General features: G+C 44.5%; 2 protein-coding genes, 1 long non-coding RNA gene and 1 pseudogene across 13 annotated transcripts; 1 reads left to right on the top strand and 3 right to left on the bottom strand.

Moving 5' to 3' along the window:
- Positions 1 to 11,083: 11,083 nt before the first annotated feature.
- Positions 11,084 to 30,982, bottom strand: DAD1 (defender against cell death 1). The gene is made up of 3 exons (XM_082452572.1): positions 30,684 to 30,982; positions 21,591 to 21,765; positions 11,084 to 11,325 (listed from the first exon to the last, which is right to left on the bottom strand). Exons 1-2 carry the CDS (start codon positions 30,892 to 30,894, stop codon positions 21,635 to 21,637), a joined length of 342 nt encoding a protein of 113 aa, XP_082308698.1. The 5' UTR covers positions 30,895 to 30,982; the 3' UTR covers positions 11,084 to 11,325; positions 21,591 to 21,634.
- On the bottom strand, positions 23,371 to 30,677 carry LOC309656310. The gene is made up of 2 exons (XR_014261287.1): positions 23,896 to 30,677; positions 23,371 to 23,865 (listed from the first exon to the last, which is right to left on the bottom strand). It is a non-coding gene; the product is annotated as an uncharacterized lncRNA (long non-coding RNA).
- Positions 30,983 to 41,676: 10,694 nt separating the features above from the next.
- Positions 41,677 to 60,919, top strand: ABHD4 (abhydrolase domain containing 4, N-acyl phospholipase B). Of its 10 annotated transcripts, none has more exons than XM_082452433.1 (8): positions 41,677 to 41,802; positions 45,521 to 45,609; positions 46,757 to 47,082; positions 47,235 to 47,389; positions 47,732 to 47,890; positions 49,145 to 49,256; positions 58,523 to 58,709; positions 59,436 to 60,919. In XM_082452433.1, exons 2-8 carry the CDS (start codon positions 45,586 to 45,588, stop codon positions 59,523 to 59,525), a joined length of 1,053 nt encoding a protein of 350 aa, XP_082308559.1. In that variant the 5' UTR covers positions 41,677 to 41,802; positions 45,521 to 45,585; the 3' UTR covers positions 59,526 to 60,919. The 10 variants fall into 10 exon arrangements, with proteins under 10 accessions (XP_082308559.1, XP_082308558.1, XP_082308555.1 ...); XM_082452429.1 differs by having other exon boundaries at positions 41,735 to 41,802; positions 46,710 to 47,082; XM_082452434.1 differs by having other exon boundaries at positions 41,783 to 41,909.
- LOC309656257 (eukaryotic translation initiation factor 4E pseudogene) lies at positions 52,964 to 53,856 on the bottom strand (annotated as a pseudogene). Its single transcript has one exon. The product of its transcript is annotated as a eukaryotic translation initiation factor 4E pseudogene (transcript).
- Positions 60,920 to 70,694: the final 9,775 nt, after the last annotated feature.

Raw genomic sequence — 70,694 nt, 5'->3', positions numbered from 1 at the left:
TCTGATTCTCTGGCTTCTATAGAAGTAAAAACCATGTCCATCTCCGGAGCCCTCCCGAGGGTAGTCACAGGAACCCCAGTTCTCTCTGAGCGGCCTTGTGTGCAGCCTAAATACAAGTGCCTTTAAAGATCACTGAAGCGAAAGGTCTCAGAGGAAGTCCCATCATAGCAGGTCACTCTCACACACAGGAGAACAGGCACCACCTGTGGGGAACCCAAAACTGCCTCCTCATCAGTCTAACACAGTGCTGGAGATTCCACCATTGGGAATTTCTTTTAATTAAAGCATTCGCTTCCCCATATTAAATGAAAATGCCCCTGGGGGTGGGGGGGGGGCGGTTAACAGAGCAAGCCTTTATCAACTGTGAAAAACTCCCAGGCAAATTAGCCTGTCTTTTTGTTCCTCCTCCTAAAATAGTAATTCACTTTGGTCTGTACACAAAAGATCCAAGCAAGGGATGTGTGGGTGACTGGGGAGACAGGTCTGCCCCTGAGAGTTGGCTGCAAAGATGCTGAGGATGAAGGGGACATGGGGCTCAGGGCAGGGGACAGGAGCAGGGACCCTGGAAGGCAGTGAAGGGGCCGAAGACAGGCCCCTCCGAGAACCTCAGAGGAGGTCCGGGCTGGAGGAGGCCAAGGGAGCGTGTGCAGTCGCAGCGGCCCAGGGCCCTCAGGTGGCAGGGCCCCTTGGTCACTGGACCCCTAAAGCTACCCGAGAACCTATGAGGGGATGCGGCAGCCGTGGCTAGAGATCCTCCCAGACCCACGGAGGCAGCAAGGCCTGCTCCTTCCAGGCCCAGCCCAAGCTGGAGACATGGTCATCAAGTCCCTGAGACTTGCCCAGCCCTGAAGAACCCTAGTCCCCATGAGCAGGGGCCAGCCTCAAGGAGGGAAGGCCGTGCCATCCCGGGGGAAGTGGGTCACCAAGGCCAGCTGTAGAACACGTTTCTCTGGACAGACACCCTACTGCTCCAAAAGGCTTTAAGCACAGGCCAACCCTGGAGGCAGAAGAATGGACCAAATGACTTCTCATGACCCCAGGCCTAAGATTCTAGAACACTCTCTGACACTTCACCCAGAGACCTTCCCTCTGAGTACAACTGAAATCACAGGCCAGGCAAGAGAAGAGCAGGCTAAGCCAGTATGTGCTTCAGGAACACTTGGGTGGGGTCTTCAGCGCCCCCAGAGCGACCCCTCTGCCCTGACCCACCATTAGAGAGGCAGCCATCTGAGTCTCAAAGGATTGTTTACCCTCTTGGTTTGCCCATAGAATCCAACTCCCCTGGGGTCACATGTAAAGCCTTTAACAGATATCACCTTAGTCATCAGGTAACATCTCAGCAAAAAAATCCATTCAACTATGTGCTCCTTGGGATGGAAAGTGTATCTTGTTCATCCGTGTGTCTGCGACACCTCGCACAGTGCCTGGCACACAACCAATGCTTAATATACACTTAAGCAGCAAGTGAACAAATAAATGATTAGTACCATCAGGCACTGGGGAAGGAGCCAAGTTGTATAGGTGTGTAGGGGTGTGGGGGGAGCATAAGAAAGCAGGGATTAATAGACGAGGTGGCCGGGTGAGCCACTATTTCACAATTTAGCCAAGAGCTAAGAGTAACCAACCTGTCAAGAACTATCAGGAAGGGGCTTCCCTGGTGGCGCAGTGGTTAAGAATCCGCCTGCCAATGCAGGGACACGGGTTCGAGCCCTGGTCCGGGAAGATCCCACATTGCCACGGAGCAACTAAGCCCGTGCGCCACAACTACTGAGCCTGCACTCTAGAGCCCGCGAGCCACAACTACTGAGCCCGCGCGTCTAGACCCCGTGCTCCACAAACAAGAGAAGTCACTGCAGTGAGAAGCCCACGCGCCGCAACGAAGAGTAGGTGTGCAGCAAGGAAGACCCAACGCAGCCAAAAATAAATAAATAAAATAAATTTAGAAAATAAAATAAAATAACTACCAGGAAAAGCAAAACCTGAGTGATGGTCCCTTGGCCAGTGCAGCGCCAGGCGGGCACTCATCCAATAGAGCCTAGAGGATGGTTACTCTGGGAAAGCTCAGCCCTCCAGTCACTGAGGCACCATACCAAGGTCCAGGGCTGAAGGCCACATTACCATCCACCTCACTTCCTCCAGTGTCCTATCTTAAAACTCCTTCTCCAATCTACCTCCGGGAGCAATGTGTGGGGAAAAAGAACTTCTGACTGATGAGTGGGTCTGGGGAAGGGGAGCAAGCCGTGTGCAGACCCAGTGCCGTCACTCTGTTTAAGTACACTGATGAGCCAGGAGACTGCGGCGGCCAGTGCCCTGCCTCTGTGTAAGGCCACCTGCGATTCAGGCATAGTTTCACCCAGACACACACATGCGTAAGGTTTCCTCTGACTATCACACGGAGAGCTATATTTTGAAATTAATAAGCAGGTCAGACATTGAGTCAGTAGCCAGAAGTAGGACAGGAAGTGGAAAAAAGTCTACCACTTCCGTGCAGATGTTCTGGAGGCTTGGGGCGGCCCCGCCCATTTCCATGACGTCATGGCTGCCGCGAGGGGCAAATGGGGCACCGTTTGAAGCTCTCCCGCAGAAGCCACATCCTCTGGAAAAAAGAGTTTAAAATTCTGAGTTACAGATAGCATCACCCTAGGCCACGTGCCGCCGGGGCCGGGAGGGCTGGGCCGTTACACCACCACGACCGCAGGTGCGACAGGAAGGCAGTGGGCGAGCTGGGAGGGGCTGGCGGGGCCCTGGCAACGGCACCCACGCCCACAGCAGGCCGGGGAGGTGCTGCACACCCCACTGCGAGAAGCAGCCCCGCCCCGCCTCTCCCACCCCCCACCAACCCAGCCCGAAGATCAAAGCTTGATCTCACCCGATCACACCCTTTCTTAATACGGGACAGGCCCTCTAGGCTATGTCCGGCCCGCCATCCCCGGGAGGTGTGGGGTCGCATCCGCCCCCCCTACACACAGCTGGGGCTGGTTCTCCGAGGAAGGCCCCCGCTCCAGGTCAGCGCTGAAGTGCAGGGTGATGGCCGTGAAGGACATCTGCCTCTCAGAGGCCAAGGAGACCAGGATTCAGGAGGCCAGGAGATGGGGAGCCGCAGAAGGAGAACCAGAACCTGAGACCCGAAGAACGGCGGTGCTTGGACGTCCTGCTCTGTGGTAGTGTCCCCGGCCACCCACCTGGGGGCAGCAGCACTCCACCAAAGAGGCCTCTTCTCCCTTTTCTGCTTATTCTAAGGAAGGAAAGCCCCCAATGCTTAGGAAAACCTCCTTTCAGAGGAAAATAAAAGGACAGGAGACTTCACTCCAGGAGCCGAGCCCCTGCCCTTTGCCCACCACTGCATAGGGCTCCGGCCCAAATGATCCTGTCACATCCCTTGGAGGAGAGAGGGTTTAGGGTCTGGCCGGGCAGACAGCAGGGGGCACTACCTGCCCAGGATCACCAGGCTCCCTCATCCAGAGCACTAGAAAGGAGTCCCCCGGGAGGGGCTGGGGGAGCCCCCGGGATACTGGAGAGCCCTCTGGATTCCTAAGCAGGGAGCCTGGGCTGGCGGCCAGGATCCACCATTACCTCCTGCCCTGGGCAGCTCACTAACCGCCCACAGCCTCAGTTTCCCAGTGGGGTCAGTGCTCTCTCACAGGGCAGTTTAAGAACCAAGGCTCCTCTCACAGTGCATACCTGCCAAGTGCCAGACACAGGCCAGGCCCTGGGGATTCAGCCTCTGTACAAAATACATGACTCCGCACAGATGAAGCTCAAGAACAGGCAAAACTAATCACCAGTGATGGAAATGGGAACAGTGGATGACTCTGGGGTAGAAGGACTGACTGGAAAGGGGCACGAGGGAAGTTTCCAGGTGGTGGAAGTGTTCTGCATCTTGATCTGGGTACACAGGTGTATACACGTGTCAAAATGACTCCAACTGCACACGTAAGATTTGTGCATTTTAGCATATGTAAATTATATCTCAATAAAGTACTGTTCCCGTTAACACTCACACACACAGTTTCAGCTTAGTAAGCTGAAATGCAAATATAAGGGAATGCCCAAAAAGGTGAGGAGATCCTGCGAGTTGAGCTGGATCAAACTGGACCACCACGCTGAGATGAAAGTGGGGCTGCTGCTTCGCTAGGCCAGTGCCCAGGTGAGCCTAGGCCTCCCAGCCCCACCAGCGGATGGCCACTTCTCCCCTCACTATGGGCCCAGGAGCTTCTGGTTGCACCCTCATGTGCATTTTCTTGCTCCCTCCACGGCTTCCAGCTTCCGGGAGAGCTTGATGGAAGGGAAATGGCAGAACTGGGAGGCACTGGCAAGGCTGTAGCCAATTTTCTGACAAAAGCCAACACTCCTGGCCCCAGAGCACTCCAGGCAGCCCAGACTCCTCTCATTGCAACATCACCGAACACTCCCGCTTCTTATCGCCCCTCTCACCCTCTGGGGGCCTCTCTGCCTTCAAAAGGGCCCCCTTGAGCCCTGGCTGAACATAAGGTCTGAAGGAATGAAGGCAGACCACCCTCCGGCAGGCAGTTCCTCTGGGCAGCCATCGTCCCAGGCCAGAACACCCTCCATCATTCCAGGGAGGTTTCACCACCTCTGGGAAAAGGTCAGCCCATTCTCCCTGTTTGCTTTGGAAATGCGGGCACACTCCCATTGCGGAGGCAATAGGATCCAGAGGAGAGAGCCCTGCCATTTTCAAATTCTTTAAAAAATCCCACTGAGACGCAGAAAGGGTGCTTGTCTACCCTCTCCCTGAACCACCCACACAAAATTCAGCCAAGGAGAAAAAAAGAAACCATTAGGGGAAGAGCATATAAATGCGAGACAAGGCTGGCAGGACTTCAGAGAGTTTAAGGAGATGAAGGACTGTGGTTCAGAGAGTGGTCAGCAACTGGTCTCCATTTCATGCTTCCAGCCTTGATGGGAAGAAACTGGGTTAACATGAAACAGGTCTTCTTTCCAGTGGAGACAGCAAGACACTATTTTTAGCAAACTCTAGGGCATCCTTGCTTCTTGCTGGCCCAAATTATTCCAGTGATTTACCAAGGGACGGGGGTGGGGCGACATCCTTATCTGGAATCTTTATGAAGAATGTCATGCATCTGTGCAACACCAAAGCAAACATGATCTGGCTTTGACCTTCACAGGAAAGCTAAGCAGTAGGCAGAGTATGATCTCCCCCTTTCACAAATGGGGAAAGAGGTGAAGTGGCTCACTTGCCATCATGGTGAATGAGGCCCACATCAGCACTAGACTCGGTCCCCAGGCTTTCCACCAAGCCCTGTGGACACCAGGCTTTCCACCAAGCCCTGTGGACACCCAAGTCCCAGGTGGTTCCAGATGCAACCATCACAGAGGAAAGAGCAGGAAAAGACGAGGTCTCAGGACCCCCTCCCAAGACCGGTGTCTTATATTCTGCCTGCATGTCCCTTCCCTCTTCCATGACTCTGCCCCTCCTTGATCACTCTTTAGGATTAGAGAAGAATGGCAAAACAGAGGCCAGTACACTTAGGAGACACTCCCTCAGTAAATGTTGATGTTAGTCATCTCCTGAGGCAATACTTTCTGCACAAGCAAACTCCACTACTCAATCATATGGCAACAAGAGTTAGTAAAGTAATACCTAGATACACTCCGGCCAGCCAGTCCGATGGCTGATTCTTAGCTGTCAGATTTCAGCCTAAATGTCTCCTACTTAAGAGAGGCCTTTCCTGACCACTGTGTCTGAGCAGCTCCCTCCCCATCTCCACTCATGATCACTTCATACAGTTTATGCCCTTCACTCCACTTCACAACAACACGATTCTATTTATGTGCTAATTTGGCTCTCTTCCCAACTCGAATGTAAGGCTCAGAAAGGGAAGTGCCTTGTCTGTTCTGATCACCTCTGCATGGCCAGTGCCTGGCAGAGCAGGCGCACAAATATTTTTTAACTAAATGATGGAGTAATAGAAAGGAGGCGCTTCCCCACCAGATGTCTCTTATTAACACCCTGAAAGTAGATGGGGTAAAATGTCGATGAGGGCTTCCCTGGTGGCACAGTGGTTAAGAATCTGCCTGCCAATGCAGGGGACACGGGTTCGAGCCCTGGTCCGGGAAGATCCCACATGCCGCGGAGCAACTAAGCCCGTGCGCCACAACTACTGAGGCTGTGCTCTAGAGCCCAAGAGCCACAACTACTGAGCCCGAGTGCCACAACTACTGAAGCCTGCGTGCCTAGAGCCCGTGCTCTGCAACAAGAGAAGCCACCGCAACGAGAAGCCCGCGCACTCCAACAAAGAGTAGCTCCCGCTCACCGCAACTAGAGAAAAGCCCGCGGGCAGCAACGAAGACACAACGCAGCCAAAAATAAATAAATAAAATAAATAAATTTTTAATAAATAAAACGTCGATGACTGTTGAAGCTGAATGTTGGGTATCTGCAAGTTTATCTCTTGTGTGTGTGTGTGTGTGTGTGTGTGTGTGTGTGTGTGTGTGTGTGTGTGTGAAATAAAAAATTTAAAAACAATGTTGTTCATCCCTGGGATGAAAAAGGCAGAGCAGATCTGAATAGCAGACCCTAGGGATGTCTCTAGGGACATCTAGGGAGTCCCTCAGGATGTCTCTCTCCAGAGAAAGAGGAAGACCTGACGTTGGCCACCACAGTCCTTTAGCAGAAAGCCAGTAAAACTGGACGTGCAGCTGAGGGAGAAAAGCAGTATGTGTGGACAGTTCTCCGTGTTTCTGACAACTGCTCTGAGGGTACATTTGTAGAGCAGTTGCATTAACAAGGTACTTTCACTTACGTTTTGTTGGAACAACAGTGTGAAGTATTATTATCCCCATGCTTGTTATATTATTTATCTCACTCAGAGCCTAATCCAAATGCTTTGGAATCAGACAGAAATAAGATTCAAACCCTAACACTACAGTCTGAGCTTCCATTTCCTCATCTGGAAGAGGAGAATACCACCTCCCTCCTCATGGGATTACAGGGAAACATAAATAACAGAAGGACACTTAATACCATGCCACACATATGGTAGGCCCTCAGTGGTAGCTACTCATTCCTGGACCAAAGTTGTGCCTTATCTTTGGTAATCCCACACCTGCCCTATGTAGCACGGTGCCTGGGTGCCTAATTATTGGCTAAATTTTAGAGTCAAAACAAAAGGTCCACAGAAGGTCAACAGGCTGTAAGTGGCAGAACAGGTCCTGGAATCAACACCTTCAGGGCAAGCAAAGTGCTTTCGGCAGCACCGGGCTACCTATCTAAGGTCTTGAAAATACACCTCTTTTTCATCCCATTGACAGAAGTTTTGCATAAGCTTGAACCCACCTATTAATTGAACCTAAGCAAAATATTTTCTTTAGTTCCTCAGAAGTCCTCCTCTTTTTTTCTCACTCCCTCATCTAAGATCCTTGTTCTGTGAAGTGTTGTTTCCTCGCGCAGGAAAAAGCCATTTTTAATATTTGCTAAATGTTTTGAAATTAACTGTAGTTAGAAAGTTATACAGCACTCAAACTTCAGAAGCCCAGAGCCGCAAGCCAAGATGGGAGGACACAGTCACACTGAGTTAGTACACGAGCTCCCCAGCCCCTGGTAACCACCAGTGCTAGTTCACTGAGCCTCCAAAACTAGAGAGCAGGCCTCTCTGACCGCCCCAAGTATGTTCAACCATCATAACAAAAGTGTTTTGAAGCCTAAGATGAAAGGATGTGATCAAAGAGGCCAAAGGTATTGGCTGCTAAAAGAAGAAAACACACGAGATGGTTTCCATGTGATAGGGGGCAGGAAATGTGTGGGCAGGAGGTGCTGAGGGCCAGGCTTCCAGCCACTGCAAAGAATGGCAGGGAACAGACCATGTACAGTGGTGTGGCAAATGGCCCCCGGCCCCACAAAAGAGCACAGAAAATAAACCCACCCCGTAAAGATGCTGAGCTAGAGGCAGCAGCAAATGCTAGGATATAGCTCACCCTGTGCCGTAGTACTCAAAATCCACTCTTGCAGCATGCTACACTGGGCACCCAGGACAGGCACCATTACAACACAGCCGGTGGGTATTAAGAAAGATCCAGGGACTTCCCTGGTGGCACAGTGGTTAAGAGTCCGCCTGCCAATGCAGGGGACACGGGTTCGAGCCCTGGTCCAGGAAGATCCCACATGCCACGGAGCAACTAGGCCCGTGCGCCACTACTGAGCCTGGGCTCTAGAGCCCACGAGCCACAACTCCTGAGCCCACGTGCCACAACTACTGAAGCCCATGCACCTAGAGCCTGTGCTCCGCAACAAGAGAAGCCACCACAATGAGAAGCCCGCACACCACCACGAAGAGTAGCCCCGGCCCGCAGCAACTGGAGAAAGCCCGCATGCAGCAATGAAGACCCAACACAGCCAAAAATAAACAAATAAATAAAATTAAAAAAAAAAAAAAAGAACCAGACTGGAAGATGCATCAAATGAAAAGATTACCCATCCTGATTTAGTGCCTCTTATCTACCATGTCTTTAGTTACTTCAGCTAAAAAAAAAACAAACAAAAAACAAAAAACACACATAAGAATCAGAAACTCTGAGACTTCCCTGGCCGTCCAGTGGTTAAGACTCCACCCTTCCAATGCAGGGGGTGTGGGTTCGATCCCTGGTTGGGAACTAAGATCCCGCATGCCACACAGCACAGCCAAAAAAAAAAATCAGAAACTCAATTGGTGGTTCGGGGGCAGTAGTAACGCAGTTTTTAAACTTGAATCATTTCACAGGTAATTCTCCTGCATGTAGAGTTGAGAACCACTGAACAAGTGAACAGAAGACTAAAAATGAGTTGTAATGAGCTTTTAACTAAATTTAAACTCAAGACTCCAAAAGCTGTCTATAGGCTTCTGCCTTATCGCAAATGGTGAAAAGACACACCAAAGATGAAGGTTTCCCACTGGCTTGGGTAAATCACCTCTGAGATAACAGCTAACCCAATTAAGTGGGAGCTTAGTATCTACCCCATATATCTCAAGATCACTGACATACATTAAAGTTTGTATATTAAAGGCTCTGAAAACTGTAATGTCTTCCTTGACAAAATTATCACTATTATTCCCAGTTTTCCACCCATTTATCTTGAAGTTCAGATGCTTTTCTTATTCAAAATACCTGTTTATCAATCTACACTAAAAATAATTCAGAAGCCTCCTGATAAAGGTACAAATATGCACATAAGTTTTTTTTTATTTACATCTTTATTAGAGTATAACCTCTTTACAATGGTGTGTTAGTTTCTGCTTTATGAATCAGTTATACATATACCTATGTCCCCATATCTCTTCCCTCTTGCGTCTCCCTCCCTCCCACCCTCCCTATCCCACCCCTCTAGGTGGTCACAAAGCACCGAGCTGATCTCCCTGTGCTACGCGGCTGCTTCCCACTAGCTATCTATTTTACGTTTGGTAGTGTATATATGTCCATGCCACTCTCTCACTTTGTCCCAGCTTACCCTTCCCCCTCCCCGTATCCTCAAGTCCATTCTCTAGTAGGTCTGCGTCTTTATTCCCGTCTTGCCCCTAGGTTCTTCATGACTTTTTTTTTTTTTTTTAGATTCCATATATATGTGTTAACAGACGGTATTTGTTTTTCTCTTTCTGACTTACTTCACTCTGTATGACAGACTCTAGGTCCATCCACCTCACTACAAATAACTCAATTTTGTTTCTTTTTATGGCTGAGAAAATGTGTACATAAAAGTTTTAAAGCATATTCAGTTACTCAGTCATCGTTTAGTGAACTAGCATCCCTCGGAATGGCAAACCATGGCCCAAGCACCAACAGCTTGCTTTTGTGAATAAAGTTTTACTGGAACACTGCCAGGCCATTCATTTAAGAAAAAGCTTGCCGACTCCTAATCTAGAGCTATTTGCAAACTTTAGTGTGTATCAGAGTTACATGGAGAGCTAAGAAACACAGAGGTCCAAGTTCATTACCAAGTTCCCAGGTAATTGTGAGATACACCAAAATTTGAGAACCCCTGCTCTGGATGGGTGCTTCTCAAACTTTAATATGAACATGAATCACCTGCTGACCACGTTAAAACAAAGATTCTGCTTCAGGAGGGTCTGGGGTGGGCTTGAGAGTCTCTTTTTCAAATAAGCTCCTAGGTTATGTCAATACTGCTGGTCAACAGGCTACGTTTTGCATAGCAAGAATCCCGAGCAGCACTTCTCCAATTTGGCTGCACGTTAGAATCTCCCGGCTAGTGGTACAAAGTGCAGATGCCACCCCCGAAGATTTGTAGTTAATTGGTCTGGGGTGTGCCCTGGGCATTGAGATTTCGTTTTTAAGTTCCCCAAGCGATTCTAATGTGCAGCCAAGTTGGGAAACCTCTAGAGCACAACTCACCATCTCAGCAGTCAGCTAAATTTAAATAGTGGAATCCTCAACATAGCTTATTTCCTGTATATAGCACCCAAGATGGAAATAGGGCTGCTACCACAATACATATAAATATGTCTAGACTTCAGCCAGCAGACCTATTGTTCCACCCAAGTGTGTCATGAACTCTGATCTTAAGCAAGTTATAAATCGGAGCTTCAATTTCTTCGTCTATCTAATGAGGATTGGAACCCCTGAGATAATGGTAAGAACAAAATGAAAGAACATTTGTGAAGGTGGTTGGAAAGTAGTGTCTCCTATAAATAAGCATATATACAAACCCCACTTTTGGCACTCTTCTTACACGGTCTAAGAGATACATATTTCACTTTTCACCACTACATCACGTTGAAACAGATATAAATGGGGAAGCACACACTTTTCTCACAAAGTGCTTAATGATGCAGTTCGAGGAAGCATTGTGTCATAAGAGCGGAACCACCCGCAACAATTGAAGGATTAGTAAGGGATTACCAGCTCCAGGGAAAAGACAAAGGACTGTGGTTTCCCAGGGTTGTCAGCCCCGCCTTTTGTCATTAACTTCAAATACACTTAATGAAAACGTGGAGGCAGTTTCACAGTTGCAACTTATCAACTCCTAAAGCGCTCTGCACAGCGGATTGAAGGAAAAAAAAGGACATTCATACCAATAAAGAATAAAAACAAAAAACAGAGCCAGAGGCAGAGGAAGGAGTGGCATGGAGCTTTTTAATTTGGAAGGCAAAAAGATTACACTTCATGGAAGGCAGAGGCTGTGCTAATAAATGCTCATTACAAAGTTGTTCTGACACGGAAGCCTGGGAACTCTCTGGGCTCTCCAACCGCAACCCAAATCAGTCGGTAGTAAGCATAAATCTGAAGAAAATCCGTGTGTCCAACAAACTGCCATCTCAAGAGCTCTTCTTATCCAGGGGAAATCAAAAAGTGAACCTTTAAGAAAGAAGCAGAAAGGTAAGAAGAGATACTCAAGGTTTCTAAAAATGTTTTGTGATATGCTACAGACAGGGTCTCGAATTCTTCGATCTAAATTCTAAACCCGTAAAGACAAAGGCAGTTACGGGGTTCCCAAATTCTGGACAGCATTTAAGCCAGGTTAGAACAACCAGAATAAAGCAAATTTTTGCACTGAACATTTTATAGAGGTATCCATAAAAATTAATGCTCAAATCTGAATTCCAAGCACACGAAGGCATAACTCACTCGGAACTGTAGCCGTGGGTTCTGACGCCACCTCTGCAATTAATTAGCTGCACGACTTTACGTAAGTCACTCTGACCTCTCTGATCCACAAACCCTCTTTGTGGTGAGAGGATTGCAACTTAGCCTAAAGAGCTTTTCTGGATTTAGAAAGCTTACAAAGCACTAACTTCCAGTTTGGGGGGTGGGGTAGGGGGAGTGGAAGAAGGAAGAATTCGAAAGAAAGTAGAGAAAGATTCCCAATCTCAGATTTAACGAAGGACCAAAACAGAAGAAATCATTTTGTTTTCACTTAACAGTAAGATTATTTTTGGCAAGAAGGAGGTGGAGAGTAACCCCAAGAGAAGAGGCCACACAGCTGCCAGTCAGATGGGACTGACTGTAAGCTGTGAGGTGGAGCCCAGCCGTGCCCCGTAAACACCGACTTCCCTTCTCACACCTCTAGGAGGGCTGCCCACCTGCTGTGCTCCAACACGGTGTGGCCAGAAGGTGACCCCTTGGCCCTACGGGCCCCAATGGGCCCCAACCACAAGCAGCCCATTTTCCTGCAGTGTGCCATAAAAAGATTGTCATCTTCTATGTGCGAAGATGAGAAAGGTTGGGAAACACTATGTTTCAGAAGAGCTGGGCTACACCAGTAGGTGAAAGGGCACCACTTTATTTTGTGCATTGGTTCAGGTGACCTGGAGGTTCTAGCATCAGGGTTTAGAGGAAAGATCTTCGACTTCTAGCCAGATTGTTTTTATTCCACTAACAATGAAAGAGAAATGCTACATAATTGCAGAACATTCCTGCATCAGTGGAATTATGAGAAATATGTAAAACAAAGAGCAAAAACAGGGAGCAAAAGTGATCACAGTGCCAAATAAGAACAAACAGACCTATTAAAACTAACCCATTCACTCCATCAAATGTCTTAAAGCAAACTCTCTGACAACAGACTATGAACTAATACGACACATCAGTTCTAACTGCCAAAGTGAGAGAGGAATAGAGCACAGGGCCACTTCAGTGAAGAGCCTGACACAATGAGAATTATAAAAGAAATCCTCGTTCAGTACAAAAGTCAAGTTTTGAGATCCTACGACAATAAAACATCTTAATTTAAGACACTGGGATTGGTCCAACTAAAAGGCAAAAAATGACTCATGAGAGTAAATCTCTTTGACAATGGTTTTCAGAAAATCCCTATTTACATAGATCTGCTCCTTTCTTTTAAGGCAAAAATATATCTACCAGACAGTACTCTAAAAGCAGAGGTTCTAGGAGTCTTTGAAATATCAGCTCAACAAAATTGGACTATTCACCAGCTCAGAAGAATGATTTCAACTGTTAACCAGGGGATAAAGGTTTCAGGAAACTGACAAATAAAATTTCCTCCCCTGATATCAAGACATGCAAAGTGGAAGACACCTACTGAGAAGAGTTAGCATGACTTCTTCAGTCTATTCACCAAGCAGGAAAGACAGCACCATTCGATCAGCCTGTTCTCATCATCTTAAGAGAAAGCAAGGCACAACACAAAGAACTGTTAAAAAGAATTACTCTCTGTAGAGACATAAAAGATGATGCCAGACAGGGTCATTTCTGTTTGGAATCTGCTTTCCCAGCACCATCTCTATTCAGACACCAGCACTGAGCAGATATGCTCAAATACTGATTTTCTTTCAAATCCATCTCATCCTAGATCCTGGTCACTCAATTAAAACTGAAATTAGAGAAAATGTGAATCAAAGACCATTCTGCAGAAACTCTAGGTTCAGAGCTCAATGTGAATCACTACAATTTCAGAAGGCATGGATCTGAAAATGAAAGGAGCTGTAGAGATCAGCTCGTCCAATCCTCTCAATCTTACAGATGAGGAAACCATCACCTGAGAGTTTGACAGATTTGTCCAGAGCTGTGCTGTCCAACACCACAGCCACTAGCCACAGGTGACTATTTAAGTTGAGTTAAAATTAAATAAAATGAAAAATTCAGTGCCTCACTTAGCCACATTTCAAATGTTCAATAACTACATGTGGCTAGTAGCTACCATATTTGGCAGTGCAGACTTAGATTTGCACAATGCAAAGTTCTACTGTACAGCGCCGGCCCAGGGTCACCCTCTCTGGATAAAGTCAGGTCTCCTGATCTGCATTCTCCTCCACTTCTTCCAGATCATACTAAAGATGACCAACTTTGCAGAAACATTTTAGATAGCCTGTCTTCATCCTTTCTTATCAACCTCTCCTAAGTGTTTCCCATTTAAAAAAGAGAAGCGGGCTTCCCTGGTGGCGCAATGGTTGAGAATCTGCCTGCCAATGCAGGGGACACGGGTTCAAGCCCTGGTCTGGGAAGATCCCACATGCCGCGGAGCAACTGGGCCCGTGAGCCACAACTACTGAGCCTGCGCGTCTGGAGCCTGTGCTCCGCAACAAGAGAGGCCGCGATAGTGAGAGGCCCGCGCACCGCGATGAAGAGTGGCCCCCGCTCGCCACAACTAGAGAAAGCCCTCACACAGAAACGAAGACCCAACACAGCCATAAATGAATAAAATTAAAAAAAAAAAAAAAAAAAAGAACCGTGTGCTCTGACATATCTCAAAATGGTTCCTTTAAAAAAAAAAAAAAAAAAGAGAAGCAAGCTTAACAATGTTAATGGAAACCTTCTAACAAAATGTGTATATTCACCATCCAAAAGTCTTTGAACATAATAGAGAGGAAAGAATATAAAAGTGTGAAGTCAAAGTATCTGTTACCGAGTTCCCACTCAGTCACTTATTAGTTCCAGGCCCTGGACAAGTCAACTTAAAGTTCACCAAGGTTTAATTACCTCATGTACAGAACGGGAACACTGCTATTTGTCTACCTCCATCACAGGGTGGGCCGTGAGGATGACGTGGGTTGATGTGTGTAAAAGTGTATGTGGGGACTTCCCTGGTGGCACAGTGGTTAAGAATCCGCCTGCCAATGCAGGGGACAAGGGTTCTAGCCCTGGTCCGGGAAGATCCCACATGCCGCCGAGCAACTAAGCACATGCGCCACAACTACCGAGCCTGCGCTCTAGAGCCTGTGAGCCACAACTACTGGAGCCCACGCACCGCAACAAAGAGTAGCCCCCGCTCGCCACAACTAGAGAAAGCGCGTGCACAGCAACGAAAACCCAACGCAGCCAAAAGTAAATAAATAAATAAATAAATAAATTTTTTTTTTTTAAAGTGCATGTGGAGTGTGAGTCCTGCAAGCCTGGTTATGTGACAACTGTAAAACATTTGATAAATGTTGTCTAATTTTGTAAAAGGCCTTATACAAACACCATGCATTTTGTTACAGACAATCGCACTTCTGATGGATGATGAAAACCTGGTAATATGGATAAAGAGCAACAACTGAAGGTAAAAAGCAAGAAGAAAAATAAAAAGCAAAGCTCAACTGAGGATCCGCACAAACAGCGTGATCCTCCTCAAGCACAACGGGACTGTCGCGCATACTATGAACCAGAGGCCGCAACAGCTGCAGGGGACCCTGATGCCCATCCCGGCCAGTCCCCTCCCTGTGCACATAGGGAACTGAGGGCTCAACGACAAGCTTATTTCTCCATTCGACTAGTTACCAACACAGCAAAGTCTACAACGCAGGTCTTCCGACTTCTAGCCTCACGCTCGTGCCCCACTCCACCGTCCCTCGTGTGAACTGTTCCCTTGGCATCTTTCTTCCCCGGCACTTTCCTCGTGTCTTAGCATCCGCATCACCAATGATACAGCTATTTTATACAGCATTTTGCTGCAGCTGAAAATGATTTACTCATTCATACACTCATTCGACAAACATGCATTGTGACCGTTAGCCCTGTGCTAAGCTCTGAGGTCCACACCCTGTGGGAATTTAACAGTCCAGTGGGAGAGACAGGAAAATGAATGGTTTCATAACCATGTGGTAAGTGCAGCGTTAGGGGCATGCACAGTGGACCGTGAGGGCCCCAAGAAGAGGGTCTTATGCAACCTGGGGGCAGGATGACTTGCAGTCGGAATCATCTGTGCTGCAAGGCTAGAGAAACTAAGGCAGGGAATGAACTTCATAAATAGAAATCTATGGGAATTCCCTGGCAGTCCAGTGGTTAGCACTCAGCACTTTCACTGCCGGGCCCCGGGTTCCATCCCTGGTCAGGGAACTAGGAACCTGCAAAACGCAAAGCTTGGCCAAATTAAAAAAAAAATACACAAATCTACTTGAAATTCTCTTTTTTTCTTTTTCTCTTTTTTTTTTGGTAGTTTTAAATGAACCAAATACCAAATACAGCACAATCACCAATTCAAGAATCATCAATTATTTGGGTTTTTTGTAAATAAAATAAGCAGATTCAAGGTTTTAAGAATAAGTAAAGAATCTCACCCTCCAACCAGGAAAAAAAATGGGGTTGAGAAAAGATTATGCTAACTCAAAATACTTTCTACAAATTTAGAGTAGTTCCCTTTTTGAGAACTTATCTGGTGGCTAAACTTAATTCAATATAAGGTGAAATGTCACACAGAAAATAAAATGGAAACTAACCCCCCCACCCAAAAAAATTAAAGATGACTGCCAGCAGGAGGTCATGCTGAGAGCAAAAACAGGTCTACAAGAAACCGGAAACGGAGCTCTCGAACTGACAGATCAGAAAAGGAAATAAAAGGTCAACCTCTGGGTCACCGTGCACTTGGTCTTCCCTAGGTGACAAAGGTTGCATGCCCTTTTGTGCCTGACTGACACCGCCCACCTCTGGCCAGAATGTAAAGCAAGCCCCACCCAACACCTAGGCCCGCTTGGACCTCTACTGCCCTCCTGTGACTGGAAGAAACTAGGTTTTATCACAAAGGTATCTGTGGTTTCTTCCCCCAAACTCAGCTTCTCTTGGGCTTTGTAGTACCTTCTCTCAGCAATGAAATGTACAAGCCACTGGGTGGCAGTAGCGCCTAAGAAATAACATTTAGATTCCCTTCCAGAGGTACTTTCTAGATTACTACAGTACTTTCCTGATGAATTCAAAAAGCCTACGGCGACTGCTTGTTTGTAAATAGTACTGTTTGTCAGTTATGTTCTGCCCAGCCCTGTAGCGCCCTCGCTCCAGCCGGGATTAAACACTACGAATTTTTAAAGATCTGTGGGAGAACAGCCTCCACCATAAAAACAAAGCAACACTAACAAGGTTTCGGCACAACCTGGTGGCAAACAATCGCCCTCAGGCTGAGCATATGTCCAAGCTCAGGTCTGTCCCCTTGTCGAAGCCCTGTTCACTTCTCCCTCTGATCCCAGAGGGATCAGTCATCAGGAACTTTCCTTCCCAAGCTGTGACCCAATGTAGCTAAGTCCCTCTTTTCTTCATTTCCCTTCAGAACACCTGAGATAGGCTGACATTTTCTGAAAAGAATTTCACAAGGAGACGTGGAAAAACAAAACAGGAAATATTTACAGATAGTATGTAAATCTTTAAATATTCAAACCTACTGAACTTCTATATAATGCATTCATTCAAAATAGATTACTGCCACCTAAGTGCCAAACACTGATCATCACTTTAGGTGTGCATGGATTCTCCCAACTCAGAAGCTCACTAGGAGAGTTGTTCATTTTTGCATTTTCATTTTTTTTTTTTAATAAATTGATTTATTTATTTTCGTTTTGGCTGCGTTAGGTCTTCGCTGCGCACAGGCTTTCTTTAATTGCGGCGAGCGGGGGCTACTCTTCGTTGCAGTGCGTGGGCTTCTCGTTGCGGTGGCTTCTCTTGTTGCAGAGCACCAGCTCTAGGCGCAAGGGCTTCAGTAGTAGTGGCACGCAGGCTCAGTAGCTGTGGCTCACGGGCTCTAGAGCGCAGGCTCAGTAGCTGTGGCGCACGGGCTTAGTTGCTCCATGGGCATGTGGGATCTTCCTGAACCAGGGCTCGAACCCGTGTCCCCTGCCTTGGCAGGCAGATTCTTAACCACTGCGCCACCAGGGAAGCCCTGCATTTTCATTTTTTTTTTTGTATTTTATTTTATTGTTTTTACACAGCAGGTTCTTATTAGTTATCTATTTGCATTTTCATTTTTATGATAATCTAAAAAACATTATGAGTCTATTCTTTTCTCTTTTTTTATTATTTTATTTATTTATTATTTTTGGCTATGTTGGGTCTTCGTTGCTGCAAACGAGCTTTCTCTAGTTGCGGCGAGCAGGGGGCTACTCTTCGTTGCAGTGCACGGGCTTCTCATTGTGGTGGCTTCTCTTGTTGTGGAACACGGGCTCTAGGCGTGTGGGCTTCAGTAGTTGTGGTGCACAGGCTTCAGTAGTTGTGGCTCGCAGGCTGTAGAGTGCAGGCTCAGTAGTTGTGGTGCACGGGCTTAGTTGCTCCGCGGCATATGGGATCTTCCCGGACCAGGGCTCAAACCAGTGTCCCCTGCATTGGCAGGCAGACTCTTAACCACTGCACCACCAGGAAAGCCCCTAGGACTCTATTCTTGACCACTGGAATAGCCACTTATACCAGTGCTGCCAACTGAACAGCTAACTTTTACCACAGGTTTCTCACACTGCCATCTCTGGACATGTTTTCAGGAGGCCACAAAAGTCTGAAGTTTGGAAAAGGCTGTGTTAACAGATGTAGGTTTTACAATAGTCCTAGCTGAACAAAAGTGCCATGAAGACGGTCAAGTCTTACAGCAGAGGGAAGGAATGGGGACTGGAGGGATTCAAAGGAACTTCAGCTCAATCTACAACGCTTCATCTGTTCAAAACCTGTTCACTCCAGGTGGTGGACACACAGCGGTGTTTGTTATATTCTTCTCTGTACTTTTCTGTATTTTTTAAATTGTCATAGAAGCAAAGAAAGTAAGTATTAAAGGAAAGGACGGTGATAAAAATAACTGTGGTAACTTTTTTTTTTTTTTTTGATGTGGACCATTTTTAAAGTCTTTACCGAATTTGTTACAATATTGTTTCTGTTTTACGTTTTGGTTCTTTGGCTGCGAGGCATGTGGGATCCTAGATCCCTGACCAGGGATCGAACCAGCACCCCCTGCATTGGAAGGCAAAGTCCTAACCACTGGACTGTCAGGGAAGTCCCTGTGGTAACTTTTTAAACACATTTCTTTAACTCTGCAATTGTCAAATACTTTATAATAAGCAACTTTAAGCAAAAATAGATATTAAAAAAATTTTTTGACATCAGACTGGATTACTAGATTTAAAAGATTTCCAGCAAGGTTCTTTGAACCTCAGTTTCGCATCTGTAAGTGGAATTACCAAGCCTGTCCCCATAAGGTTGTTTTGAAAATAAAATAAGACTTAAAAGCCTGGCCCAAGCGAGCACTCACTATCTGTTAACTTCCTTACTTCTCCTGGAATAAATTTCTTTAACTCAGTGCCATTTTCTTTTGATATGCTTTTTCACAGAAGCTGCTCGTTTTAAATGTCACTCCCAAATTCACACAAGAGCAGTAAGCTATAGATGTTTATTCTTTTTATACCCAACTCTCAACATACTTGTCAAATATGGAGAATATTCAATCTGTTTTGTTCTACCTTCTGAGTTGATATAAATATTGAAAACTCACCCGAAAACCATTTTAAAAGTGTTTTAGCACACTGCACATAGAACTGAGTTAGAAGCACAGAAAAAGGGCAAATAAATGTATATTTGAAAATTGAGGGCAGGACAGTACAGTATATGTCAAACTGTGATCATTTCACAAATGATCTCTGTGAAAAACCCCCTGGGGAGTCCCCCACAGAAGGATTTCACTACGAATATACTCTCTATAGAATGATTTAACACTGCAATCTGGGATTGGAAGATTGTGCTATACCTTGGGCCCATAATTCCCAGCTGAACAGGTGGCCCTAGATCGTTGATAGGGTCTGCAGTATGCAGTTTCTGCTGAGCCTGCTTTTTTGTCTCTGTTTTTGTCATGATTTTGAAATACTAGCCTCTCTGCTGCAGAGTCCTCCTCCAATCACGACAGCCCTAGGAAATTATTTTTCATGATTTGGTATCTCCCTGATCCTACAGAACAAACATCCTTGAACTGTTTGCTCTGTCCCCTTGTTAAAGCATACAATATGACTCATCTAGAAAAAGTAACTAGAAATCTAGAGTAGGGCAATCAGAAGACTTATGACCTTTCCAGCAAGGTTACTATCAGAGCCCAGGGGTTACTCAGGATGTTCGCAGGTCAGTGCTGCTGGGTGAATTTTCTAGCTGTACTCAAGAAGCTGTCATTGGTCAGGCACCCTGTCTGCGGCCTCTGCTCTCAGGTGGCACGGCGGCCCTGTTCTCTGGACTGCCACAGCACTTTGTTCAGGTCTTTAGTGAGGCTCTAACTGCTGTGTTTACATGCCCTTCTCCCCTTCTAGACTGTTCACTGCTTGAAGGCAGCCACATTTTACTTTTCATTGTGTTCCCAGGATCAAGGCATTGACTAGCACATGGGGGAACAACTCAAGTCCTGATTGGGTCTCCAAAAAGTTCAACTGTATTAAGATAGTAGAAAGAAGTGGTTCACAACCTCTTTCACTGATATAAACCACCTCTGTCAACTTACCACTGCCAAAAATGAAACCTTACCTGAACTAACAGTACTGTTTCTGAGACAATATCTATGGAAAGGATTTATGCAATATATTAAGTAACTGATTGTTTCATGCTAGAAACTGAAGTAAAGTCCTTGTCACATTATTGCATTCACTTTGTCCATGGCTGCTCTACCTCTTGTGTTAGATTTCTGATTAGTACAAAAATGATAGCTTTCCAAGTTGTGATCGAAAGAGGTTGGTCCTGGGATATCCTTCCCCCAAAGAGGGTAAGTTTCCTAAGGTTCTCGTTTCTCTACCCCAGTAATAGCAACATTTAATTTTGTAGGAGAAAGGCAAAGAATAGAGCGCATTCATTCATCAGTGAGCAACACGGGATACTGAAAGAGCACTAGGCCAAGAGCACCACTGGACTAAGGCGCTACGCTGCTTCCACTTAGCTATGTGGCCAGGGAAGGCCAGTGGATTGTTCTGGACCTCTGTTTTCTCATATATAACATAAGTTTTAAGATAGAGTCAAGGGACTTCCCTGGCGGTCCAGTGGGTAAGACTCCGCACTTCCAAGGCAAGGGACATGGGTTCCATCCTTGGTCAGGGAACTAGGATCCCGCATGCCGTGCAGAGTGGCCAAAAAAAAAAAAAATTATATATATATATATATATATATATATATACACATACACAGAGAGAGAGAGAGAGAGAGTCAAGTACTTCTCAGAGCTTTTAGGACTCTGCTTAGGAGGGAAGGATGGAGGGGAGAGCATACCACACATGGAGAGCCCAAGCAAAGAGGGCTTTTCAACTTCTGTCAATCAGAACAACTCGGCTCCACTGCTGAGATTCTATATGAGTTTACTTAAAAAAAAAAAAAAAAAAAGAGCTCTATTGCTAAAAAAAGAAAACTGGCAAATGACCAAATGGCATCTCATCCTATATGTTAAAGTGTTCTCCCAAGCTAATCCAATTTTCCCATTAATTTTTAATTTAGCACATATATAAGCAAGCAGCCACTGTCATTCATTCAGCATATGCTGGATGTCTATCAGGTGTAAGCACTATACTAGGTACTATGGGGACAATGGCCTGGCATTTGAAGTCATCTGAGATCAAAATCAGAAAAAAAATTATAGAGCAAATCTAAAAGCAAAACTTACAATTTATGTCTCTTCCAAGATCTCAGAGTTATTTTCATGGAGTTATTGGTACAGAAATTGATGTATTAGCTACAAGCAAACTCTCATTTTCTGTTACCTTAATGATTTGCAGAACAGTGAGAAGAGAAGGCAACGACCAAGAGCAGCAGCACTGATGAATCATGATGATATTAACACATACTCTGCAGACCAATATGGAAAATTCTGCAACCGTCTTATCAACAATATGGGAACTCTGACAACCATGATCAAAACCAGCCCCTCCGATTTCTGTTTCTAAAACCAACACTATGTGACAAGCACTAAGATCATCACTTACATTCTTCTAGTCTCCTACGCCTCAATTAAGTAAATAGGAATGATTCAGCCAACGAAGTTCATGACAACAAGGTGCAGGATGGTGCTGGCAAAGAGAAAATCAGCAAAGGCTCGCTCCGGGGAGATGCCTTGGAAATCCGCTTTGTTTTGTGGGTTGATCTGTATTCTCAGACAAACTGTACAAGAAGAAAAACACAAAAGTGATTATCAACGAGTATGAAACAAGTATGACTAATGGACACACACATACCCTCTGATCCAACAATTCTGTTCCAGCAGAAATGACACATAAGTCCATCAAAAGGCACGTACAGGAATGATACCCATGATGGCCCCCAACTGGAAGCAATCTAATGTCCATCAACAGTAAAATGGGGAGAATTCCCTGGCGGTCCAGTGGTTAGGACTCGGCGCTTTCACTGACAGGGGCCCGGGTTCAATCCCTAGTTGGGGAACTGAGATCCCACAAGCCAAAAAAAAAAAAAAAAAAAACAGTAAAATGGGTAAATTATGGCATATGCATACAATAGAATACCATACAGCAATGAAAAAGAACTTCACAACATGGATGAATTCTGCAAATATGATGAGCAACATAACCCAGATGCCAAAAAATACATGCTTTATGATTCTACTTATATAAAGCTTAAAATTGGCCAAAATCAATCTACAGTAATACAAATCAGGACAGTGGTTTTTACCGTTCACAGGAGATGACTTGGAAGGCAGGAGGAGAGGCCTCTAGGGTACTGATAATGTTCTATATCCTAATCTGGTGATGGCTAAAAGGGTGAATTTAAAATTTCATCAAGTTGTACACAAATTTTATGCTGTTAATTGTTTAAGGGAACAATACGACTTCTCAGAGTTAGGCTAGAAACCAAAGGCTTACTTAGAAAAAAAAAATATTGATATAAAACCAAAATATCTTTAGAACTCTCTTATCTCCTGAATTAAGTTTATAATTATACCTAGATGAAGACGTAGTTGAGGCAGTAACAAAGGGGCTAGGCTGAATGACCAAAAGTTATAAAATTGTGAATTATTTCCAACAGAATGTGTACATTAGACAGCAGAGATGCTTATCCATGAGGACCTCACAATAGTAGATAATCTTTGATCTCAAAGTTCTAGCAGCTGCTTGTCTCAAAAAAGGCAAGAGATCTAAGTTACATGACGCTGACAGAGAACTCTCCACTGCCACACCCTGTACCCCTGAAGATTCCAACCTGATACCATAGCCACAGTCACCATTTGACATGAAAAGCAAGCTCTAGGAATACACTTTTCCAAAATATCTTTATACCTGTGACAAATGATTACACTACTTAACCCAAATTTGCTTCAGGCTAGCATCCATTCCATCACTAACCAAGAAAAGGCAACAGACTGAGATCTAACCCAAAGGTCAGAAACTACCAGACTGGGCTTCCCTGGTGGCACAGTGGTTAAGAATCCACCTCCCAATGCAGGGGACATGGGTTCGAGCCCCGGTCTGGGAAGATCCCACATGCCGCGGAGCAACTAAGCTTGTGCACCACAACTACTGAGCCTGTGCTCTAGAGCCCGCGAGCCACAACTACTGAGGCCGCATGCTACAACTACCGAAGCCCGTGCGCCTAGAGCCCGTGCTCTGCAACAAGAGAAGCCACTGCAATGAGAAGCCCGCGCACCACAATGAAGAGTAGCCCCCGCTCACCACAACTAGAGAAAGCCCGCATGCAACAACGAAAAACCAATGCTGCCAAAAATAAATAAATAAATAATAAACAAATTTAAAAAAAAAAACTACCAGACTACTTCTTCAGAGTCCATCACCATGGCAACAGAGTCTTCATTATGCTTAAACATGCAAACAGTGTGGAAAAACCCCGGATCTTTTCAGTCACCTGAACCCTTCAAAATATGAAGGACACTGACTGAAGCAAGGGCGACCAATTAAAATCCTACTGTGGTGAGTATAGCTTGGTTCACCCATTTGGGAGAGCAATTGGCAACATCTATTATATTTTAAATGTCTTTTGAGTAAAGAATTTATCTTAGAGAACAAAGGCATTCTAACAGCATGTTCGTAAAGTTGAAAAAAAAAAGTGAAAACAGTCCAAATGACATCAAGGGGATTACTTAAATAAATTACACTACAGACATGCAATAAAATCCCATGCAATTATTCAAAAGAATGAGATTAATTTGCTATACATTGACAGTAAAGATGTCTAAGATATATTAAGTGAAAAAAAGCCAAAAATATTACTCCCTTTCAGATTTCTCTTAAACTGCATATATATATATACATACACACACACACACACACACACACACACACACACACACACAAAAATAACTATTTTCTCATTTATTTTAGTTGGAATCTAGGAAAAAATCTGGAGAAAGAGATACCAAACACGATTAACAGCGGCTATTGGGGTGGAAGATGGGAGTAGAGTAGTGCTTTGAGAAATATGAGGGGACAAAAGGAAAGAGAAGCTCCGCATGAAGGTAGACAAAGAAATGAATTGATGTGTTATTATTATCATAATCATAGTAACCCAAGTTACTTCAATGACAACATAAGAATCAGAATCGCACGGAGATGCAAAGGACCCTGAAGGTCCTGAAGACCAACACCCCATCTAATGCACAAAATACCCAAGAGGTGGCGGATATGGGCATGCCAGGGGAGGCTGCATGAATCAGCTAGGAATAGTTCCAAAGTATACTCACCATATCCAGAATCTGATAAGTCATCTCCAGGTGCAGAATTACAAACCATCCAGAGACTGTGTTACTGACAGAGGCAGCAAATCCCTCAGATGCAGGGATATGCCGCCTCTATCAGTAACACAGGCTCTGGACGGTTTGTAATTCTCAAAAAGGCAAAGAACACCTGTTCAAAAAGCTCCTCCACAAAAGATCCTTCAGTCCTTCCTGAGCACTTCCAAAGACGGAAATGTACGACCTCCTAAGGCAGCTTGCTCCATTTTAGCAGTTCTAATTTATCTCCTTAAATATTCACTTAGTCAGCAAAATATTTACTGAGCATCTACTATGCGCCATGCACTGTCCCAGGTGCTAGGACTATGACACAGAACAAGACAGACAAGAGTCTGGCTCCCAGGGAACTTACACCCTAATGGAGAGAAACATAATAAATGAGAAAACAACTAAACGAGGAAATATGAGGTAGTGATATGCGCTATGAAGAAAAGCAAGGTAATAAAAGAGTGACTGGGAAGCTATTTCTTATTTGGGGGTCACAGAAGGCTTCTCTAAGAAGGTGCTAGTTAAGACCAAAATTTGAAAGACAGGAGCCAACCATGCAAAGATCTAGGGGCAGAGCATTCCAGATAGCAAGAACAATCTTGGTCAGACTGACCAGACTGTAGGGAACAAGGGCAAGAGGGAGACAAGGGCCAAATCAGTGGGGCTTTGTAAGCTTCAGTAAAGAGTCTGGATGTAGTTCTAAGTACAATGGAGCAATATTCCAAAGTTTTGAGCAGATGAGTAAAATAATCTGATCTAAAATTTTTAAGGATGGTAGAACTGCAATGCGGAGAATGGTTTGCAAAGTTCAAGAAGCCAAAGAGTCATGCAGGAGCCAAAGAGCTCAGGTAATGGTAGTCAAAAGGGACAGAAGTCAAGAAATACAGGCTGTATTTTGGAGAAGACAGGGCTTGCTGATGTAATGGATGTGGGAGATAAGAAGAGAAATCAAGGAATCAAGAAAACCTTCTAGGGAATTCCCTGGCAGTCCAGTGGTTAGGACTCTGAGCTTTCACTACCAAGGGCCCGGGTTCAATTCAATCCCTGGTCGGGGAACTAGGACCCCACGGGCCGAGCAGCCAAAAAAAAAAAAAAAAAACCTTCTAAATTTGTGGCTTCAACAACTTAACCAAAGCTGACACCATGTACTGACCAGCGAAGAGGCAGATGGCTAGGCAGGAAGGTTCAATCTGAAGTTGTGTGTTAGACATCAAGTGAAGATGTCAAGTAGGCAACTGGACTTACTAATTTGGAATTCAGGGAACAGGTCAAAACTGAAAATATAAATGTGGTAGTTGTAGTTATATAGACATTATTTAAATTCACCTATGGGAAAGAAATACAGAGGTCTAGAACCATGCCCTCAGACCAAGAAGCACCTAGCACAAACAGTAGGAAGGAAAAACCAGTGAGGTGAGAAGGAACAAGCAGGAGAGTGTAGTGCTGCAAAAGCTTTGAGCAGAAGGTACTTCACTCACTCAGAAGGAAGCAGCCAACTATGTTAAGTGCTAAATGTTGCTGAGCATTCAGGCAAGGTGAGGTACATGGCCATTAGATCTGGCAAGATGGCAAGAGCAGTTTCACTGTAGTGGTGGGGACAGACCACCACCAAGAGTAGGTTAAGGAATGAATGGACGGTGAGAAAGCAGAAACAGCAACTAGACAACTATCCTTTCAAGGAACTCTGTGATGATGGAGCAGAAAGACATGTAATAGTAGCTGAAGGGGTATCTGAAGTCAAATTAATTTTTTTCATTGGATGCTATTAGAGCATGTATGTATGATGGGAATGAATGATGCAGAATGGAGGGATGATTACAGAAGCTGAGTCCCTGAGTGAGCAAGAGAAGACTGGATCCTCTGCACAAGTGAAGAAGCTGACCTCTGACAGGAAAGGGATATATCATCCACCATTACAGGAAATAAGTCAAAGAGTAGGGGGTCCACGTGCAGGTGGGCTGCTATGATTCCTTGGTAGGAAGATGAAAGGATTTCTTTTTTAGCAAAAAAAAAATAAAGCAAGATCATCAACTGAGAATAAAGGAAAAGAGAAAATATAGATGAAAGTGAAGAGAGAAAATATGAAGCATATTTTGGAAAAGCAAACATATCAGGGAAGTATTATAGGACCACTGGGCAGGGGTGAGTGCCTACTTGTGTTCCTATTCTCACCAATACTTCTCCATCACAGCACTATATCCAGGTTTACTTGCCTGCATCTCCCACTAGATTATAAACTCTGTGGGAGTAGAGATCATGTCTGCGTGTTCCACAGTTAAATCCTCAGTACCCTGGCAGGGAACCTGGCACATAATTGCTCAATATTCCTTAACTTATTATAGGCATGCTCACAATTTAACATACAGTGCTAAGCACTGAGGATGCAGAGATGAAAAGAGCACTACAGCACTACAGTGTAGTGAAACAGGAATACAGGAGAAAGACCTAAATCTGAAGAGCCAGGGAAGGGTTCAAACGGAAGCAGCACTTGAGCTGAGATGGCTGAGAAGTAAAGGCATTTTCTGGGCAGTCAAACAAAGGTAAAATAGCTTAAGACATCTCGGCATGTTCAGGGAATAACAAGTAACTCAATAATGCTGGAATATAAAGTACAGAGGAGGCGGAGACGAGATGAAGCTGGAGATGTGGCCGGGACCAGATTATCAAAGACCCTCTATGCCATTAAAATTTTTTAAAATTTCTCTTTGGGTACAGACAAATTTTATGTGGGGAGTAGCCCAATCAGAGTTGCAAGTCAAATCAAGCCTGCAAACATAGTGGAAGATGGACTGGAGGGAGAGAGATGAGAGCATGGGAGATCAATAAGGAAGATTACAGGAGTCCAGATAAGAGGTATTTGAGAGCCTGAGTGACAGAGGATGAAGAGGTAGCAAGGGATACGAAAGAGGTTTAGCAACAGGACTGTCAGGCATGAGGCTGGCAAACTTCAAATCTCCTGGACAACAGTTATGGGCCCAGAAATCTAATAGATAATTTCCAAAGAAATGCTGGACCCCAGTCCACACAGCCCAAGATCTCCCGTGAGATAGAAAACACTCTGAATTAGGCCTCCTTGCCTTTCAGATTCAAACTGTTTTTGGATCTGTAAACTAGAGGGAACAAAACTACTTTTTTTAATCTGTAAATATTTCACATAGATTAGAAAACAGAGACCAAAGTTGTGAAATGACTTAAAAACGGATTTCAAGATCAAAGATTTATTTTAAGGACAGTCTTATTGTTTTCCACTCATCCCTCCAAAATAGCACTTTAAATGAGCAAAAAGAGGGATTTCAGTTAGGTAAAAAAGGAAACTAGAAGGGCTGCCAACACTGACACGCTACTCTGAAAAAGGGACAGATGTCCTCCTCTAGAGAGATCTAACCACAAGATAAACAGTCAGCTGCTGAGGATGTATGAAATCTGTCTGAAAGAAGAAAAATATTCTACCTCTGAAGTCCTTTTAAAGCCTACTATACTGTAAACTGTTGATCCAAAAAAAAAAAGACTTCTCAATGGCAATTTTCTACCTCTGTCTCCTTGAAACCATGGTTAAGTGTCCCAGTCACGAGGGAATAGAAGAAAACAGACCATTTTCATCAGGCCCAAATAACACCAGGCTTTTTAAAACATGCGATAGCATCCTATATCAGTTTAAAATGTACTAATCAATTTCCAAAGAACATATGCTACATAACACATGCAGAAGGAATGGAAGAGAACAGACTGCCAAAAAAGAAATTAAGGGAACCAGACTAAAGAACTTTTCCCTCCAATTCATCCTACACATTAACACCAATTTTAAGTCTCTCCTTTACTTAAATCTAAAACTTTTTTTTTTAATTTTTTAATCCTTAGATGCATTCCTATTACCTACAGGATAAAACTCCTTGGCCTGGCACTCAAAGCTCTAGCATCCAGCACTACCTAATCCTTCAACGTAATCGCCTACAATTCCCTTTCTCAGCCAAACTGGCCTCCTCCGTTCTCTCCCAATAGGAAACACAACTCGGGGAAGTTAGAAACCTCAGCACTATAAATAAGTACAAGCCTTCCCTTCCCAACAACCAGAACAAAGGATAAACTCCAAGTTTAAAATTTCCCATTAAAACCAGTATCCAGGGCTTCCCTGGTGGCGCAGTGGTTAAGAATCCGCCTGCCAATGCAGGCGACACAGGTTCAAGCCCTGGTCCGGGAAGATCCCACATGCCGCAGAGCAACTAAGCCCGCGCGCCACAACTACTGAGCCCGCGTGCCACAACTACTAAAGCCCACACACCTAGAGCCCATGCTCCGCAACAAGAGAAGCCACCGCAATGAGAAGCCCACGCACCACAACAAAGACCCAACACAGCCAAAAATTTTTTAAAATAACAGTATCCAGTTGAGGATCTGAGCTACCAAATGGCAGCAGTGGATTTAGTAAGGTCAAGTCTGTCTAAAGAAATGCAAACGATACCCTTCCACAGCAACTCTGAATTGTCTTGAATCCCTTCTTTTCCTGAAGCAACTTTCATTTCCCTGACCCAATTACCAATTATCCAACACCTATGGACATCAGAATCCTCCAAAAGGACCTCACTATTAAAGTGCCCTAAAAAAAAAAAAAAAAAAAAGTGCCCTTTCACTAGGCATTCTCTTCAATGACAGGCCATCAACTTCTCATTGAGGAGGAGAGTAGGGGGTCTGCCAATTCAACTTTAGCCACAACATTCTCAAAAAAAAAGACCTGGCACTGGAAAAATTATCTGCTCAAAAAAATCTTCTGACTTTTATCGCACCAATAATCTGCAACTCTAGTCCACATCCACTCTTCTGCAAACCACTCTTCCACGTAGCCCTGAGAAATCATTCTTAACCCTAGAAGCTTATGAAGCCAGGGTGACTTCAGCACAGAGAAGGCTTTTTTTTTAATCACCTTTTAGGCCCCGCCCTATTCCTACTCTTTCCAGACCTGGAAAACAAAATCAGACATTCTCAAGATTCCTTCTCCTGGGACTTCCCTGGCAGTCCAGGGGTTAAGATGCCGTGCTTCCAAGGCAGGGGCCGCGGGTTCAATCCCTGGTCAGGGAACTAAGATCCCACATGCCATGTGGTGGCCAAAGAAATAAAAAATAAATAAATAAAAAAGATTCCTTCTCCTGTCTGGCTAATAAAATTCTTAGTCTTGAACAGTATTTTACAGGAGGAAGGAGGAGTCTAGAGCAAAGAGGGTAGGGTAGTATATCTGATGATGGTAACATATAAACTCCTATAGACCAGGATGCTGCTACAGAGAACCAGGTCTTGGTCATCTAAGCCAAAATTCAAAGATGTACAGGCTAACTCTGCAACTCCAGGCCAGGCTTACTGAACTAGTCCTTAAGTCCTTAGACTTAACTTGAGAAACAAAGGAGAAGGCAGAGTATCTCTGGCATGAGTCTGAACTAGCAATTTGAATGTGTAATAAGCATTCTATAGGTTTCTAACTTTAAGCTGTAATTAAAACTCCACTGTAAATGAAGTCTCCAGACAATTCTAACGCTGTATTTTGTCTATGCCCCAATTACACTGTAAACTCGTTCAGGACAAGAAACATATACCAGGTGTATCCCCAAAGCTTTTACCATACCTTGCATGAGATTCAAAACACAATTTACAATGTGACTGTTGATGATCACACGTGGAAAAAAAAAAAAAAACATGAATTTTGGCATATTTTCCAAGTCATGCAGCAGGTGATACCATGACTGGAAAAGTTCATGTGGTAGCCACCTATAAACCGTACTGGCCAACACTCCCTGGGCCAAGCCTGGACTCAGTATACTTTCACTGAATCCCTGTTGAGCAAGAAAGGTCAGATTTTGGCAAAAATATATGGGGACAGTCAGCTCTCGTTAAATATGGCAGTCTACAAGGTATCAAATTTGCTGGGAATCAGAATAATAAAGCTAAAATAGACCTATGTGAGTGAAAACTGAGGTCAGGATAGTGAAATGACAGCTTCAGAGTTGGGTTTTCCATTTTAAAAGTTTACCAACTTCAAAGTTGTGTTAAAGCTAAGTGAAAGGTGGGAGTTTTCCATGGACCAATATGAAGTGAAGTGGACCACCAGGTTGAACAGCAACATGAAGGTGTTTCCACATTTAATCCCAGCTCCTCGGCGGCTCTTTGGTATTAGGCACGACAACCTGAATGTGCCTCAATTTCCCCATTCACAAAAAGAGGGCAATGCAGGTTCCTCTCTCAACTTCACGAGGCGGTGGTCTCATATAGAGAGACGAGTACTGTGGGAATAAAAGCACGCATCAAAGTAACACATTATAACTGATATCACTTATAGAATCATTACCCGCTAGGATAAAACTCCCCACACAGGAGATGAAGCCCGAGAGGAAAGAGTTGAAGGGGAAGGTCCCCACGAGGAGACAATAACCGAATTGCAGCGCCCCGGTCAGCAGTATATACAGGAGGTACGCGTCCAACAACTTCAGACGCTGAGGAGTGGAGCTCAAGTACTCTTCTAAGAACCGCGAGATGACCGACAACACCGACGCCGACATGACTACACGCTCGATATTCCGGCCGGCGTACCCCACACTCCTAGCGGACCAGACGACCACACCGGATATAGTGTCGGCGCATGCGCACCGCTAATAACAGCTCCGCCCTCCCCAATTTGCTACTTTGCGCAGGCGTATAGGCCGGCCAAGTCACGAAACAAGTAATGCGCAGACGCAGAATATATCTACAGAATGAGAACTACAGCCAGAGAAAGCTACTGCGCCTGCGCAACGGGTCTGTCCGTGATCTGGAGACGTGTATCTTTTTGCGCTATTTCCGCCGTCATGTTGGTGACGCCCACAGTTGCTCCAGCAACAAGATAGTGTGGGAGGAAGAGGGGAAGAGGTTTTTCAGCGGACAGCGTTCTCTTTGGTCCACCAGCGTCCTCAAAGATGAACTATTTGGATCTGCTTTAAGGCAATGTCTGGCTTTTCCCGGTTCAGTACCCGCTCGGTCCTAATTCTGTTGAGGGCGCTAACTGCAGATGCCTGTCCCAGATCATTAGAGCAAGTCAAGTTGCCCTGCAGTGAGAACCACCGCGGCCGGTCACTGAGCAGGCATCAGTTTAGACTTGGTTATTGGAGGAGAGAAGTGCGGAGCGGGGTTGGGGAGCTCGACCTCTACCCGGGCCTGAACTCGATTTGCGATCTGGTCCTTGGAGACGCTTACGAATAAGCGCGGTGGAACCTAAGCCCGCAGGTGTTCATTCATTCAGCAGACATTTATTGGGTGCCTCCTCGGGCCCACGTTTTGCTAAATTGTAGTTCGTTATGCTAGAGTGTAGGTATCCTCAGGGGGATCTGATATAGTCGTAAAAGAGCTGGTGATGGGCAGGGGCGGGGAGAAAGTCCATTAAAGTGCATAGAGTATATGATCAAGTTTAGCAGCCTCCTACTCCCAAGCTGACATCTTGAGCCCGTCGTGCTATCCCAGGATGTCAGCGCTAAAAGACCTGCAAGAGCATTGCCTGGTGCCTGGTTCAAGCCCTACCCTCTCCAATTTATTTTGCAGAGGAAACTAAAGGTTTGAGGTTTTGTATTTTAACAAGCGTGATTAACTATTTATACTTAGCGTTTTAACTTTTTTGAAAAATAAGATCCACCTTGGTTTCTGGCTTTTGCTGCCCTTTTAATTTAACATGAATCTGACCTTCCAGACCTAGTTCATCTCACTATCAGCTGCAGGTGGTACATAAACCAGGTACTTTTTCAGCTTATTAATAATTTTGAACTATCCTAGGTACTGAAGCAAAATTCCTAAAACAGCAAGTAAACGACAACCTTCCTTCATTTTCACTTCTTATTTGTGTTTAAACTGGAACCAAATCAGCATCAACAAATGTACTGATTATCAGTCATGAGCAAAACCTTGCTTAGTTCTAGAAAGAAGAGAAATAATCCACGTTCACAGAAAGATTTACAGTCTACTTAAAAAGATATATTCATGTTCACACCCACGGAGATTTGCACTGTTATGAGAACTTAAGTTCAATCTAAGCTCTCTTATGTTGCTGAGGGAAAAAAAAAAAATGTGGATAACCAGACCAGTTCCTATTTCAATATAATAAGGCAAGAAGCATCAGTTTCTCTGACAACTTGAACCTTTCTCCCTGTCTCATCAGTAAGTAGGAGGGTAGCTTCCTCACCAGTATTCAACTTCAAACTTGAAAGGCCAGGCTGATGCTTTTTAATCATTTAGGAGTGGATTGCTCAGGGGAATCAGCCAGGCTCCTTCCAGTAGTCTCTTCCTTATGTTTTGTCTGCCTTTCATCCATGTCAACTATTATCATAACATCTCCACAGGAACTCCCAAAGGGGGAAAGCAGAAGAGATGAAAAATTCACTTACTGAATGCATCGTTTTCTGAGATCTGCAAAGTCAAACATGAATATAATGACCTAAATCTTTCTGGACTACTTAAAACAGCAAGAAGAGATGGGCCACCAAGGAGGGTCCTTGGCTTCCTGCAGGAAAGAATTCAAGAGCTAGCTGAAATAGAGTGAAAGCAGATTTATTCAGGAGTTACACACTCCACAGACAGAAAGTGGGTCATCTCAGGAGATAGGCCCCAGAGTACGAGGTCGTTAGTTTTTATGGGCTGGGTAATTTCATAATCTAACAAGTGGGAGGATTATTCCAACTATTTGGGGGAAGGGGCTGAGATTTCCAGGAGCTGGACCGCTGCCCACTTTTTGGCCTTTTTTGGCCAGCCTCAGAACTGTCATGGTGCTGGTGGGTGTGTCATTTAGCACGTACATGTATTACCATGAGCTTAAAATGAGGCTCAAGGTCTACTGGAATTCGAATCTCCTCCCATCTTGGGCCTAGTTGATTCTAACCAGTATTTGTCCTATCCTCTACAGCTGTGTCATTCTTTTTTTGGGGGGGGCCAGGCCACATGGCTTGTGGGATCTTAGTTCCCTGACCAGGGATTGAACCCCGGGCCCCTTCAGTGAAAGCGTCAAGTCTTAACCACTGGACCACCAGGAAATTCCCCTGTGTGTCATTCTTTTAAAGGTTGTGTCCTGCCCCCGACCCTCCTGTCTCAATTGGGTTCATAAAATTTTCTCCTGAAAATATCTATCTGAAGGCCTGTTCTGCCAGTTTTCCCAAAGCACAGAGTGCCTCATTCCTGACCTCTGCCCTGAACTCCTTTCAGGATGTATTGAAAGTCAGCAACCACAGTGGCTAATGACTCAATCCTTTTAGAGTTGGATGGTGAGAGTGACCTTCTTTAGTTGGCAGGTTGTGGGGATTAAATGAGATAATGTTAACATTAAGCATTTAACATAGCACTTGACACAGAGTAAATGTTCAGGATATATTTGCTCTTATCAACTATCAATAACCCTGGTAATTAACTATGTCTGCTTCCCTATTTTTCTGAATAATTAGAAGTTGGCAAAGCACAGAGCCCCAATATTTTGGGCATGCAAAATATTGGGTACTGGAGGGACTTCAACCCAGATGGCTCTCAGAGGGCAAATCAAATTTATAAGTTGAAGCTGCAGTCAGAGTAGACCTTAGATGTTTTGTTACTAAAACACTGAGAAGAAAAACTGTTTCCCTCTACTCAGGTTCATTGGCCCTATAATTTAGACTGACAAAAAACAGATTAACAAGAGAAAAACAAACAATTTTCCTAACATATGCATCGCACATACACAGGGGAGCACTCAGTTACAAGTAACTCAAAAGGGTGGTTAGAACTTGGGCTTATATAATGTTAACAAGCAAGATTCAACTCAGTAAAATTTAAAGATTTTATTGGCTTTATTCAACAATTCATGAGTTGGGCAGCATCCAACCAGCACATAGAAAGGCACTCTGAGGAGCTATCTAAAATAAGAGACTTTTATAGGCAGAAGGGAGAGGGAACAATTAGATTATACTAGACAAAAAAGCAGATTGGTTACGGCAAGGTCACTTTCCTTTAGCGGATGGCAGGGGTCTATTAGGCAGATTACCTAACTAGTACTGATCAGGCAATCCCTGATTGACTGGTTTAAGATTCCATTTCTGGGAGAGCTGAAATTGTAATTAAGTTAGCATAAGTGACTCCATTTTGAGCCTGTTGTCTTGTTTTTAACAATAGCATCTTTTTTTTTTTTTTTTTTTTAATTTTTTTTTTAATTTTTAAAATTTATTTATTTTTGGCTGTGTTGGGTCTTCGTTTCTGTGCGAGGGCTTCCTCTAGTTGCCGCAAGCGGGGGCCACTCTTCATCGCGGTGCGCGGGCCTCTCACCACCGCGGCCTCTCTTGTTGCGGAGAACAGGCTCCAGACGCGCAGGCTCAGTAGTTGTGGCTCACGGGCCTAGTTGCTCCGCGGCATGTGGGATCCTCCCAGACCAGGACTCGAACCCGTGTCCCCTGCATTGGCAGGCAGACTCTCAACCACTGCGCCACCAGGGAAGCCCTTAACAATAGCATCTTAACAAAAAGAGCAATACATTTTTAGAGAAGTAACAAGACAGAGAAAAAGAACTTTGAGCTTCTAGGGCAGCAAATTGTGAGAAAGTAAATATATGAAGCATTAATGAAAAATAAGGGCTAATTAGTGACGTTTGTTATGTAGATTCCTCTGGTGCCCTGTCTGGGCTGGTAAGGATCTAGAGTTCTGTCCTTCCTGGTAGAGAGAGGAGGGGAGACATCTTTCTGTCCTGCTTTTAGGCAAATAGGAGGAGGGCAGAGAGCTGTCCTTGCATCTGCTTCTTCCCAGTTGCCTTCAGCTCAAAATAATCCTTATGCTAAGGTGGCATATTTTGGGGGTGGCATATTCTGCTACCCTTCAACACTCAACATCATAAAACAATGGGAAAGTAGAAGGGCAAGAAGGTCCCCTTATAAAGAAAGGCCATGATTTTACAATGTATCTCTCTACAGCAAGAAATGACATTCTTTATCAAAAGAAAGACAACTCCTCCAAAGAAGAGGACTCTTCTAAAGGAAACCTCTGCATGAGAGTCTGTTTTCCAATCTTTTCCCTTGTGTTTTCACTTTCTCCTTCAGATCCCTCCTTTTGCTTCTCTCTGCTATTGCACGCAACAGCTCCATCTTTTAAACTTTGGCCCTAGTGAGGCCAAAACCCCCTTTCCTTGTATGACAGTGTGATATAACCAGAAATATACATTTGTTCTTCATCTCTGTTTCCTGGCACAGAACTCCTTAAACCCTCATTATTTCCTAAGTGGTAAGAGCAATAGGAACATCTTTTGTTATAATACTTGTTTTTGTCCCCAGTTTCGGGAAATAGCTCCAGAGCAATAAAGGTAGAAGGAATGTCTTTTGTTATTCGTAACAAACCCGTTTCAACCACACTGGAGTTTATGTTAATGAAGTGACTTTTGGGAAGTCCCTAAGGATGGGGGCTAGATGCCAGGGGAATGATTGCCACATGATTCCAAGGTTGGAACTTTCAGTTCCTTCTCAAGGTCGAGGAAGGGAGAGGGGCTGGAGATTGAATTCAATCACCAATGGCCAATTATATCATCAATCATGCCTATGTAATGAAGCCTCCATTAAAAAAACGCTAACCAAAAGGGTTCCAAGAACTTATAAGTTGCTGATCACATCCAGATGCTGGGAGGGTCACACATCCCGAGAGGGAATGGAAGCTCTTTGCCTCTTCCCCAGTATCTCAACCTATGCATCTCTTCTTTAGGGCTGTTTCTTTTCTTCTCTTTTCTTTTCTTTTCTTTTCTGTATTTATTTTTGGCTGCACTGGGTCTTCATTGCTGTGCGCAGGCTTTCTCTAGTTGAGGCGAGCAGGGCTACTCTTCGTTGCGGTGTGCGGGCTTCTCATTGCAGTGACAGCATAGGGATCGAACCTGTGCCCCCTGTATTGGAAGGCGGATTCTTACCCACCGGACCACCAGGGAAGTCTGGTTATTGCTTTTTAAACTTCAGTTATTATCCCCAGAGGAGTGCACCAGTCCTGGAGATACTGCAATACCAGATCAATGCGTGAAGTGGATGGAGCAAGCTCCTACTCCAACTTCCTGCTCCAAAAAATCTGTTTAATATGTTGTTCTCAGACAGAGAACGTATCAGATATTAAACTGATAAGAACAGATACTACACTTGATCTTAGCCAAAAGGCCGAGAAGCGATGGAACTTTAATTTTTATTAATTCAAATCTAAGTAGCCACATGTGGCTAGTACCTGTCATATTGGAGAGAGCAACTTTAGAGCTATTGTACTCAGTTCCTTTGTTTACTCTAAGGGTCACACCTTATTCATAGTTCATTCAAAAGGCGATGACACCCATTTGAAACCAAAGAATAATCTATCCCTGCCAGGCCTGAACTGTCAGGTCATCAGTTCCACCTACTTCTGGAATATTTAATATGATTTACAGGCACAGGAAGGAGGTGTGGTGCTCCAAGGACAATGGTGCTTCAAGGACAAAGGACGACCCTGCCTGAAAATGTTTCGACGCCACACCCCCTACCGGACTCTTAATCGCCCTCCCCAGCATGTTGCGATGGTTACGAAATTCCTGAGCCCGCCTGTCCCAAATAAGGAAAGGCATCTTCCCTGTCTCACTCCCACCCTATAGAAGGAAGGTATATGTGCCTCAACCATCAGTAAACAAAATTTTCACCTCGGACCATTCTTTTGTATTCTGGCTATAAAAACTGATCAATAGCACATGTTCAGGCTCGACTCTCCCAGACTACTAGGAAGTCGGCCCGGTGTTCTGGCAGCAACCCTTCCCTCTAATAAATTCTATCTTCTTTACATTCTACCTGTGTCTGGAGATTCTTTTCCAACCCGCGTTCAGACCACAACAAGAGGGTTTGTTAAAATTAGTTTCCATCCATAAAGACCATATTAATACTTTAATCACACATAAAATCATATGTAAAATTGTTACCGAGTCCAAGCTCGCTCTGCTTGCTGCACGACAGGCCAATAAATCGGAGAGAGGTGTTGAGGCAAGGGATACAATACGACTTTATTCGGAAAGCCGGCAGACTGAGAAGATGGCAGACTAGTGTGTCCGAAAAACCATCTTATGGGGTTTGGATGCCAGTTCCTTTTATAGAACAGAGAGGGGGAGGAGATGAGGAAGTAAAGAGGCCATAAGATTTGCAATGTCCCCTGGAATGGCCAGCCTTGGGGAGAGGTTGTGTTAATTTCTTCTTTCTTGCAGCCATCCACAGGTGGACAGGGTCAGGATGTTTCCCTGAACAAAGGCACTTTGGTTCAGGCAGAGAGGCAGGGTTCCCTGAGGCAGGCCATTGTGTATAGACAGTATCCTTTTAGTGAACAAAAGCAACGGGAATCAAAGGTTAAAGTAAAAGAAACATCCAACATGTAGTCAGATTTGGCTCTTCCCTGTTACAAAATCACATACGTTGGAGGTACAAGATACACTTGCACATAGTGTATGTTACCTTGAAGCTAAGGAGAAATAAGAACCTTACGTTTCTCCTCAGAGGCCTGCCTAGAGCAGGCCTGAGAGTCTTCTCCACTCTATATCCAGCCTAATCCTGAGATATCCCAGCTCTGGGGATGAAACCAAGCAGAACCCTGCAGGACCCTCCCTGGTAAAAAAGCCCCTCTGTATCCCCTGTTTCTTATTTGTAGAAAAAGGCTTTGGTCTCCTAGGCCTTCCCTGAGTGCCAAAGAGCAGACTCAAGCAGTTACTAATTAGGGAGGTGAAGGAACACAGAAACAAAGGTAAAGCAGTCAAGGAACAATAGCTCAGTGATAAACCAGCCCAAGTTCTTCCTCAAAGGATATGCATAATGATCTGACATATATCTTTGAGCTGTTCTGCAGAAACTAACATCCCCACCCAGGTGGAGGATGGTGGCTCTATGCTGAGCACAAGCACATAGACCCCAGACTGGTTGGAACCAGAAGGTTGATGATTAAAATTCCTGAAACACCACCCTGTTACCTCACCACCAACCAATCAGAAGAAAGTCATGCCCCTTGCAACCCTCACTTCAAATGTTGCACTTAAGAATATATATATATATATATATGTATATATATATGTATGTGTATGTGTGTGTGTGTGTGTGTGTGTGTGTGTGTGTGTGTGTATAACTGAATCACTTTGCTGTACAGCAGAAATTAACACAGCATTGTAAATCAACTATACTTCAATAAAAAAAACTTTGATTAAAAAATTTTTAATAAATAAATTTTTTTAAAAAAGAAAAAATAATAACCCTTTCCTGAAAGCCATCGGGGATTTCAGGTCTTTTGAGTACAAGACCACCTGTACTCCTGGCTGGGCCCTGCAATAACTACTATACTTTCCTTCACCACAACCCAGTGTCAGTAAATTAGCTTTGCTGTGTGGTGAGCAGACACAAGTTCAGTTCAGTAACAGGGACGCCTTAAGGGATCTATTAACTTTGGTTATAAAAGGCATTTTCTATATGTTCAAGTTTCCTACTTCTCTCCAACCTCTACTGTAGAGCTGGGTTGGCACACAGAAACAAAATACAATACACAGTGCTTCTGTGCACTGTCACAAGAGATGAGGTCTAGAGAGATCTAATACCAGTTCCAGCCAGGTCATCCTTGCCCCCAGAAGTTCTACATCTTACAGGTTTTCAGAAAAGTGGGAGATTTTGTTGCCCTGTCATGGAGTGATGTAGCCTGGAATTTCCTATATGGTATAGCTTCCAAAAGCCCTTGACACTGATGATCAGAGAAAAATGCACAAACTAAAAGTTGAGAGTTAAGTTTTATTTGGGGACCTTACTGAGGACTGTAGCCTGGGAGACAGCCTCTCAGATAGCTCTGAGGAACTGCTCCGAAGAGGAGCCAGGATATACAGTTTTTGCTTAAAAAAAAACAAAAACAAAAACATAGTCGAACATGGAAATATGACTGCTTATCACAAAAAACAGACATCTCAAGTTAATTTTAGTGCTTTACTATGTATGGGGAAGATGCAAACATCTGGGGCTCACTGAAATTTTTCCTTAGATATGCATCTTAACTACCTAGGGCCAGTATCCAGAGCACAGAATGTTTCCTGTTTCTCTCCATCCTGACTTCCCCTCAGGGCGCACCATGGGGTGGGAGTGTGCAGGGGGAGACCACACTGGCTGATGGCTTGATGGCGGGCAACATTCGTTGTTTACTGGAATGGCAGGTCACATTCTTTGTTTACCGGAATGACAGGCAACATTCCCTTTCCATAACACTTAGCACATTGTTTTTTAGGTACTTGTTTATACATATACCTCCTCACTAGACTTTTCATCCATTTCTTTCTCCGGTAAGGACCGACTGTGTACTCTGTGCCACTCTCTGTCCTAGGGGCTGGCAGCAAAGCGGAGAACAAGACAGACAAGGTCCTCCAGGAAACTTGGGCTCTAGTGGAGGGAAAATGATAATAAATGAGTCCACAAATATGCACGATAATTTAATAAAATAGAATAATGTGATAGAGTGACTGGGCATCTCTTTTAGACCCTGTTGTCACAGCAAAGGCCTCAGAAGAGGGGAGGTTTGAGCTGAGCTCCCAGAACAAAGTTGCCAACTCTGCAAAGGGACAAATAGCCTAGGGTGGCAAAAGATAGAAAGCCTATGTTTACCACTAGAGCAGCCTGTTTCTTTACTTTTTTTTTTTTTTTTTTGGCCACGCTGCACGGCCTGTGGGATCTTAGTTTCCCGACCAGGGATTGAACCCTGCAGATTGAGTCTGCAGTGAAAGCTCAGAGTCCTAACCACTGGACTGCCAGGGAATTCCCTGTGTTTCTTTACTTTTGATAATGGTGTTCTTAGTGCCTAACATAATGCTTGGCTTTGAATAGGTATGTATATAATAATAATATGGTAACTTTTTAGCATAAACAAATGTACTAAATGTTTATTTGAATTATCTTGGTTAATTCTTACAAGACACAAGACAGAAGAAGAAAATTAAAGAGATGCTAAATAATTTACCCACAAGCATGCAGTAGAGAAATGGTAAAACCAAAATTGACCTGCACCCAGAATTCATTGAACTTCAGCATCTGAAGTGCTTCCTATAATTGCAGCTTTTAGCATCAAACCAAATCAAATGAATTAGAATCTCAGCGGGTAGGGATTTGGAAACCTGAATTTTTAACAAGCCAGCCAGATGATTGTAATGCACCCTTAAGTTTAGGACCACTCTGCTTTGTTGTAAGAATGAATGAGAGACAGGTCCTCTGCTATTTGTACTACTTTGCCCCACATCTTACAAATTCCTAGACCCCTAAAGTCTATAAATGTCTATTCTCTTAAACTTCAATCCCTTGTAATGCTAATCAGATCAGTTTAACACTGTGTTACAAGAAAGAAGAAATCTCAGAATCTCCTGAGTCCTGCAGGAAGGCTAAAAAAAAAAACCACCTTGACAAACCCCTACCACCAGCACTCTCCCACCCACCATCCACTATCTCTAGTCTGGTTTTAACCTAATTAAGAGGATGACCACTCCAGGGACATCAGGCCCTGTTTACCAGTTCAGGTAAGTTCTGGAGTCAGCCTTACGATCTGACTCCTCTACTGAGCAAGCCAATCAGGACCTCTCTCTCTCCAGCCCCCATCCCAGCTACCTAAAGCAGACTCACCCCTGTAGGCTAGTCCTTCAACTGCTCCCCCCTGGGGAAGTGGAGGCAGGGACCCCAAACTGACGGAGACCTGGGGTTGAGCCACCTTGTCTCTGGGAACCAGGCTGGGGCCAAAGACAACCCCAGAGCAGAGGAATGCTCATCTTGGCATGTGTGGCTTAGGTTTAGGGTGGCCAGATAAAGTACAGGATGCCCATTTATGTCCTAAATATTGCATGGGACATGCTTACTCCAAAAAAGTATTTGCTGTTTATCTGCAATTCAACTTTAACTAGGCGTCCTGGTTTTTATTTGCGAAATTTGGTAGTCTACTTGGGCCACAGGCTCTCAGACCCTTTGTAGGAGCGTTCAACGGTTGGTAGTGTCTCCACAAACATCTTGAGCATCTGATTAGAAGGAACACTAAGGGCTGGACTTGAGGGGATGGGGTGGCTACAATAGGGAAGCCCAATGGGTGTGTGGGAGCGTGCAGGGGTAGTTAAGTCACTTTTTAATTATCAGAGAGTAGAGGTTTGATGGAGCTCCTGTGAGGGACTCGGTAGTTTCAGTACTACTTATCTCCCTCACTGTCCCCAAATGTGTGACCAGGACTACTGTCCTATTTTGTGACGCTCTCAGAGACATCTCATGTGTCCCGGCTGTCCCAGCCGGCTGGGTTCAGAGCCCCAGCCCGCGTCCTGAGGCCCCTCCTCCCCGTTCGCGGCGCTGGCCACGCCCCACTTTGCTCTCCTACCCTATTCTGGGTCAGCTGGTGCTGGCGTCAGGCGGAGGGATGGGCTGGCTCAGCGCGACCCGGCAGGGCTTGTTTACTATGGCTGATGATCTGGAGCAGCAGTGAGTTAATCCTGTCTCTTTCTCTATCTCTATCTCTGGGCCATGAACCTGGGACTGTCTGTGGCTGAGGAACAGTTTTAGACACCTTCCAGACTTTCCTTTTTCAGGTCGGCTTCAGGGGAGGGCTGGGGGTTGCGTTTGGTTGCTTTCCTTTTGCCCAGAAGATGCGGCAGCAGAGTCAGGGGAGCGATGGAAGAGAACGCTTTCTACAGCCCAGCGGTTCTGACTTTCCACTTTAGTGTTCGCGTTCATTCCTTGCTCCCCTCTAGTCTATGTACCCTGGGATTAGATTTAGTGGTGATGTCTCAGACCCCCCAAAGCAAGCGTGTGGACGCGGGTGCGGGGGTAACAGCCAGGTCTGCTCGTCTGGATTTGCTCCAGGACGGGAGGCAGGGATGTGGGAAGAGCCTCGCTTAGCCCAGCCCTGCACGGGTAAGGCGTGGCAAGCGGAGAGAGGGCTCCACTGCGCTGGGATTGGTCTGGGTTAAATAGGCTTGCAAGTTTCACTCGCTCTCGCCAACCGAGGCGCTTAGTCGCTGGCAATCCTTGTTGATAGTTTTTAATCATCATAACAATATCCTTAATGCTGCGGTTTCAGAATTAGAGCTTTGGGAATTTGTTAACACCGTCTCAAGGACATCAAGTTTGGGGTGCCACCTGTAGGTGGTGTGACAAGCAGTTCACAGTCTGATAGGAGCAAGGAAAAGTTGCTTGGAGAATGACTCAGCTTCCAGCCAAGCGGGGTGCGGGGGTGGGGGGCGGGGGGGGCGTGTTCACCAAAAATGGGCCTTTCCTGGATCCCGTGTTCCCCCTTGTTCCCCCCTTTTCAGAGCTGCTTGCAAAACTAATTAACGTTATGACAATAATAGCTTCCTGGGCTTGAAGGAACTGCCCGGGAGAGTGGTGTTTTCCAAAATGATGCTTCCAAGAGGAGATTTACAATAGCTACAATGACTTAGAGAAATAGAATATTAGAGCTGGCAGAGATTCAGGTAGTTCAGTTCCTTTTTAGAGGTGAAGAATCCAGGGCCCAAAGAAGTTAGGAGACCTCAAGATCACAGCGGTTTAGAACAGTCTTCTTGCCCAGCACGGAACCCCTTCTGCCTCACCCACCATCAGGATAAAGGCACTCTAAAGGGAAGAGACCACCCCAGCCAGGCTAAGTTCGTGGCTAAGCGGCTGCTCTGCTTCTTGCCTCAATTCCCCAGCCCAGCCCTCATCTCCCCAGTGGTATTGAGCAGATAGTGTGCCAGGGACTATTTCCAGCGCTTTACCAGTAGCATTTTTGGTGAAGAAGAGAGGAAAAGCTCTCCCTGAAGAGTATCTGCAGAGTAGCCCTTGATGCTGTTCCTTAGAACAACATTTCTCCTGAGTGCTGCTTTGGGCAGATATAAGGCAATGTGGGGTCCAGATGACATGCCCTAACTTGTCACAGTCTCCGTGGGGCGGAGGGAAAGTTTGTCTCTTAAGACTGGCAACATTCTGTGGTCTTGGTGCCAGTACTTCAAGCCTATAAGGAATTCCAGAGGAATATTCGAAGGGTTCTGAGTCTTCGTAGGACTGGATTGACTGAGAGTGACAGCTCTCATCTGGCTAAAGCCATTGATGGACCAGTTTCAGCTGCAACCTCAGTATTTCTTTCAAACCTCAGTCACTGAGATTTGCTACTTGCAAAACACTGGGAATATAGATAGCTTACGATTTAGCTGGGGAAAAGAACATTTATTGGGAGTTTATCTTGTGCTAGGCATTACTCTGTGCATTAATTCATTTGATCTTTATAACAACCCTATGAGGTAGATACTATTATTACCTCCCTTTAAAAATGAGGAAACTGACAGAGAAGGCTAAATAATGTGTCCAAAGACACATTGCTGGTGAGTGGCAATGCCAGGATTAGAACTTCAGTCTCTGGCTTTAGGTCACACCTCCTTTCAGAAAACAGACAAGTGTGGAACTGTGCTTGTATAATGTGAGTATTCGTGTGTGGCCTTGAAAAAATAAGGCGAAACCTGGATTTGAGATCTAGGTTCTAGTTCTGCTTCTTTTTCTAACTAGCTGTATAACCTCTTTGGGCATCATTTTGCTCATCTGTAAAATAAAGAGGCTGGACTAGATTTCTAAGGAACTATTCTAATCTAAAATTCTGCACTTCAAATGATGTAGCAAGATGCCCAATGTGTGCCAAGGGGGGGTTGGTAATAGTTCCCCTCGCTCCCCCACAGAATGCCCCTGCTTGACTGTTCTGATGTTTACAGGCCCTTTCTGTAACTGGTGGTGTGGATCCTGAAATCCACTTCATCCAGACAGAGTTCAAGAAAAGAGAAATACCATATGGGATGGAAAAGGAATAATAAAAGCTCATTCGGTGAGCATCTGTTTCCAGGTGCCTTATGAGGTCCCTTCCATATCTAGATGCTCAAAGACAGGTTATTTAACAGGCCAACACCATTCTGCTTGTAAATGATATTACTGTGACTTAGATCCAGGGTGTTTTTTTTTTTTTTTTTTAAGCATGTTATTTTTGGTTTTGTTTGTTTATTATTTATTTATTTATTTATTTTTGGCTGCATTGGTCTTCATTGCTGCACGTGGGCTTTCTCTAGTTGCGGCGAGCAGGGGCTACTCTTCGTTGTGGTGCGCGGGCTTCTCATTGCAGTGGCTTCTCTTGTTGCAGAGCACGGGTTCTAGGTGCGCAGGCTTCCGTAGTTGTGGCACGTGGGCTCAGTAGTTGTGGCTCGTGGGCTCTAGAGTGCAGGCCCAGTAGCTGTGGCGCACGGGCTTAGTTGCTCCGCGGCATGTGGGATCTTCCTGGACCAGGGCTCGATCCCGTGTCCCCTGCATTGGCAGGTGGATTCTAAACTACTGTGCCACCAGGGAAGTCCCTAGATCCAGGGTTTTAAAAAATTATTCCACAACAACTGCTACTTTCAACCTCTACCCTGCAATGACTTAAAGTCCCCTGGATATAAAGTAGAAAGCAAGATAGGTTATCTTATCTGTTTTACTGCATGCCATTGGAGGTGATGACATGTGTGAGCTTTCTACTCATTTTATAATCTGGAAACAAGACCAAGGGCAACTGTCCTGTCAGGGAATCACAGCAGGACTTGAACCCAGGTCTCCCTCATCCTTCTCCCTGCCTATCCCATCATGTCATTCAAGGCTGGACTGATTGATTGCCTGAGAGCCCAACTGGGCACTGACACAGTGCTCTGTACTTTCAGGGGCTTGGAAGAGGGCACACACGAACCCTGGTGCCCTGCCAGGAGGGCAGGTGGCATGGGAATTTGCCCTACTCTAAAGGAACATACAGTCCTAGGGATGGCAAAGGAGAACTGAAACATTAGTTAAAAGTTGGCTTTTTTTCCCCTTGTAACCTCCTTGAACATTATAATAACCAGTAACAAAGGGGAGTTGTAAAGCTCAAATGAGATAAAAAAATGTGAAAGGGCTTTGTAAACTGTGAAGTGTCGTGCACATGGTATTCTGAGTATCTGTTGAAACAAAGGGCATGTTGTTGTTAATAACCATTTATCAGAGAAGAGTAACAGTCTATCAGGCAGCCAGGGAATTGCTGACTGCCATAGGGGCAGGTTTCCCGAGCCTGGAAACACCCTGCACCCTGATAACTCTTTTGTAACTAACTGCCAGCAAGCCTGAGAGCATCAGTGTTTCCAGCTTTGCCAGTGAGTGTCTCCGTGTCTCCCTGTCCCAGGCCTCAAGGCTGGCTGAGCAGCTGGCTGCCCACTTGGCGCCCCACTTCCATGTCTCAGCTGAAGAATGTGGAAGCCAGGATCCTCCAGTGTAAGTAGAAGGGACACTCGTCCCATCTCCCTCGGGAGGCCCAGGATACAGGATCTTCCCGGGGACTGGCACACTGAGCCCACTGATTCCTGATTGACAATGCTTGGGGTGGGAGGAAGGGATGTTTGTGACTGGAGGGAAAAGATTTGCCCAGAGGACACACATTCCATGATACTGGTTCCTTGACATCTCCCTCCCTGTCCATCATGCTGGTTTCTGTCACATCCCTCAACTCCACCTCAAACCCTGTACCAGCTATTAACATACAGCATGTACAAATGTACACATTCTCTCCTTTACTTCTTCCTTCTCCTATTCTTTTCTTTTGCCATCTCTCCGTTTCTCATCAAACACACAAGCACTTCTTAGATTTACCATCTTCCTATCCAAGGACCAGCAGTCCTGTATTGACTAATATTACTATTCCTTGTGTTCTGCCCAATTAGCGCCCCCCCGACCTTGCCGTCCAGTTACCAAAGAAGATCCTTGGGCCACATCTCCCCATATTCCTCATATGATCTTCCCCACCCTATAGCCACTGCCCCAGCCATGGCTACCCTCTCTCTTATGGGCTGGGATAAGTACAACCACAGAAGAGCCACAGTTTTCAAGCCTTTCAAGCTGTCTGGGATCCAGGTGACTTCCCCCCGGCAGCTCTGTCATGTGACTGCCTTCACACCAGCAAAGCAAGCATTGCCCACCTTGGTCTGTCCTGAAGAGGGACCTGGCTCAACCCTCCCAGATACCCTCAGTGAGGACACTACTGTCCATGGGTCAAGCCCCAAGCACATACAGGTACCAGAGTGATAGATGCTGAAGCTCTGTGGGGTCAGTGGGGTCACTGCCACCGTGGACCCAAAGGGACCCAAACAGCCTCAAGGAATAAGATGGCCCCTCTTAAAACCTACAGACTAGACGGTCTACAAATTGTACTTGGAGTTGAACTCTTAGGATGTAGGGTCAGAGAGCTGTGAAAGGAAAGGCGAAGGAGGTCAGGAAGGGTTTGGGGATGAGAGAGAGCTGAAGAGCGGGAGTCCAGGCAAAAGGATGACGCTGTCAGCACACAGTCTGATCGCTCTGCCCTGGACCCCTCTCCCCAGGCCTCCAGAACAAGTTCCTGGCCCGATACGTGTCCCTCCCAAACCAGAACAAGATCTGGACGGTGACAGTGAGCCCTGAGCTCAGGGACCGCACCCCCCTGGTGATGGTGCATGGCTTTGGGGGCGGCGTGGGCCTCTGGATCCTCAACATGGATTCACTGAGCGCCCGCCGCACTCTGCACACCTTCGATCTGCTCGGCTTCGGGCGAAGCTCTAGGCCAGCGTTCCCGAGGGACCCAGAGGGGGCCGAGGACGAGTTTGTGACCTCGATAGAGACGTGGCGGGAGACCATGGGGATCCCCAGTATGATCCTCCTGGGGCACAGCCTGGGAGGATTCCTGGCCACTTCCTACTCAATCAAGTACCCTGACAGGTAAGGAAGAGCCACCCATCTCCATCACGACGACTCCTCGCCTTGCTGGGAAACTTCCGGTATTTGTTTCCAATAGTTCTCTTCCTGGGTGATTTAAGGGCTGTGATACCTTCAAGCGAAGACAACTTGACTCCTCCTTTTTCCTCCTTTAGAGTTAAACACCTCATCCTGGTGGACCCATGGGGCTTTCCCCTCCGACCAACTGACCCCAGTCAGATCCGTGCACCCCCGACCTGGGTCAAGGCTGTGGCCTCTGTCCTAGGGCGTTCCAATCCACTGGCTGTTCTTCGAGTAGCTGGGCCCTGGGGTGAGTAGCCTGTAGATGGAAAACTGTCTCCTCAAACCACGGCTGTCCCATTCTAGAAGCCCCACTGCACCTGGACTCTCAGCACCCCCTCTTGTTCAGGAAAAGTGGGAATAGGCCTAACATTGTTATTTAAAGCTGTTAATCTGGACCAGATGTCTTTGTCTGCAGTTTCAGAAGGTTCTTTTTTTCCTCCATCTGCACGGAAAAAGCTTTTCCATGCGAGAGCCAGATGGAGCAGAACTGCTACTCTGTGCCCCAGAGAGAGAGGAAGGGGCCGTGAGGTGACTCTTCCTCTGCTGAGTTTCTGTGCTCCACGTTTATGGCAGCCTGTTGGTGTTTCAGCGTGGTCACCACTGCTGGATCCCATCCCTGCAGCTCACCCAGCACCTGTTGCCAGGAGAGGTCAGGACCAGAGCCTCCAGCCTAGCCCACAGTGGCAGGCAAGCTCCTGCCCCAGTCAGACACCACGTCTTCACCACTTAGTAGCTGTCAGCAAACCCTGTGAGTGAAGGGAGGGAAGGAGGGGGGAGCCAGCCAGAGCGAATGGGATCAGTAAGCCCCGGCCTTCTGACCTCACACTGCTAGCACCCTCCCTATCTGGGGAGCCTTTTACTCTGATAAAGAGAAAAGCAGATTCCCTTTATGGAAAAGATTGGTGTCCATCTATTTTGCACTGATGGCTTATATATACACAGTAATGTTCAATAGCCAATTATTATGAATTAATTGCTATTGGCTGAATAAGAGTTATCTCTTTAGGCCCTTCAAGAGAAACAGAATGGCTCTGGATAAAAGAGAAAAATGAGCACTTGAGCAGAAGGTAGGAGTTTGGGGAGAAAGGAAGGAAAGCAAGAGACACAGGTGCCAAAGGATACTAAATGCGCAGAGGGCTGACCTTCTTAGGGCACCCAGCACTGTGCACTCCAGCAGACCTTCTATAATCCTTTTACAGGGAGAAGCCCTGCTCTAACCACTCTCCCCATTGCTGGACTTGCCTCTGGCCAGGTCCATGCGTGGGCATCAGAGCTATTATGGTTGGGGAGGTTGGCTGGCAGCCATGCAGGAGGACCAGGGCCCAGGGGATCCCGGCTTTGCCTCCCTCTCACCCCTTGCTTCTCACACAGAGAGAGCAGACCGGGAGAGAGAGGCCAGAAGCTGATCATTCATTAGGCCCAATTTTTACAGTGTGTTTCAAGTGCCCTACTGCTTGTGTATGTACTATTTAAAGAAAGGTGAAGGGAACAGATTGCTCTAAAACTGTGCCCCGAGTCTGAGATGCCAGTATTAGGTTTACCTCTTCACTCGTATTCTATTACAGGCCTGAATGTGAGAGGGCTCTTGGGAGGTGGTCTGGTTTCATCCACTACCTTCAGAAGATTAAATGGCCATAAAGGGTCTCGGGGAGAAAGAGAACATAGCTCAGACTGTAAAAGCAAAGCATCTCAACCATGGACTCCTGTGGGGCTTGTAATCCTTGGAGAGAAAGATCTTGGGACTTCATTGAGCTGCAGATAATTCTGGTTCCTCAGTGACATTAGACTGTCTAAATTCTTTGGAAACTAACTGACTCTCATTTGTAGTCACCTGGAGCTTCCCAAAAGACTTGCATGCTCTGTCTGCCACTATAACATTAAGTGTACAAAGCAAACAAACCCTTAGGAGAAATAATGTTTGGTTAAAGTTGTTAACACATACAAAGGCAGGAGTCTTTCCTCCCTATTCAAATCGGCCTCTCCACGTTCTGTCCCCTCCCAGGGCCCAGCCTGGTACAGCGATTCCGACCAGACTTCAAGCGCAAGTTTGCAGACTTCTTTGACGATGATACTATATCAGAGTATATCTACCACTGCAATGCCCAGAATCCCAGGTGAGGGCAGCTTCCAGAGTCAGCTCAAGGTCGATGGGTTGGCAGCTAAAACTCCAGCTGCTGGAAAATTCCAGAACTGTCCCAGGATCATTCTGTGCTGTATTTCTTCTTCCACAGAGCTCTCATTCAGTTAGGGGAACATAGGCATTAGCAGGCTTGGTGGTTTCCAGAGACTTTCCCAGGCATAGGCACAAAGGGATGGAGAAGATAATAGATTAATTAAACATGCCGCCCGTCTCTAGAGGAGGACCCTTACTCTTCCCTGGAGATAGGCAGTTAGCCTGATAGGCAAAAAGTCTGGAAAACATTTGCAAAGATCTTTTTTTTTTTTTTTTAATTTATTTATTTATGGCTGTGTTGGGTCTTCGTTTCTGTGCGAGGGCTTTCTCTAGTTGGGGCAAGCGGGGGCCACTCTTCATCGCGGTGCGCAGGCCTCTCACTATCGCGGCCTCTCTTGTTGTGGAGCATAGGCTCCAGATGCACAGGCTCAGTAATTGTGGCTCACGGGCCCAGCTACTCCGCGGCATGTGGGATCTTCCCAGACCAGGGCTCGAACCCGTGTCCCCTGCATTGGCAGGCAGATTCTCAACCACTGCGCCACCAGGGAAGACCCCGATCTTTTTATTTTTTAACTGAAAAAGTGATATGAACATGGTATTTTTTTTTTATTTTATTTATTTTTTTATACAGCAGGTTCTTATTAGTCATCCATTTTATACACATCAGTGTATACATGTCAGTCCCAATCGCCCAATTCAGCACACCACCATCCCCACCCCCCTGCCGCTTTCCCCCCCTTGGTGTCCATAAGTTTGTTCTCTACATCTGTGTCTCAATTTCTGCCCTGCAAACCGGTTCTTCTGTACCATTTTTCTAGGTTCCACATATATGCATTAATATACGATATTTGTTTTTCTCTTTCTGACTTACTTCACTCTGTATGACAGTCTCTAGATCCACGTCTCAACAAATGACCCCATTTCGTTCCTTTTTATGTCTGAGTAATATTCCATTGTATATATGTACCACAACTTCTTTATCCATTCGTCTGTTGATGGGTATTTAGGTTGCTTCCATGACCTGGCTATTGTAAATAGTGCTGCAGTGAACATTGGGGTGCATGTGTCTTTTTGAATTGTGGTTTTCTCTGGGTATATGCCCAACAGTGGGATTGCTGGATCATATGGTAATTCTATTTTTAGTTTTTTAAGGAACCTCCATACTGTTCTCCATAGTGGCTGTATCAGTTTACATTCCCACCAACAGTGCAAGAGGGTTCCCTTTTCTCCACACCCTCTCCAGCATTTGTTGTTTGTAGATTTTCTGATGAAGCCCATTCTAACTGGTGTGAGGTGATACCTCATTGTAGTTTTGATTTGCATTTCTCTAATAATTAGTGATGTTGAGCAGCTTTTCATGTGCTTCTTGGCCATCTGTATGTCTTCTTTGGAGAAATGTCTATCTAGGTCTTCTGCCCATTTTTGGATTGGGTTGTTTTTTTAATATTGAGCACATGATCTGTTTATATATTTTGGAGATTAATCCTTTGTCCATTGATTCATTTGCAAATACTTTCTCCCATTCTGAGGGTTGTCTTTTTGTCTTGTTTATGGTTTCCTTTGCTGTGCAAAAGCTTTGAAGTTTCATTAGGTCCCATTTGTTTATTTTCGTTTTTATTTCCATTACTCTAGGAGGTGGATCAAAAAAGATCTTGCTGTGATTTATGTCAAGGAGTGTTCTTCCTATGTTTTCCTCTAAGAGTTTTATAGTGTCTGGTCTTACATTTAGGTCTCTAATCCATTTTGAGTTTATTTTTGTGTATGGTGTTAGGGAGTGTTCTAATTTCATTCTTTTACATGTAGCTGTCCAGTTTTCCCAGCACCACTTGTTGAAGAGACTGTCTTTTCTCCATTGTATATCCTTTTCTCCTTTGTCATAGATTAGTTGACCACAGGTGCGTGGGTTTACCTCTGGGCTTTCTATCTTGTTCCATTGATCTATGTTTCTGTTTTTGTGCCAGTACCATATTGTCTTGATTACTGTAGCTTTGTACTATAGTCTGAAGTCAAGGAGTCTGATTCCTCCAGCTCCATTTTTTTCCCTCAAGACTGCTTTGGCTATTCGGGGTCTTTTGTGTCTCCATACATATTTTAAGATTTTTTTGTTCTAGTTCCATAAAAAATGCCATTGGTAATTTGATAGGGATTGCATTGAATCTGTAGATTGCTTTGGGTAGTATAGTCATTTTCACAGTATTGATTCTTCCAATCCAAGAACATGGTATACCTCTACATCTGTTGGTATCATCTTTAATTTCTTTCATCAGTGTCTTATAGTTTTCTGCATACAGGTCTTTTGTCTCCCTAGGAAGGTTTATTCCTAGGTATTTTATTCTTTTTGTTGCAATGGTAAATGGAAGTGTTTCCTTAATTTCTCTTTCAGATTTTTCATCATTAGTGTATAGGAATGCAAGAGATTTCCATGCATTAATTTTGTATCCTGCAACTTTACCAAATTCATTGATTAGCTCTAGTAGTTTTCTGGTGGCATCTTTAGGATTCTCTATGTATAGTATCATGTCATCAGCAGACAGTGACAGTTTTACTTCTTCTTTTCCAATTTGTATTCCTTTTATTTCTTTTTCTTCTCTGATTGCCGTGGCTAGGACTTCCAGAACTATGTTGAATAATAGCGGTGAGAGTGGACATCCTTGTCTTGTTCCTGATCTTAGAGGAAATGCTTTCAGTTTTTCACCATTGAGAATGATGTTTGCTGTGGGTTTGTCATATATGGCCTTTATTATGTTGAGGTAGTTTCCCTCTATGCCCACTTTCTGTAGAGTTTTTATCATAAATGGGTATTGAATTTTGTCAAAAGCTTTTTCTGCATCTATTGAGATGATCATATGGTTTTTATTCTTCAATTTGTTAATATGGTGTATCACACTGATTGATTTGCATATATTGAAGAATCCCTGGGATAAATCCCACTTGATCATGGTGTATGATCCTTTTAATGTGTTGTTGGATTCTGTTTGCTAGTATTTTGTTGAGGATTTTTGCATCTATATTCATCAGTGATATTGGTCTGTAATTTTCTTTTTTTGTAGTACCTTTGTCTGGTTTTGGTATCAGGGTGATGGTGGCCTCATAGAATGAGTTTGGGAGTGTTCCTTCCTCTGCAATTTTTTGGAAGAGTTTGAGAAGGATGGGTGTTAGCTCTTCTCTAAATGTTTGATAGAATTCACCTGTGAAGCCATCTGGTCCTGGACTTTTTTTTTTTTTTTTGCACAAAATTAATGTTTATTCCACCTTTGTGTCATATTCCTGGATCCTTCACCAACGTCACATGAGGAAAAAAACAAAAGCAAAACAAATGAAAAACTGAAATCAGAATCACTAATGTTATCAAGTAGGGAAACAAATAAATTAAAATCTAGCAGCCATCAGCAAGAGTACAGCACAGACAATGCTGTAAAAAGAAACAAAGAAAATTGTTAGAAAACTGTATGCATCATACTCTTTCAAACCAGCAAAATATGCTCCTGCATACAATGGAACATAAACAGAATCGTTCTCTTGTAAGGTATAGAAATGCAAATTCTTTTCTTTAATATTTTAGATGGGTCAAAGGTGTTTGTAATCGTTAATTCTTTTAAGCTATTACAGAGTGGGCCAGGAACACATTTATGGATTCTGGGGACGATGTGTACTGTAATTCTTTGATTGGGATAGTGGACACTCTAGCCAAAATTAAAAAAAAAAAAAAAATATGAACACAGAAATACAAGACAAAGGCGAATGAGACTTCTCTTATATCTTAGCAACATTTAGATGGAAATCAAATTTAAATGCGGTCCACTCTGCTTTTGAAGAGGCTTTGGTTCAGCTCCCAAATCTCGATTGCTTGACGCAGTCTCCTATGAGAATACTCAGAAGGTGTCTTCTTAAACAACAAACCTATTTTTAGTGGTGGAGCTGCTCTTAGTAGCTGTGTCTGCATGGGACTGATAACCAATCACTATCTTTGGAGGAGGTCCTAACCTTTCCTTGTATACCCTCCCTATATGTGTAACAGCTTCTCTGTTTTCACATTCAGTAGTCCATATTGCTATTTTATCACCTTTAGCTCTAACATTAACCACAGCTCCACATACATCATCACTGTAGTCATAAAAAGATTCTCCAATAAGGCACAGCAGTGTCTCTAGCCAAAAGCGATTGAGGTCACTTCGTCTCTGCTGTTTGTTCAATGTAATTAGCCATCGTTCTCCTCGTTTGTTTTTCTCATCTTCCCACATAGGCTCAATACCATCCTTAAAAAGTGAGTAGTCACAGCCAGGCATTAAATTACTAGACAACTGGATATGGTTGTACAGAGCCTAAAAGTCTTCAACAGTATCAAACTTAGAGATCAGCCAAAGGTTTGCTTGCCAAGTTTTGCTTTTATCATTTTTAAAAAACCAGAGTGCCCATCTGTTCTGTAAAGGATGTTTAATATAGTGTTCTGGGTTAGCAACCTCCTGATTAGATTCTGTTTTCTCTCCTTCTGTAGGTGGGGGATTAGGAGTAGGGGTGGTTTCCGGTTCCACAGTCGCCATCTTACTTAGATCGATCTCCCTGGACTTTTGTTTGTTGGAAGATTTTTAATCACAGTTTCAATTTCATTACTTGTGATTGGTCTGTTCATATTTTCTATTTCTTCCTGGTTCAGTCTTGGAAGGTTATACCTTTCTAAGAATTTGTCCATTTCTTCCAGGTTGTCCATTTTATTGGCATAGAGTTGCTTGTAATAGTCTCTTAGGAAGCTTTGTATTTCTGTGGTGTCTGTTGTAACTTCTCCTTTTTCATTTCTAATTTTATTGATTTGAGTCCTCTCCCTCTTTTTCTTGATGAGTCTTGCTAATGGTTTATCAATTTTGTTTATCTTCTCAAAGAACCAGCTTTTAGTTTTATTGATCTTTGCTATTGTTTTCTTTGTTTCTATTTCATTTATTTCTACTCTGATCTTTATGATTTCTTTCCTTCTGCTAACTTTGGGTTTTGTTTGTTCTTCTTCCTCTAGTTCCTTTAGGTGTAAGGTTAGATTGTTTATTTGAGATTTTTCTTGTTTCTTGAGGTAGGCTTGTATGGCTATAAACTTCCCTCTTAGAACTGCTTTTGCTGCATCCCATAGGTTTTGGATCGTCGTGTTTTCATTGTCATTTGTCTCTAGGTATTTTTTGATTTCCTCTTTGATCTCTTCAGTGATCTCTTGGTTATTTAGTAATATAGTGTTTAGCCTCCATGTGTTTGTGTTTTTTACGTTTTTTCCCCTGTAATTCATTTCTAATCTCATAGCATTGTGGTGAGAAAAGATGCTTGATATGATTTCAATTTTCTTAAATTTACTGAGGCTTGATTTGTGACCCAAGATGTGATCTTTCCTGGAGAATGTTCCGTGTGCACTTGAGAAGAAAGTGTAATCTGCTGTTTTTGGACGGAATGTCCTATAAATATCAATTAAATCTATCTGGTCTATTGTGTCATTTAAAGCTTCTGTTTCCTTATTTATTTTCATTTTGGATGATCTGTCCATTGGTGTAAGTGAGGTGTTAAAGTCCCCCACTATTATTGTGTTACTGTTGATTTCCTCTTTTACAGCTGTTAGCAGTTGCCTTATGTATTGAGGTGCTCCTATGTTGGGTGCATATATATTTATAATTGTTATATCTTCTTCTTGGATTGATCCCATGATCATTATGTAGTATCCTTCCTTGTCTCTTGTAACATTCTTTATTTTAAAGTCTATTTTATCTGATATGAGTATTGCTACTCCAGCTTTCTTTTGATTTCCATTTGCATGGAATATCTTTTTCCATCCCCCTCACCTTCAGGCTGTATGTGTCCCTAGGTCTGAAGTGGGTCTCTTGTAGACAGCATATATATGGGTCTTGTTTTTGTATCCATTCAGCAAGCCTGTGTCTTTTGGTTGGAGCATTTAATCCATTCACATTTAAGGTAATTATCGATATGTATGTTCCTATGACCATTTTCTTAATTGTTTTGGGTTTGTTTTTGTAGGTGCTTTTCTTCTCTTGTGTTTCCCACTTAGAGAAGTTCCTTTAGCATTTGTTGTAGAGCTGGTTTGGTGGTGCTGAATTCTCTTAGCTTTTGCTTGTCTGTAAAGCTTTTGATTTCTCCATCAAATCTAAATGAGATCCTTGCTGGGTAGAGTAATCTTGGTTGTAGGTTCTTCCCTTTCATCACTTTAAGTATATCATTGCCACTCCCTTCTGGCTTGTAGAGTTTCTGCTGAGAAATCAGCTGTTAACCTTATGGGAGTTCCCTTGTATGTTATTTGTCGTTTTTCCCTTGCTGCTTTCAATAATTTTTCTTTGTCTTTAATTTTTGCCAATTTGATTACTATGTGTCTCAGTGTGTTTCTCGTTGGGTTTATCCTGTATGGGACTCGCTGCGCTTCCTGGACTTGGGTGGCTATTTCCTTTCCCATGTTAGGGAAGTTTTCGACTATAATCTCTTCAAATATTTTCTCTGGTCCTTTCTCTCTCTCTTCTCCTTCTGGGACCCCTATAATGTGAATGTTGTTGCGTTTAATGTTGTCCCAGAGGTCTCTTAGGCTGTCTTCATTTCTTTTCATTCTTTTTTCTTTATTCTGTTCCACAGCAGTGAATTCCACCATTCTGTCTTCCAGGTCACTTATCCGTTCTTCTGCCTCAGTTATTCTGCTATTGATTCCTTCTAGTGTAGTTTTCATTTCAGTTATTGTATTGTTCATCTCTGTTTGTTTGCTCTTTAGTTCTTCTAGGTCTTTGTTAAACATTTCTTGCATCTTCTCGATCTTTGCCTCCATTCTTTTTCCAAGGTCCTGGATCATCTTCACTATCATTATTCTGAATTATTTTTCTGGAAGGTTGCCTATCTCCACTTCATTTACTTGTTTTTCTGTGGTTTTATCTTGTTACTTCATCTGGTACATAGCCCTCTGCCTTTTCATCTTGTCTATCTTTCTGTGAATGTGGTTTTTGTTCCACAGGCTACAGGATTGTAGTTCTTCTTCCTTCTCTGAACATGGTATATTTATAAAGAAAAAAAAAAAGAAAGTCTTCTCCTGTCCCAGACCTGTAATTCCTGAATCTTCTTGTTATTTTAGGTCTGAGATATCATGTGACATTGCTTCAGGGAACCTCCTTATATATCTTCCTTTGCACACATGTGACTGTATCTCTAGACTACATTCCTACAAATAGAACTGCTGATGGAAAGTTTATGCATTTAAAAATCTAATTATGTGCATCTTGAAATACTTACTGTTGGGATACGAATGCCTTCCCTCTCTTTGGGGGATTTGGGGATATCCACAGAATCTCTAGAATTTTATATCTATGACAACTCAGACATAGGCCCCACAAGCCTGCTGATTTACAGTCTTGACAACTGCCATCCAGGGCAGAGATAGGGAGGTAGTCCTCCCCTTGGGCAGTGCCATGTGAGTGGCTGATACCATGAGGCACCACCTCTGAGGGGGCCTCACCTCACGCTACTGGGAGGCATCTCAGGGGAGCCAAGGTCATTGGGAGCAGCAGCACTGCCCTGCCTCATTTCAGGACTGTTCAGCCCAAAGCTGTGAAGCAACTGGGGTTTTGCATTCCAGCAGTACTGTCTGAGCATTAGCGTCAAACCCAGACAGCTTTCAGGCAGCGTGGGAACTGTCCATCCAACATTCCTCAGGAGCCCAGCTGATTGAAGGGCCCTGCTTAAGCAGCAGTATAGAAACTCAGCTCAACAGTCAAATCAGGGAGCCCCCTGCTTCCTGCTCTCGACTCCTCTCAGCCCCCACTGGGCTCAGTGCCAGTCTCATACCCTCTGAGGCCCTGCAGGCCCACCCCTAGCCCTTTCCTCAGAGCATTCCCCAGCCCCAGACCTAGTTCCGTATAATGAATGGCCTCCCAATCTAAGCCACAGAGTATATAATCACACACCTCATTCAGGTCCTAGAAGAAGCAGAGATGACATCAGTGATAACCAGCCCCTTCCCCCAAACCCCATCACTCAATTTTATAAGCCCCTGAGTCTGAGTTGTAACCCTCATGAGCTCATGGTAACTCTTACCATTCCCTTGGAAAACATACGATTTGGCCAAAGAATAATATTTGGGGGATGGGGTACCTACTTTGCTTCACCTAAATTTAGGGGCTTTGTACATATTTTCATTTTCTTCACAATGACCTAATAAAGTGGGTATAATTCCTCCCAGCTTGTAAATGAGAAAATTAAGGTGTATTCTTGTTTCCATGACTTGGTTAGAAACTACAGCCAGGATTTGAACTCATGTCTCTCTGACTCCAGAGTCCATGATTTTTCCACTATGCTGCACTGTCTTAAGGAAGAACCCTGTTTCTGGTGGCCTGTGCAGAACCCAGGCTCTCCTTCATCTCAGGGGTGCAAAGGAGACTGGGGATATAATTCCCGAACAGGCTGAGCCTGCTGGGCGGCAGTGTCCCCAACCTCTCCTGCTTCCCAGGAGAGCAACCTGGACAGCTGGCTTCTGCCCCAGCCTTGCAGACCCCTGTGACACAGCCTTGGTTAGCTCTCCCTAAGGAAATGGCCAGGGAGCAAAGGAGATCAGATTGGCCGTCATTGCTTCTCAAGTCGCACAAACTGCTGCTCCCCCCAGGTCCTCACAAGACTGATTTCATTCCATTCTCCTCAGCAAACCCTTTGTGCTTCTGTAGTACTTGCTCATCAGAGCCCACCCCAAGCGAACCCCTTGACCCTCTCCTTCAGCCCCAGGAAGCCAAGTCCCTAGTCTGTGTTCTCCTAGAACTCCGCCACCCTTTCATAATTCTTGGGAAATTTGAAGTTAAGTTAATCATATAATTCATTATTTATGCCTGAAGTATGAGGAAAATGTGAGCTCCAGGAGGGCAGGCACTGCGTCTGTCTTGTTCATATGTCCCCACCCTCAGCTCCGGGATGCCACATAAATATTTGTTGAATAAATAGTAACCTATTAGGCTCTTGGATAATTCTCAGTGCCATGGGGTTTTCACAAGTTCCACACAAGTTTTCACAACTCATCTGTGATAGGAGCCTCTGGAGATTCAGTCCTGTCTCCTAATCTTCCTAATATTTAATGAGCCCAGTGCTGGGCTCTGAGAGGAACACAAAGAATGACAAAGATACTGCCCCAGCCTCTGAGATCAACAAATTGACATTTTAGGTTGTGGCGTTTATTCATTGCCTCACCCTGTTTTGCTTCTTCAGTGGGGAGACGGCATTCAAAACCATGATGGAGTCCTTCGGCTGGGCCCGGCGACCCATGTTAGAGCGAATTCACTTGATTCAAAAAGAAATGCCCATCACCATGATCTATGGGGCCAACACCTGGATAGACACCAGCACGGGAAAAAAGGTGAAGCTGCAGCGGCCGGATTCCTACGTCCGAGACATGGTACGTTGGCCACTGGAGGAGCAGGATTGAGGTGGAAACACTGCAACATCCCAGCACGTGTTGATTGACCCAGAGTAGCTGAGTCAGGGTAGCGAAGGGTAATGGGAGAGTCAAGGGGGAAAGAGGAGTGGACGGGATGAGCTACAGCAGTGGATTTGAAAGGGTTGGCTCTCTGTAAAATCACAATTAGGGGTTTCTCACTTCTGTATAGCTCAGTTCAGCTGAAAGGCAGATTCTTGTCCAGTAGTCAGGCACAGGCACCACGCTGTCCCTCCACCCCCTGTAATTCCCACCCCAAAGCAGAGCTGGGAACTGTAGAGGCTGCCGTGAAGCCTTCCCACCACATTCCTCCGACACACCCCCCCCGCCGTTTTTCCTTACCCCCTCCCCCCTCATTTGCTAATGAGTATGCTTAATTAGGCTGGTGCCTGATGGGCCCTGCTTTAGTGGACATGTGGATGACATGAGCAGGTCGGTGGAGGGGCTGGCGTGGAAGGAGAGGTAAAATCAGGCGCCATAGGAGAAGTAAGGATGGGATATTGGGATTCACTGACTCCCACAGGGAAGTGCCAAGATCTGGGGAGAAAGGTGGACTGTTGTCTTAGGTAAAATAAGTGCTCATGGGCGACGGGCAAGCAGTCTTAAGGGAAAAAGAAATGGTGCAATAGCTTTCCAGTGCCTTGAATAAAGGGCTGTCCCACCCCTGGTGGGGTCCTCCATCCACAGGAGATCGAGGGCGCCTCACACCACGTGTACGCGGACCAGCCACACATCTTCAACGCAGTGGTGGAGGAGATCTGCGACTCGGTTGATTGAGCTGCTCTCCCTAGAGGGCGAGGAGAAAGCCAGAGAGTCACTCTCACCTCCCTGTCTCCTTACTTACCCCTCTGTCCTTTCCTGACCAACTAACATGTGCCAGCCAGGCAGAGTCGCGGGCTGTCCCCAGGGCAGGACCACAGAAGGAGGGCACTCCTCTCTACGCTAAGGGCTAGAGGCAAAGCCACAAGTGGCCTTGAGCTCCCCACCCCGGGGAAGAACAGAAAGGCTTGCAGAGTGCCACCCCATTCTCTCCATGCCGAGTGTTACCCAGGTGTGGCTATGAAGGGTCACACCAAGCCGCGTCCCCCCTGTGCCAAAGGGAGGGCGGCCGCCTCCCCTGGGCGAAGGAGAGGCTCTCAGTAGCCTTTCCTGGCTCTGGAGTGTGTGGGGGGTAGGTTCCGTGCAGGACTATCTTCCTCCCCCATCACCCCCGGCCTGCCAGCCATGCCAGTTCTGTCCGGAGTCTGGTTGGGACTGGTTCCCACTTAAGTACCAAGAGCAGGTCCTGCAGCTCCCGTGACCTGAGAAGTCGTATCCAAAGCCCTCGTTAACAGAGGAGGCCCAGGGCAGGGCAGGGCATGGCTGGTCCATGGCGAGACAGCTCTGTTCCAGGAGAGCTAGGGCTGGCACCCGGGTCTGCTGAGAGCCTGTGCTCACGGCAGACTCTGTTTGCCAAGGTTTGAGGCGGGCATCGTTGCCATGGGGCTGGTCCTGGCTGAGGATAAGCCCAACCCAGCCCCGCGTTCCAGCCTCATTGTACGGGGGTGCTGTTTGCCTGCCCTGTGTCTCAGCCCCAGCTGCCTAAGCTGGGAACACTCAAGTGCTTCCTTCCTGCCCCCTCTTCCTCCCGCTGGGAGGCCTCTGGGCCTCCCTCTGTGCCTTGGGCCCTGAAGCCCCACCCATAGTGTTGAGAAAGGTGGCCCCTGGTGGAGAGAAGGGAAAGGCCCTTCGACCCTGAGCCGTGTCTGGATCCCCATCCTCTCTAGTATCCGCAGGGTTTTTCTACCTGCCCCGGAGCTGAGGCTCACGTGCGCCTCCGCCCAGGGTCCAGTGGGGAGCCTCCAGCCGGCAGTGGCCTGTCCTCACCAGCCACAGGATGGTTCTCACTGCCTGGCCCTCCATCCCTGCCACCTGTCCTTCTGGTCTCCAGCTCTCAGCCCCCGACCCCCCCACCCGTCACTCTCTCCCAGGGGCTGGTTCCAGGTGCTGCTCCGAGGTTCTGGGCAGTAGGCTGGGCCTGGCCCCAGAACCAGGGCAGCTCCTGCCTACTCCTTCACTTTTGTAAAGCCAACCCTTTCACCAGAATAGTATTAACTCCTGGTGCTTTGTACTACTGGTCCAGCTGCCTTGGGCTCCTTTTCTATATTAATAAAGAAATGAGTCAAAACTGCCTTTGGTGATGATGTTTAATATTGCTCCAACAAGAGTGGTGCTGAATTCACAACAGCTCCTGTGATGCCTGAGTCAGAGGAGGGGGCCCCGAGAGGTACCCACGCACAGGCCACTCCACTCCCTCTCCCGTTTAGTGCAGCATCTGCCCCCTGAGAGGATGGATAAGGGCTGGATGGGCCAAGCCCCAACTGACAGGAGGAGAATTAGGCTGAACTAGGTGCTCCCTACTGCCCATTAAATAGCCCTATCATCTGAAGTTCACCTTGGCCTTCACCTGGACTGCTCCCTAGGGCCTATTCTGACTCCTACTCATCCTCAACCTCAGCTCAAATATTCCTTCTGCAGGGAAGCTTTCCCCTGAACCCCTAGACTAGACTTGCACCCCCTCTTCTGTGTCTCCATGGCACACTCGAATGCCCCTTGGTAAAACTCATAAACTTGTAGTCACTTGTTTCGTGTCTGTCTTTCCTCCCTCGATCACAAGCTGCTTAAGGACAAGGGGCACGTCTGGCACCTAGTTCATGTGCAGTAGATGTTTATTTTGATTGAGCCAAGGGAAGTGAGGCATGCCAAGTGTTCAGACATGTTCAAATCATTACCAGCGGTGCCTGCTGTGCTGGCTGACTCCAGCTAGGCCCAGAATTTAACAGCTCAAAATGGCACTTAATCCTACACTTGTCATCATGAATGAATGAATGAACAAATGAATGGAACTCCTGGGTATAATTACAAAGCTCTGGTCTATCCCAGGACCCTGCATATTCTCTGACTGAAGATTGCTTGATGGCCAACACCTGCCGTATGGAGGCGAGGGCAGGTTTTTGCTTTTGTTTTTGTTTTGGCCTTGCCACTCAGTTTATGGGATCTTAGTGCCCCAACCAGGTATCGAACCTGGGGTCCCAGCAGTGAGAGCGCCGAGTCCTAACCACTGGACCACCAGGGAAGTCCTGGGGGCAGGTATTTAGAGCCAAGCACTAGGGATGTGATAGTGAAGAAATGTGGTCCCTGCCTCTATGCGAAATTACATTCTACATGAAGACTTGTATTTAATCAGATTATTACATCAATTAGTAAAAAATTGCAACTGAAAAGTGCAGCCCTTGAGAGGTTGGGGGGGGGAAGTCCCTGGGGAAGTGATGACAGCTGAGCCGGAAGGAAGAGCAGGTGAAAGGAGTGGGGGGGCGGGTCTGTGGAGAGACCTATTAGCAGGAACAATGGCTGTGAAATGAGGTGGGGTGCGGATCCAGTCCTGTGGGTCCTCTGGCTGTGAGAAGAATGTGTTCATCCTAAAAGCGATGGAAAGAAATAACTGGAGCAGGACTTCCCTGGCGGTCCAGTGGTTAAGACTTCATGCTTCCACTGCAGGGGCACGGGTTTGATCCCAGGTCAGGGAACTAAGATCCCGCATGCCGCGCGGTGCAGCCAAAGGAAAAAAAAAAAAAGAAAGGAAAAAGAAAAAAATAATAACTGGAGTGAGGGTCAGGGTAGGGTGGGGAGTGTGACAGAATCTGACTTGAGACTGGAAATGACGACTCTGGCTGCTGTGTTGAGTACCGATTGGAGGGGGATGAGTCCCTGCAGGGGAAACTTGAGGCCGCTGAGTGGTCCAGGCCAGTGATGCTGGTAGCTTGGACTTGGCCAGTGACTAGTGGACATGCAGAGAAGATGCAGGAAATGTTTAGGAGGTAAAATCAAAAAGACTTGATGTCAGCGCTGAGTGCTGCTACCATCCCCTTGCAGGAAGGGCCAAGTGAGGCAGTAGTCAGCAAACCCACTCACATCACAAAACAATCTAGGATATTTTTTTAAATATAGATTCCTGGGCTGTATACTCCAGAGTTTGATTCAGTATACCTGGGTGGAGTTTGACCATGTCATCTGCATTTAAACACATTCCCTAGAAGATTCTGAGGCCCCCTGTCTGCAGGTACTGGTCTAAGGGACCCTGTGTCTCTGACCCTTGACCCAGAAGATCCATGTGGAAAAGTAGGGCCTACGTCCCTGAAAGTTCATCTCCTGTCCGCTCCTCTCTTTGGGAGGCTGCATAACATGCTGATCTGATTTTCCCATACCCAACGCAATGCAAACACATCCTCAGGAGTAGGTGCAAGAAGAGTCTAAGGGTACAAATGAACTTATTTACAAAACAGGAATAGAGTTACAGACGTAGAGAACAAACTTATGGTTACCGGGGGGAAAGAAAGAGGGGATAAATTGGGAGACTGGGATTGACATATACACACTACTATATGTAAAACAGATAACTAATAAGGACCTACTGTATAGCACAGGGAACTCTACTCAGTACTCTGTAATGACCTATTTGGGAAAAGAATCTAAAGAAGAGTGGATATATGTATATCTATAACTGATTCACATTGCTGTACAGCAGAAACTAACACAACATTGTAAATCAACTATACTCCAATAAAATTTTTTTTTTTAAAGTCTGAAGAAGGTCACCCAGAGTGCCCCATTTACACTACCATGCCCAAACACATGGATGCATGCAAGCATGTTCACACACGCACACACACACACACACACACACACACACACACACACACTCCATCTGACTGGGGCATTCCTAACATTCCCAGGGCTGGGACTAAGAAGTCACTATGAACATACCACCCAATCAGCACCTTTCCTGGTGGGTTCTAAGGATTTATGGTAACAGTTCATGCTATAAACTCGGGCTCCTCAAAGGCCTAGCAGTTTACAAGGAGGGATTCCACAGATAGACATAAAGGGCTGTGACTAACTCCAGACCCAGAAGGTCTTGCACTGTTCAGTGGCTAGCAGGAAATGTGCTAAATATAACTTCCTCCTCGGGAGATAGACACTGAAATATGTGTGCTAAAAATGCAGTCTGGTTTCATTGCCAAAAGGGTGGTGAAATCTTGATGAATACCTCTGTCCACTCTGGCATGTCGCGCTGAAAGCTCACAGCTGCAGGTTCAGTTTGTGAGCAGATAGAAAATAATCCTATTGGCTGATAACAGTGTCCAATGAATGGTGCAAAACATCACTTTTCTCATCATGTGACCTGTCAGTTCACACCGAGTCCTTCTTAGATGGGGTCTGGAGGGTCCTTTTTCTCTAATCTCCACCCCCTCCCCCAGGGTCCTGGTCTATCTGGAAGAAGCAAGTGAGATGCTTGAGATTTTGAGGGTCCGTCCCAACCCCATCCAGGTGAAATAGCTCAAGATGAACCATTTCTTCACTTGCTCATGTTGACTGTTTTTCATAGCATAAGCTCAGCATTATTATACTAGAAAAGCCTTTGCCTTTATCCTCCTAAACATCACTCTTCACTAGGGTTGAGGAAGAAAGACAATCTCAGCTTGGCACTTGCGAGAATAATGAATTCCTAGACAGAATACTAAGGAGGATTCATTGATGCCAACAGACGCACAGAGGCTTCCCCCAACCCAGGAAGACAAGACCGCATTCTCCTGGTTGGCGACTCTGTAATGGGGTGGGAGGAGCCCTCTGCAGACCTGACCTTGCTAATGATGCTCCGTCCTCCAGTGTGTTCTGAGGCCTGAGGCAGAGTTTGTTATAGGCAACTTCATGTTTTAGTTGATACACGTGAGAACAAATTATACAACCAGAAGAAACCTGGGACAAAGAGGACTCTGAAGGACATGGGGTTGCAGACAATATTTTCATCTCCTCAGTGCAAAGTGTCTGACTTTGGAAAAGAAAGAGCACGAGGCTGACACCTGACAACTGATGTAGTGTCAAGGACAGAGTTTGGAGGAGGGCTTGTGACTTAAGACAAAAGATTAATGGACCTCTGATAAATTATGAGGTAACTAAAAAAATGGACATTATGTACTTCCCAAAATTTTCAAGGAAAGAGAAAAGTGTCCAAATGAAGCTGCTTAAACATGTATTACATCAGTGGTTTCCTACATGGGTCTGCAGACTGGAGCTGGTCCATGACAAAGGGTTTCTGGTCTATGATGAAATAACTTTTTTTCAATATTTTTAAATTCTGAAATTATGTCCTTTCTAACCCTTCCAAGATTTTTTTTTTTTTGGCTGCATTGGGTCTTTGTTGCTGCGCACGGGCTTTCTCTAGTTGTGGAGAGCGGGGGCTACTCTTCGTTGCAGTGAGCAGGCTTCTCATTGTGGTGGCTTCTCTTGTTGTGGAGCACAGGCTCTAGGCGCACGGGCTTCAGTAGTTGTGGCTCACAGGCTCTAGAGCGCAGGCTCAGTAGTTGTGGCGCACGGGCTTAGTTGCTCCATGGCATGTGGGATCTTCCCAGACCAGGGCTGGAACCTGTGTCCCCTGCATTGGCAAGCAGATTCTTAACCACTGCGCCACCAGGGAAGCCCTAACCCTACCAAGATTAAGCTATGTTCTTTAATGAAAAGATATTGACATTCTAAGATTGGGGTGGGAGGGAATGTCATTTCTTGCTTGCCAAACACAGCAATTTCAAGGGATTTTCCCCTATAATTAATTAATTTTAATAAAATCCTAAAGTCTGGCATGTGCTGCATTAGAGAAGGCCAGAAAGGGAAAGGAACTTGAATTTTATCACAAGAAGACAAATAGATGATGTAGAACTCATGACTGGAGGATGACCATGGAAAGAAAGTAGTGTATATGTTGAAAAGGAAATCACAAAACTGAAACTGGAAGCGTCTGGATGAGGATGAAAAAAGAAACAAACAGGAAAATAATACCTGGCAGGAGTTACAGAATATATGTTAAGATAAAAGGAGGACATGGATGATGCTTTTTAAGTTTAGGTTGCAGGGAATGCCCTGGAGGTCCAGTGTTAGCACTCTGCACTTCCACTGCAGGGGACACCGGTTGGATCCTTGGTGGGGGAACTAAGATCCCTGCATGCCGCTCGGCGCAGCCAAATAAATAAATTCAGGTCGCAAAACTGTTCCAAGGCAAGATACGGAGGTGCCAGAGGAACCAGCATCAGGGCATCCCCTCCAACTCTCCCTCTGCTGGAAGCAGAACACCTAGTAAATTCTTGCCCTACTGACAATTTCACGTAGTAGAAAGGTTTTTTTTTAATTGAATTATAATTGACATACAATATTATATTAGTTTCAGGTGTACAACATAGTGATTGATATTTTTATACATTATCTAATGATCACCATGATAAGCCTAGTAACCATCTGTCATCATACAGTTATTACATTATTGACTATAGTCCCTATGCTGTACACTACATCCCCATGGCTTGTTTATTTTATAACTAGGAGTTTGTACCTCATAATCCCACCCACCCATTTCACCCGTTCCCCTACCCCTGTCCCCTCTGGCAACCACCCGTTGTTCTCTGTGTCTATGAGTGTGTTTCTATTTTGTTTTGTCACTTTCTGGAATGTTCAAGAAAGATAGTCAGACATAACTTTTACAGATTTCAGGAAGTCAGATTTCAAATGTTCCAAGGAAAGTTACCTGAGGGGCTCAAAAGGGACAGTGAGTTCTCCGGTGTGAAGTTCCAACGGTTTTTTTCCCAAAGGATCCTGCTAAGGAAGAAAAGAACCTTCACCAATCAGAAAACAGCTGCACTGGTTGTCTTCAGATGGGATCAAACTATGGGCAGGGACTAATGACAAGTCTCTTACATTAAAAAATGAACCCAGGGACTTCCCATGGTGGTCCAGTGGTTAGAACTCTGCACTTCCGCTGCAGGGTGCGTGGGTGCAATTTCTGGTTGGGGAACTACTAAGATCCCGCATGCCACAAGGCGAGGCCAAAAAAAAAAAAAACCAAACAAGTAAAGCGAGGACAGTTCATGTGAGAACATTAAACCGATATGAAGGTTTCAGTGCACTGGAAGCTCAGTTTGAAGCAGTAAAGGATGAGGCTGCCAAAAACACTCACGCAGGGGCTTTCCTGGTGGCGCAGTGGTTGAGAATCTGCCTGCTAATGCAGGGGACACGGGTTCGAGCCCTGGTCTGGGAAGATCCCACATGCCGTGGAGCAACTAGGCCCGTGAGCCACAGCTACTGAGCCTGCACGTCTGGAGCCTGTGCTCCGCAACAAGAGAAGCCACCGCAATGAGAAGCCCGCGCACCACAACGAAAAGTAGTTCCCCGCTCGCTGCAACTAGAGAAAGCTCGCGCGTAGCAACAAAGACCCAACGCAGCCAAAAATTAATTAATTAATATTAAAAAAAAATACTTCCATGGATAGTTGTAACATTGAAATTAAAAATATCTGTTATAGGAAACCATATGTGTTTAAAATGTTTATTTTCAGAAGACTGTGTTCATGTAAACTATTGTTTGTAAATAGTTGTAAACTATTTTCATGAGAGGCTGATTTATTTATCACTATTATTATTATCACCTCACATATGGAATTATATAGCTAAATAAATGCTCAGGAGAAAACTCATAGCCTAAAATGCTTATAAACAAGAAAGAATAAAAATTAATGACTTGAGTATGCAAAACAATAAATTAGGAAGAAAAATTAAGAGGAAGGAATTAATATAGAGAAAAGCACAAAGTAATAAATTTTTATAACTAAAAACAGCAAATACAAGAACTGATTTTTGAAAATCAACTAAACAGATTAACTATTAGTGAGCCTAACTTTTTTTAAAAGGAGAAAGCACAAACACACCGAATAGGAAAGGAAGAAATAACCAGATACAGCAGAAATATACATATATGTATATATATAGTAAAGACATAATATATATATTTGGTTTTGCTCACATATATCCAAATACATTGGAAAACTTGTATGAAATGGATCAAAACTGACCCTAGAAAAGATGGGAAATCTAAACGTACAGAAGTAGCATAGAATAAAGAAAGTTGTCAGAGTTACCCTCTACATACTCCCCGCCAAAAATCGCCAGATGCAGATAATTTCACAGAACTAAGCACAGAAAATAAGGAAATTTTTCTAATTATTATCATAAAGCAAACATTATATCAATAGGAAAACAGCAAAACTAGTACAAAAAAAGGAAAACTACCCACTTATGCGTATCAATGCAAAAATCACAAAATAGTCACAATAAGAATCCAGTAAAGCATTAAAAAAATAAGATACCATAACCAAGTGGGATTTTTCAAGGAATGCAAGACAATTCGATATTAGGAAATCTATAAATATAGTTCATCATACAAATAGAAAAAAAGAGAAACATCTTATAATCATTTCCATGGATGTTGAAAAAAATTTTTTATAAAAACCAACTAACATTCTTAATTTTTTTTAGCTTAGAAAGTTCTTAATAAAATGAGAAAAGATGAATACCTTCATAACATTACATATCTGTAATCTCCAAAGTCAGAATTATTTTCAGTTGGGAAAGACTAGAAGCTTTCCATTAAAGTTAGAAAAACCGCAAAATGTTCACTATTGCCTACAATATATGGTGCAAATATTCAAGAGAAATCAGGATGAAATTAGCAAAGAGATGAAAACTGTACAATTTTTAACTGGAAACTTCCAGAAAATTATCTCAGCCAATAAATAAATTGAGTAAGATGGCTCAGTACAAAGATAATATACAAAAATCAAAAAGTATATATATACAAAAATCAGTAGCTTTATTATTAGTGAGAAATAGGTTGCAGATAACGGAAATCATTCAAATTGGTATAAGCAGAAAGTGATTTTTTTGTGTGTGGTTTACAAAGTCACTGGAAGGAATGGAAGAATAGGATCTAAGCAGAACTTCCAGGAACGCTTAGCCAGACTATCTCTGCTGTGATGGGGTGCACTGCCAATTCTACTGCAGGAAGCTGCTGGAGCAGGAAAAGTGACACTGTCTGCCGGGAACCACGTTGGAACACGGTTATCTCATGCCCTGCCACTCTCCCCACATAACACAGCTCCAGATTCTGTATTCTGCATGTACAAAATCTAGATCTCATCCAGAATACTAGTTATGATGCAGTCTTGGAAATGTAGTTTTCAGCTATAGAAAGTCAGCTCTAATGAAAAGCTGTAAAAATAATCTCCTTGGACTTAAAACACTTTTAAATCCAGATGCTGTATTATAAAATGCCTTGTTCTGTGCTGATAAGAAACTTAATTTCATAAGCTTTCAAATTAAACACAGCTGGTTAATCAACCAGGGTGAAAGAGTCAAATAAGAATAAATTTAACTGTGTTCTCAAACAAAAGTGACAAATTTCTCTGTTGGTTTCCTGCTATTCAATATAAAAATACATAAGTAAAGGTGATTCACTGTTAAATTATTTCATAACTCATTTTAAATGAATACCTTAAAGTTTGTCAAGAATCATGAACTGGATTTAGTTAAATAGGAGAAGTCATGAGGCACAGCTAAGTGAAGGAGATAATAATAGTTTATTAATGATATTTGTGAATCACTTCCAGTAAATCTGATCTGCCAATGAACTCCTGCTTGGTATTCGGATGTGGTTCTTCATAAGCTATAAAAAAGCCCAAACAACTTTTAATTATTGAGCTAGGTACCATAATTCATTGACTCCTTTCTGCAAAAGTTAAAAGCAATCTAGACAGCATAACCAAATAGTTGATGAATATTCTCCTTATGGAAGTATTCCAGCTACTAAAGAAAGTACGAAAGAATTAGAATACAACAGTATGAAATATTCTTGACAAGAAAATCAAACTTGAATCTGATCAAGCCTCTACGTCAAACAACCAGTCTTCAGGGAATACAGAGGGGCAGAGGAATGGGTTGCACAGCACCACGAGGATGCAAAGAGTAAGCAGAGACTGTGGGCATGTTATAGGACAAATGACCGGTTCACTCAACTAAATTGTAAGGGGAACAGAAAGAGAGAGCCAGGATGAGGATCTAGATTTTAGAAACCTTAGGGGAACATCAGCAAGTTGCAAAGTATGGTCTGTTATGTTATGTTAAAAAATTTTTCAAGATGACCAGAGAAATATGGACAGGAAATATGAAAGGCTATTTAATGTACTAAGCTCACTATGCTGTATTAGATTATATGCACTGTTAGTATTGTATATATTAATATATAATATTATTAGTATAAATATCAAGAAATTATTAAACTTATGTTAAGAGAAATATGTCGAGAGAAAAAGGTAAAGTAAATGTGGTACATTGTTAACATATGGGGAATCTGGGTGAAGGATATATGGGAATTCCTTACAACTTGACTGTAAATCAAAAGTTATGTTAAAATAAAAAGCTAAAAGAAAATAAAATTGTGTTTCATTTCCACCAGTCTCAAATGAAATCAAAATAACCAAGACAGAGGAAACTGTCTCTCTAGAGCCACAAAGTCCTTGTTTACACAGAGTAAGTTTATATCCTCCAGGTGGATAGCCAGCTGTGCCATCACTACCTATTAAAAGTATCCTGGAGCAGGGGGACTGACCTGAAGCAGGAATGGAGCCCGGGTCCCCACAGGGCCGGAACTCCGCAGTCGGTGAGCTGCCCTGGAGCATTTTATAGTCCTTGTTGCTGTAGTTCTTGTTGTGAATACATTATTTTTCCTATTTTCTTATGCTTTATTAACTCTAGTGATATAGTACTAAATCTCTTGGGCTTTATACAATCATATTACCAGCTTGTGTTTATCTCTTCTTTTCCAACGTCTCTACCAGCTATATCATTTTGTGTGACTGTATTTGCTAGAAAGCCTACAAGATAATATCAAGTAATAATGTCAATAGCAAGCATCCTTATCTGGTTCCTAATTTTAATTGAAACCATATTTCAATGAGCTCTACTGGTGTGTTTGGTAATTGGTTTTTGTTATATTTAAGAAGTCTGCTTTTGTCCCTATTTTTATAGAGTT

Source organism: Balaenoptera physalus, assembly GCF_965194825.1.
Source record: "Balaenoptera physalus genome assembly, chromosome: 2".
Lineage (NCBI taxonomy): Eukaryota > Metazoa > Chordata > Mammalia > Artiodactyla > Balaenopteridae > Balaenoptera > Balaenoptera physalus.
The sequence above is the reverse complement of the archived record's forward strand: the minus strand, read 5'-3'. Positions and strand labels throughout refer to the sequence as shown.

Coding starts and splice junctions, on each gene's coding strand:
- DAD1 (XM_082452572.1), bottom strand. CDS start 30,894: ATGTCGGCGTCGGTGTTGTCGGTCATCTCGCGGTTCTTAGAAGAGTAC. Junction 21,766..30,683: donor GGGGAGTTTTATCCTAGCGG/GTAATGATTCTA, acceptor CTTCTTGTACAG/TTTGTCTGAGAATACAGATC.
- ABHD4 (XM_082452429.1), top strand. CDS start 41,741: ATGGGCTGGCTCAGCGCGACCCGGCAGGGCTTGTTTACTATGGCTGAT. Junction 41,803..45,520: donor GCTGATGATCTGGAGCAGCA/GTGAGTTAATCC, acceptor TCCCTGTCCCAG/GCCTCAAGGCTGGCTGAGCA. Junction 47,083..47,234: donor TCAATCAAGTACCCTGACAG/GTAAGGAAGAGC, acceptor TTCCTCCTTTAG/AGTTAAACACCTCATCCTGG.